Genomic DNA, 72,089 nt, shown 5'->3' with positions numbered 1-72,089 from the left:
CGTAGGATTTCATCTGCTATTCCAGTTTCTTCACACAGACTAGAGACACACATGAAGTTCACAGTCTGTCAACTGTAGCAGTATGAATAAGTGTGTGAGTGTGAGTGTGTGTGTGTGTGTGTGTGTGTGTGTGTGTGTGTGTGTGTATGCGATGGTATCCTGTCCAGGAGGGTTCTCACTGGTTTCTCTGAGCTTTCTTGATAGGTTCCCCAAACCAGTAATCCTGAATTTGAGTAAATGGTTTGGAAAATGATTGAATGAACCAATAGAAATTCTTGTTTAATATTAGAAGTGTTTTTGAGTATTTAGAGGTGTAATGATGTTTCTGTAACCTAAAATACTCCATAGATACTTAATTCTTATTTATATAAAATTTATATTTATCCTACGGTAAATTAGTTTGGTTATAAAACGTTTTGCTTAAAGTGGACCTTTAAGCAAAACATTTTATCAGTAGTAAAATGTTTTAGTAGATCAGGACCTACTGTAGCTATCAATATATCTGCTGCTAGAAATTACTGTAATTGCAGAATAAGCTATATTTATATTTTAATTTTTTTTAGTTGTCTTATTTTTCAGGGGCTGGGTGGTGGCACTCATTTGCTCCAGGAATCAGGCATCACTCCCAGAAATACTCAGCAGGCTGGAAGGGTCAATAAACCTGGGAGACACCAGAGCCAACCCCAGACGTGTTTAAGGGACTCCTGGGCTACATCATGTTGTGTTTTGGTGCTTTGTACTGCAGGAGATAGTAGTCGACCTAAAGAATTGAACTCAGGGTCTTGTGCATGCCAGGCATGTGCTGCAGACCTTCGAACTATCTCCTTGGCCAGAGAACAAGATTCTTTTTATTTTTGTAAAAAAATAAAACAAGGTGAAGACGGTATAGTTCAAGAAAGAAGTGCAAATAGGGAGGCAGTGAGGAGTGATGGGCTAGATTAAGGCACGGCATAAATAAGATGCAGAGTCTAAGGGCAGTGCAAAATAGGGAAGTGAAGGTGAAGTTGAAGTGCTGAGTGTCATATCTGAAGGGCATTAGAGAAGGGAGAGGAAGAGGATTAAGGAAACACTCCCTGCAGCTTCAGAAAAGGCAGCTAGTATGTCTTCCAGAATGAAGAGTAAGCCCCTTGTCAGCCTGTGCCTGCTGTTCTTTGTCTAGACCATGGGTCAGAGGTCACATCTCATTCCTAGAAGCACATTTTAGTTAAATAAAGACTCTTATGGGAAAATCTCCGGTATCTTCCCAAACAAGTTAATTTCACTATTTTTAGCTGAGCAAAGAACAATGATAGTATCTACAGAACCAGGGTAAATGAAAACCACATGAGGTTTAAAAAGAACAAAACAAAATAAACACACACACAAACTGGGAATTAGGATTTGGTGATGTGTGTGTCCGTGTGCGTGTGTGTGCGTGCGCGCGCATGTGTGTGTGTGTGTGTGTGTGTAACTGATGGTAATGGTTTTAAAATTAGTATTTCAGATGACTGTTTACATTTGTTTTATATATGCACATTCTCTCTATCTCCATGTGTACACATTCATTCTGACTTTTATTTTCTTTCACTTCTGTGTTAGTCACCTCCTTCTCTTTGTTTTCCTGGACTTTATAAATGTAACTATAATCTTCATTTGTATCAAGCGAGTTTAATAATTAGTAATACCTATTTGAAGATCTACAGGTGAGGTAGAGTTGTATAATTTCAATCCATTATTTGACAGGATTGGTTTATTTGATTTCATAATTTGCCACTACAGAAATCCAGTAAAGGAAAAACAGACTTCAAATTTCAATAGCCTAAAGTACTAATGGGAAATTAACTTTAAAACTTTCTTCTCTCCCCTTGCATCTTTGGAAATTTTAAAATGAGAAAAAGGAAATGCATATAATCATCTGTGTACTTAACAAATGATAAATCCAGGAGGGCTGCCTGATATTCTACAGAAAATACAAACATGATCAGAACAACCCTTGAAAGCACAGAACTGCACACATCACTTCTTATGGTAACTGTCTAAAATTAAAGTCTGCACTTTTCAGTAAAATGCCTACATCTGCTAATGCAAAATAGTCACTACTGTATATAATATCAAACAGTGTTCTTTAGAAGGTATTGCATTTTTGTTGTTGTTTTTAAATAAAAACATGAACTAAGACGCTCAAGAATGGAAACCAACACCAGTTCTTTCACAGTCCATGTTGAATGTTTTAGTGACTGTTAAAAAGCAGTAGGACTAGAGTTTAAGGTGAGTGTGTAGATCTGTTTGCTCATAAAACATTAATCGCATAAATGTGAAGGACCAGTAGACGATAACAAAGGTCTAATTTCCTTATGCTTAGTATTTGAGCCACTAACCCAAATGCAATTGATTTTCCCTAAGAGGACAAGTCTATTGATTAATGTATTTCGTGATGATATTTTAAATGAAAAGAAGCTCCTCAAGATTATTTTATTAATGCATTATAATAAATTACTTCAGCACTGAGATAAAAAGCATGCCGCTTTGTGAAAATGTTACTTAAATTGTGTGTCTAGGTTAAAATCGATCTTAATCTGAAAATTCTCCGGTGTAATTTTTCTTGGCTAGGGCAGTGATGGGGTTGTCCTATGTGCTAGGTGGTCCGGCTATTCTTTCTTCCCTAGATTACAATACAGAAATCTCCACAAGCCCTCTGTCCACCTATGACCACCCACTGTTCTTCCGTAGAATTCAGGATGCTGGAATTTTATTTGCGTCCCCTCTTAAGAATAATTATATGTTCTGTCCATTAAAATATAAACCCGGACTGGGGAACTATATATATATATATATATATATATATATATATATATATAGTTGAATGGTCTGGAGTGCATTCTTTGTGAGCAGTTGTCCTGGGGACAGTGATGCCTGGCATTTTATACCTGGAGCGTGAGCACTGAGCTGGGAATACTGGGTATGGCCCCAAAGCCAAGCACGTAACAGAAATACGTCACTTTATTTCAAAAATATTTTATATGTCGGTTAAAAACAAATTTGACACATACAAAAAGTTTTCACGTACATGAAAAAGTCTTCATGCACTGCTCAGGGTGTGACAGGATTGAGTGGCGTGTGTGTGTGTGTGTGTGTGTGTGTGTGGTATCCTCCAGTTCCCAGTGAAATGCTTCCCAAAGGAGCTCTAGGGTACAAGATCAACAGCGTCCTGCGTCTGATGATGTTATCCATATGTGAATGAATTCTCGGAGGGCTCCAAGGAATCAATCCCCCTGGGGAGAGGAAATGCTGCTGATCCTGGACAGGTAGGGAGGTGCAGCTCTCTCAGCACTTCTTAAAACCGTGGCTGCCAAGAAATGAACTGCATCATCCTGCACTCCCCTCCTGTTCTGACTCAGAAAGGGACTCACTGGAAGACTCTTCCCCAAGTCCGGGACTCCCATTACCAGCCCCCTGGATTCCAGGGTGTCCACACTGCAGCCAGATACACATTCCCTCTGCCTCCCTGCCCCGCTTGCTTCCCCGGCCCAGAGGCCCAGAGCAGAGAACTAGTTCCAGCTGTGCACAGGGTCAGCCTGTGGCTGTAGAGGACAGGGCAGCTGAAGTCTAAAGAAAGACCCAGCCAAGAACAAGCAGGGTAACCAGAGAAATCAGTGGGCGCCAGTGCAAACAAAAACAGCTCAAAAATATTTCATATTTCAGTTAAAAACAAACGGGACACACACAAGAAGGAACAGCCTCTGCTTTCTCCATCACCCTTCCCACTTTTCTCAGATCTGCAAAACTCTGGGCTGAGCCCCCCTTGGCACTGAGCCGGGTCCACTGCGACCCGACCCTGGGGAGTAGCCGCGCCCTCTCGAGCGCTCCCGGGAAGGTGGGTTCGGCCGCGTGGCCGGGCAGCGGGGGGTCCTCGGGGAGAGTGCTCGGTCAGCCCTGGCGCTACTCACCCTTCCTCGACGTCCGAGTGGCCTTCTGGGTCACTGTCCGAGGCCCACTCCTCGCCGATGCCCGGCAGGGCGAAGAAAGCCGTCCTGGGGGCAGCCCCGGGGGCCACCCGGCCCCTCTCCCCCGCTCCCGGCTGCCGGGGGCGGCGCGGACTCGCGGCCAAGCTGCAGCTGACCCCGACCGAGGAGGGCAGCGCCGAGGCAGCGAGGGGCGGCAGGGGCGGGGCCGGGGGCAGCGGCAGGGGGGTCCCGCTCTCAGGGGCCGCGCGGCTGGAGACCCCGGGACCCGAGGCGGCGGGCGGAGGGGGCAGCGGAGGGGGCGCCGCCCGCGGGGCCGCCGGGGAGCCGGGGCCCAAGGCCGGGAAGAGGGTCAGCGCCGGGGCGCTGGCCAGAGCCGCGCCCCCCTGCCCGGCCGGCCCCGCCGAGGCGACGGGCGAGGGGACGGCCGGGGGCGCCTTGGACGTCTTGAAGATCCTGGCCAGGAGCGAGCCCAGGTCCAGCACCGCGACCTTCATGGCCCGCGCCGGCGCCCAGCTGACCACCACGCGGAGCGGAGCTGCGGGGTCCATCCACCGGCGCCCGCGGGGATCGCGACCCCGGGGCCCCGGGCCGGGCCGGGCCGGGGGGCGCTGGGGCTCCGGGGCGCTCAGCCCCCCGCACCGCTGCGCACTGACCTTCCCCGAAGCCCGGGTCCAGCAGGCTCTGGGCGGCGGCCAGGGGGGCCCGGGGCGGGGGTGGGTGGGTGCAGACTCTGGGGAGTGGTCGGGAGGGGGGTCGGGGGCGTGCGGTCTTCTCGGTCCGCGACCCCGGGGCCCCCGGCCGGGCCGGAGGGCGCTGGGGCTCCGGGGCGCTCAGCCCCCCGCACCGCTGCGCACTGACCTTCCCCGAAGCCCGGGTCCAGCAGGCTCTGGGCGGCGGCCAGGGGGGCCCGGGGTGGGGGCTGGGGGTGCTGCAGACTCTGGGGAGTGGTCGGGAGGGGGGTCGGGGGCGTGCGCTCTTCTCGGTCCGCGACCCCGAGGGCCCGCCGAGTGGACGCGCTCTGAGGCTGGAGGGAGACCCGCCGCCTGGGCCCGCCCCGATCCCCGCACCCCGGGGCCCCCGGGACCCAGCGGCGGTTGCTAAGCTAAACAAAAACCCGGCTTAGCTGGCCGCTAATTGGCCCCAGAACGAGGCCCCGAGCTGGGTCCACAGCAGCTCCCCGCTCCCCTCCCGCAGCGCCGCCTTAAAGAAACAGCCTCTGCTTGCTCCATCACCCTTCCAGCTTCCTCAGGTTTGCAAAACTCTGGGCTGAGCCCCCTTAGCACTCAGCCGGGTCCACTGCGATCCGCAATTTAGCTAGATTGTGCCAGACTCAGAGAGAGAGAGGAGAGAGAGAGGTTTCCAATGGTGAGGGGAGTTGAGGGGGGAAAGGGAGTCAGGGAATGAGCAGTGTCCACTCCTCCAAGGTCTCAGTTCCAAGTGATCACCAGAGATGACCTCGGCCAACCAAAGTGAGATGTCTGGCCGATCAGATCACTGGGATAGAAGATTGGGCTCCGAGAACGAAATGAGTCACAGCTCGAATGCGGAATGAGCCAAGCCATAGTTTAAAACAGCCGAAGATACCAGGAGACTGATGGGAAACACGTTTAAGATACACTAAGATAAGCATTTTGCAAAGGTGACCGTGATGGTATGATTTAGAAGCTGGATTGTGCTTGGTTTAATCTGAAGGGAGCTGTAGGAAGGAGCATATTGGCAGCGGCGTGAGGAAAATTAAAAGATAATTTAAGAGTAAGGTTTAATTTCGTGTTCAGAGGAGAATTTCTGTTTTAATCTCAAAAATAATGTACTTTTTGCATTGATGGTAGAGACAGGAGAGGGAAAATCTGATAGTGAATAAGTTAACTTATTTTCATGATTATGTTACCATAGCCAAGGTCTGCTTGCTCTGCTGTTTGGAGGTCAATGCTTCGGAGACAAGGGTTGTGGGGGAATAAGGTTCAGATTCCAGCATCTGAGACCTGCAGAATTGACGGCCCTCCTCCTCAACCATCTTGCTTTCAACTGGGGGCTTGGGTTTTATAAAGAGCTACTACGGATATGGTAGTAGGAGAATGCTAAAAAGGGTATTGGGTTTAGGGGTCAGAAGAAGTCCAGTGAAGTAGCATCCTGCAATGCCAGTGGTTTAATGGCATCAGCGAGTTCACACCAAGATTTTTGGTATGAAACTTAAAAACTTTATACAAGATTGGTCTTTGCTGATCTGTGTGAGGCCTTTAGGGATAGAACATCAGTTTTCCATTCTTCCCCACTCATGCATGACTAAATGCATGACTCATGCATTTCCCACTCATGCATTCCACTAAGGAGTTTATAGGAACAGAGGAGGAACGCAGAAGCCAGGGTTCGTAAAAGTTCTAGACATTTTTGGAGAGCAAGATGGAGTCTGTTCACTTCCATTATATAAACTAGTCTCTTTTAAGTTATTAAATTGCACCTGAGCCTCTGTTCTTTTCCATGGTCATGACCTGCTTTGCATCTTCTTGTATTCAGTCTTCTTGTGATTGATATTTATCATGTTCCTTTTCTGCATCCATGAGCAAACAAGGAATGGACAGTTTTCTAGTTCAAGACTGTGTGATGCACTGAGGGTGCTTTCTTCCCAGGGTGAGGAATAGCTAGCTTCCAACCACACCCTCTGTTTCAAGAAAGCAAGCACTCCTGTTGGCTGTCTAGCAGTCAGCACTAGCTGCAGAAAAGAACATGTTTGTGCTTGAAGGTAGAGACCAGGCTGACAGGTGTCTGATCACAAAGAACCATGGGTGTTGGGAGAGGAAAAAGCATATAGATGCTAGCCCATATGAAGAAGAAAATTGAGGGGCAGAAGGACCAATTGTCAGACATATGTGACAACGATCACGATCACCATCATCCTGTTGTTTGTAGATTGCCTTGAGCAGGCACCAGTAACGTCTCCTTCGTCCTAGCCCTGAGATTTTAAAAAGTGCCATATTCAAGGCTGTTTCAGGTTCAGGAGAATGAGACCCATCATTGTTAGTGGTATTTGGCATATTGGGTACGTCACGGGGAGTTTGCCAGACTCTGCTGTGTGGGCAGGCTACATTCGGTAGCCTGCCAGGTTGTCCAAAGTAAGAGTGAGATAATAAGATCTATAAAACCCAGCTCCAGGAAGAAAACAATGCAGAGTCTCCTGCCCCCGCACCTGACTGTCCTTGCCAGGGCTCCTTGGAGGGGGGCGGGTTGAGTTTCCCTCCCCGCCCGGAGCAGAGCTCCAGCAGCTGAAGACCTCCAGAACCAGCCACAACCATACTGAGATCACTCTCCACACACATGAAGGTACTGGCAGAGGAACAAAGGCACGCGGGTCCCGGGGCTGAGATCTCCAAGCCTGCTCAGATTGGGGCTGAGCATCCTCCACCCAGATCCTCCATCTTCCAGTAGGCAGGGGTCACACCCACCAACTGACCCCCAGCGCTGTGTAATCCCATCAACGGCCAAGACCCAGAAACTATATGTGAGAACAGCCAGGAAAATTGCAGGCAAGGTTTATGGGTGAATCAGAAAAGGTGAACCAACAACTTTTCTCAGATTCTCTTTCTTCCTTTTGTAGCAACTCATCAGATATCTTCGCAGCGTGTGTGTGAGACCCATCAGAATTTTGGAATCATGGCCTTCAGCCCATTGGAATCATGGCCTTCAGCATGTTGGAATCATGGCCTTCGGCATTTGTTCAGGGTTGTAAAGCTGTGTCCTCACGATTCTCTGTTTACTGCATGTGAGTAATTGAGTAATATCTCAATTCTGTTTACTGCATATGAGAATTGAGTAATAACTCAATTCTGATTCAGGAACTATTAAATCCTCAAATTATTTTTATCTGAGAAGGGGTTTGAGCCACACCAGGGTGAGGAATACCTAGTGTTTAGGGCTCTCTCAGATGATTTGGGTTCAGCTGCATAGAAGCGAGCTTCTTAAGCCTTATAGTATCTCACCTTAAATGCTCAATTTATTAAATGTATTATTGATAAATTTTAGAACCCTGTCCGGCGCAGACAGAGGGACAGAGATGAATACAGTGAAGAAAATAGAAGTTGGGGTGCACTCCCAGACAGAACTCTATGAACCTTGGATGATGCTGGGGTAGAATTGTACCCTGGGAAAGTTTAAGGAGACTTTTAAGTTGTCTTGGAGGGGAAAAGGGGAGGAAGAAACAACAGTAGTCTGGTCTGTTATCTGTAGGAGATGGAAGTAAGGAAGCGTGGAATCAACCTGGTGGCTTCCTGTCTCCAGGTAGGCCATAAATCCTGTCTTCCGCACTGGGGTCAAGGTGATCTTTGATTCTGATAATGTCACTATTTCATCCGACGACCACCATTAGTTCCCGAGCAAACCTTAAAATTATTATCAGTGCAAATAAAGATCATTTCTAGAGTATGTGCTTTTAGTGTTTAAGGTGGTGTTCATTTGATAGATTCAAGTTAAAATTGCAATTTAACTTGCTAGGAAAGGACACCAAAGGAGGGGATTTAATTCGGGAGCCTGATTCAGTTTCTTCAGTTCCTGGTGCTTCTCAAAGCTTACCTGACTTATAAAATATAAACTCATAAACCCCAAATAAAATGAGTTAATAATTATGTATTTGCAACTTGCCCTCTGCTCTTTCCTTCTAAGAGGAATTTCTGCCAAGACCAAATTAAACTAAAAGATTGTTAAGAGAGCATAGGATAAGGCAAGGTGAGTTATACAGCTCATATATAGAGGACACTTGGGCTGGAGGGATAGCACAGCGGGTAGGGCGTCTGCCTTGCACGCAGCCAACATGGCCGACCCGAGTTCGATTCCTCCGCCCCTCTCGGAGAGCCCGGCAAGCTACCAAGAGTATTCGATATGCCAGACACAGTAACAACAAAGTCTCCAATGGAGACGTTACTGGGCCCGCTCGAGCAAATCGACGATCAACGGGAGGGCCTTTTAATCATAAGAATAGATCTTCTCCTTCTTCAAAGAGAAACCCTACAACACTAAGTGGATCATTCACTTACCTGTCTTTGTCTAACTTTAGGTTCTTTTTGTATGCTTGAGTTTTCAGTATGTGAATACTTTAACTATGGCAAATGTGCATACTTTTCCAGTTGCATTTGTCCTTCCTATAATGGGTTGAATTATGTTCCTCAAAAAACAAACAAAAATACTGTCCTCCCATTGTTCATCGATTTGCTTGAGCAGGCCCAGTAACGTCTCCATTTTGAGACTTCTTGTTACTGTGTTTGGCATATTGAAGGCATCACGGGTAGCTTGCCAGGCTTCGCCCTGCGAGCAAGATACTCTCAGTAGCTAGAGGAGAGGAGGAATCAAACCCAGCTCCGCCGGGCTGGCTGCACTCAAGGCAAACGCCCTACTGCTGTGCTACCGCTCCAACCTCAAAAAAGATGTTAAAAATCTTTATCTCTGGTTCATGGGAATATGGCTTTATTTAGAAATAGGGTTTCTATAGATGCAAACAGATCACCAAAATTATATCAAAGGATAGGGACAGGCGAACTCAAATACAGGAAGAGCAGGTGGAGATGGGATCCACATAGCTGCAAGCCAATATCAAGGACTGACCACTACCATTGGAAGCTAGAAAAAAGCAAGGAAAAAATTCTTTTTCCGCATAGGTTTTTAGATGAAAAACATGTCTGAAAGACATCTGATTCTAGAGTTCTAGTATTTAGAACATTAAGAAAATGTATTTCTTTTGTTCTGTGTCATGCATTTTATAACACTTTGTCATGACAGTCTTATGAAAATAATAGTCCAGTGAGATACTAGCTTACTAAAGTACTTCATAATCATAGGGTCGTGCTGTTTATACTATAAACTTCTTCAGGGAGAGCATTTGCTCTGAAAATCTAGCTACAATTTAAGATGACAGCCACCACTGTCTCACTGTAGAGGAACAGGAATCAAAAAAAAATAGCAGAGGAAGGATCAGTGTCTGACTGATAGGCCATAATGTTCCCTCCAGCCAACCTCATGAAGTAGGCACAATGAATGAATGATTGATCCTTTTGTCTGAAGATCATTTGAAAATGTTCTATAATTGCAAACATGATAAACAATTTGTAGCGGGATGCTAGGTCTTTTGGTCCTATTGTTCACCTATCAACAGTCTTTCAGACAGACATTAGATGCTGCCAGGATCCTCTGTTGATCACCAGTAGCATGCTGTTCTCATAACATGAGCCCCGGGAATGTACTGTCTGACTTGGGCAAGGTAGGATACAATGAAAGCAAGTGTAGCAAATCGTTGTTTCTGTGCCTGTGTTAATTTTAGGAGGCCTTATGAGAAATGTCAAAGCAGTGCTTTATGTAATAAAAATTCTATTTACATTGGTTAGTTAGCATTGTGATGAATTGATTTTCTAATGTGTAATAAATCTTGATTACATCACTGAGATGGTATTAGAAAGTTATGAACATGTTGTTATGAAGAATGTTATGTTTTGGAAACCTGAAGTTTAAAACAAATAACCTGAGTAATTAATCTGCTCAAGAATTTAAGTGGCCTCCTTGAGCGTGACACTAAACTAGAGCTTATAAAGAAAAGTAGTATCAAATTTGACTATAAATAAGTAAAATTCTTGAACAATAAAAGACATGTGTTGGCTCAACAAATATTTATTCAGCACCCGACATAGAGACCTGAGTGGGGTAGTGAAATCTGGAGCCAGACCCTCTTGTTCATAACTAACACCAAGCTTCTTTCTGTCCCTTGATTTTCTCAACTGCAGGTCAGGGTTATGCTAAGGGCACCTATCTCAGCCACTCAATACATCTATTTCAAACTACAACACCCTAAAGGAAAGAGTGAGCAAAAGGGAATGTCCTGCCACAGAGGCAGGGTGGGGTGGGGGGATGGGGTTTAGGGGTGGGAGGGCTACTAGGATCACACTGGTGGAGGGATGGGTACTCAATCATTGTATAACCGAAACCCAAGCACAAAAGTTTGTTAAGTCTACAACTGTACCTCATGGTGTTTCACTAATAAAAATAAATTAATTAATTAATTAAAATAAATAAAAATAAAGCCACCTATCTCAAATGTCTTTGGTGAGAGTCACATTAACTAATATCTGCTTAGTAAACACAAAACAGCTGAAGACTATGGGTAAACTCACAGTAAAGGCTAATTTGGATTACACATGACTCTGGGTTAGAGACATTATCTAGAAGGAAATTATAATTCCACTGGCTTCCCAGTTTATTCATTTTGGTAGTATTTGAATGATTTTTATAAACATGCTGATTTTTTTTTATTAAAATCACCTCAATAGAAAACAAGGCAGGTTGCAGACTTGCGAGTTAAGGCTAGCATTGGAAGCATGCACAGATGTACCTATAAATCTAATTTTCCTTTTTATGGCCTTTTTATTTTCCTTTTCCTTGGGATTGGGATCCTGTGGTTGATAGTACCCTAGGATCTCAGACACTGAATTTTGTTTCCAAAGAGGACAGATAGGCAAACGAAGTAAATGTCACCATTTGAGACAAGTGTAGTTGGTTTATTGGACCAGCTGGTGACTTTTGACAGAGGACACTGCTAAACCAACCTTTATTTTAAAAGAGAAAGTATTCGCTTCCTGAAGTAATTTGTTTTGCTTTCCAGAAATTCTGAAAATGAATTAAATTTTAAAAATAAAATTGCTAGACTCATGCAGAAGTTTCTAAATAAACCAAGTGAGCAAATTTATTTTCATGCTTTAATTCCTTAGAGGGGTCGGCCATATTGGCTGCATGCAAGGCAAACGCCCTATTGCTGTGCTAGGGCTGGAGCGATAGCACAGCGGTAGGGCGTTTGCCTTGCACACAGACAACATGGCCGACCCGAGTTCGATTCCTCCAGCCCTCTCAGAGAGACCGGCAAGCTACCGAGAGTATCTCGCCCGCAGGGCAGAGCCTGGCAAGCTCCCCGTGACGTATTCGATATGCCAGACACAGTAACAACAAAGTCTCCAATGGAGACGTTACTGGGCCCGCTCGAGCAAATCGATGAACAACGGGAGGACAGTGGACAGTGACAATTCCTTAGAGGGGAAGAGGATTTAGAATTGTTCCTCCACTTGCTCGTTTCTGCTGCTCAGAACTGAACTCCTTCAGAGCTTTTTTTTTTTTTTTTGAGTCACATCTGGCTATACTCAGGGGTTACTCCTGGCCCATGCACTCAGGAATCATTCCTGACAGTAAGCAGGGACCATATGGGATGCTGGGAATCAAACCCGGGTCAGCCATGTGCAAGGCAAACATCCTACCCACTGTGCTATCACTCCAGCTCCCAGAACTGCTTTCAGCCAAATCTTTTTTCTTTGTTCAAGATCAGACTTTCTTTCAGGGGCTGCCCATATTCAGTACCCAGTGGATGTGGAATTGTAATAGTCATCACTTTGCTTATGTTTGTGTCAGAGCTTATGTTTTTGTCAGGTTGTTTGCACCCCAGAGCTCCCTATAGATTCTGCTGAGACCCTAGTTGTCATTATTAAGGCACCAACCCTTTGTCATTCTCTCTTCCTAGGCCCCATTTATTTCATTCCTTTATAAATCAAGGCATTTCCCCAAATTTGCTTAAAATTTTCCATCCTGGAATTTGCTTTCTGAGAACTAACATGAGAAAAGGGAGTGAAGGAATCCAAAACTCGACTGCTCAGAAATTTTCGTGAAGACTTGGAAAGGTTCCATCATTGAAAAGCCCCATGACTCATGCCCCGTGAATATAATGGTAGGTTTATTCAAATTATGGCAAAAAGCCACAGGGCCAAGCCAGTTTCTCCCTTGGTAGGAAGATGGAACCAAGCTGAAAAGTTGCCAGACCTAAGGAGGATTAACTTATTACCTGGTTTAATTAATAATTAATGATCAATTAATTGTCATGTGTTTTATTTCATGGGGGTCAGGTGGATCACATTTGATGGTGCCAGACGCTACTCGTGACTCTGTGCTCAGGGTTTGCTCAGGGTGCCAGAGATGGAACTGCTTTCAGCCCCACTGTAAAGAAAGCACCTTAATCCCTAGACTACATCTCTCATCCCAGGCAAGTTTGTATTTCAACATAGATTTGCATATTTAGTGAAAAATGTAAGTGCTTCAAATTTTCTTGTTTTATGGGAATTAACCTGCTTGTTTTGACTGTGAACTTTTAAGTATGGTCCTCTATTTAACTCATTGATAAACTTAGATTTACCATAATTGCAAGTGAGAATTTCTTGGTAATTTTTGCTTTTTTCCAGTGAAACCCATATACTTGAAACTTCAAAATGACCTCGCTTTTTTTTCTTTTTGGTTTACACCCAGCAATGCACAGGGGTTCCTCCTGTCTCATGCACTCAGGAATTACTCCTGGGGTTGCTCAGGGGACCATATGGGATGCTGGGAATCGAACCTGGGTCAGCCACCTGATGTGCTATTGCTCAAGCCCCACCAAAGAAACAACTTTAATGGGGCCTAAACTTAGAATTTGACTGGTAACCTGGCATATCCATTTATTTATCTAGATTTTGGAGCCACGCCCATCTATACTCAGGGCTCACTCCTGGCTTTGCACTCAGGGGCCACTCCTGGTGGAGCTTGGGAACAGAGGTAGTGCAGGGATTGAATTCAGGTTGGTTGCATGCAAGGCAAGAAGGTGCCCTACCAGCTGGGACTATCTTTCATGCCCCATGATGGACATTGAAAATGAGACTCTTTCAAAACTAAAGACACTATTTTACTTATTTATTTATTTATTTATTGCTTTTTGGGTCACACCCAGCGATGCACAGGGGTTACTCCTGGCTCATGCACTCAGGAATTACTCCTGGGGTTGCTCTGGGGATCATATGGGATGCTGGGAATTGAACCTGGGTCAGCCGCATGCAAGGCAAATGCCCTATCTGCAGTGCTATCGCTCCAGCCCCAGGAGCTGGGGTTTAAACCTAAACTCTTCCATCCTGCTCTCTGCAACAAAGCTCCACCCTCTGCAACATACATACTATCTTCTAGCACCAGGTTCAAGTCCCTGTTCCACCTTACATCATACTAGGCCATCTGCAATCTTCTCCTTACTCACCAAAAGCCTACCAACCTTTGGAATGTTTGATCCTCTTTTGGAATCTTCCATGCCCATCTTTAGAAAGAACTTTCTAATTACTATTTTCCATAAAATATCCCATATTCCATTGCACCCCATAGCACGTAATACAGTCTTAAATACATGTAGCTACTTAATGAATATGAATTTTTATAGCTTTATAAGCATATAATTCACAGACCATAAGATTAACCTGCACTGTAGCACTGTCCTCCCATTGTTCACCAATTTGCTCGAGAGGGCCCAGTAACGTCTCCATTGTGAGACGTGTTATTGTGTTTGGCATATCGGATATGTCACGGGTGGCTTGCCAGGCTTTGCCCCCCGTTATGTTATGTTATGAAATCATTATCACAATCCAGACTTAGAGTATTTTTAACACCCCCAAAAGAACTCTTATGCTGATCTGTAATAATTTCTTATTTCCACTTAGAGGTCAAGATCACCAGTAGTCTATTTTTCATCTCTTATAGAGCCATGGGGTGTCAGAGATTGAATTCAGGGCCTTATATTTGCAAACTCCCCAACCCTGAGTCCTTAAAAAATAACTTAAGATGGACATTTAAATAGACATTGTTAAAAAACTAGCATTTAAAAACAAATCAAAAACAACTTTCTTGTTAGCAAGTTGATCACATCTACTTCTTATAACAGTTTAAAAGGAATTCAAAAATGCGTGATTTATTTTTAGGGCACAATCTAAATAACTAGGATTGTTTTAAGCTCCATGCTACTGACTCAGCTAGATTTTGTTTTTAAAGTGACAAATGGAAGTTTGAGTGAGGAAATTCTGTGATAGCATCTTGAGAACATTATTTGATATGAAATAGGTCAAACAACCATCCTTTTCTGTACTCCCTTTTTCTTGACCCAAGGGAGAAGGATTTCTTCTGAGAACAATTATAAAGAATAACCTGTAGAAATTCAGGACATTGATTTATGGGTAGGTCAAACACAAGCTAAGGCCTAAAACCCTTTATGAGTTTTACTCTTATATTCTATTAAACAAGATCCTTCCTTACTTAACTTAAACTCTTAAATATCAAGTAACAAAAAAAATTTTTTTTCTCAAATTGTGGCCCTTTGGAGTGATAGCATAGTGGGTAGAGCATTTGCCTTGCATGCAGCCGACCCAGATTCAGTTCCTCCATCCCTTCGGAGAGCCCAGCAAGCTACCGAGAGTATCCCACCCACACGGCAGAGCCTGGCAAGCTCCCCGTGGCATATTCGATATGCCGAAAACAGTAAAAACAGATCCCACAATGAAGGTGTTACTAGTGCCCACTTGATCAAATCAATGAACAATGGGAGGACAGTGCTGCAATGTTACAGTGGCCCTTTGAACAATGATATCATAAGAAAATGGCCAGTGAATGAAAGCAAATTTTCTTTCTGCTCTGATTTCCACAAATTAGAGTGTGTCCACAATAATTGACTTAGAAATATTTAATAAAGTTGAGAATACAGATAAATAAAAAGTGCATCAAGAATAAAATGACTTGTAATATTTTATTTTATAAGACAAAGAAGCAGGAATATATCAGTTAGAAAACAAATGCTGATGAAAACTTTGTAAAATGAGCATCTCACATGTGAAGAGTAAAAGTGATAATGAGTCTGTCATAATCCATATTTTGGGGAGACTAAAGACTTTTTCAAAATCAGAAAGAAAGTGGATGTTGCTCTGTTTAGGATTCTGTTGACTTAGTGCTCAGAATACTCAACTATTGAACTCAAACTTCCAAAATCTATCTTTCCCTTAAAAACAGCAAACAAGAGCTTCAAGTATATATATTTATTCAACATAGCAATTTAAACTTCCTTCTCTTTTAATGTAAGAAATGTAAATTTCAAAACCCATTCACTCTTTTTCTAGAAATAAGTCAAACAGATATCCTAGAACTAACAATTTGCATATAGAATTCTGAGTGTGGCAATAAGCAAACTCTTTTCATTGTAAAATAAAAACAAGTCTTTCTAGAACTAATTTACATGTAAAGTATCTCTAGAACTATCTTACACATGGAATTATATATAATAAAAAACTGATTTGTACACAGACTATTATATAACGATAAAATATTATGTTCCAATTGAGTATATTACTATTATCATTGTCACTAGTTACATGAGGTTATTTCAGATTTTGTTTATCATTATAATTTCCAAGATCAGGAGTTGAAGAATCCCAGTGGGACCAAATGATTTGGCCAGGGCCATCTCCTGAGTCTGTGACCAGGGAAGTTACTTTTTTGTTTCCATAAAGTCAATCTACTAATTAACCCTCAGGAAGCTAGTTTTTCCATAATACTTTTAAGTAAAAGAATTATTTCTTCTAACACTTCCCATATCAGAAATCCAAATATCAGCATTTATTCAATAAACTGTTTTATAACATAATCAAAATGAACTACAAATGATTTTACATTTAGGCATAAACATAAAATAAACACAAACATTTACAATGGAAAGATGCAGTAATTAAGTTTTAAGAATATGGTATATTCATCCATTTTGAGGGCGTGATACCCAATCAGTCTCTTGACTTTTCAAGAGCTGGGAGCTCAGGTCTGCTCCTAATGGCGCTTGGGGGAAACTATACGATGTTGGAGAAAAAGCCCTGGGCTCCAGTGTGTAAATGATGCACTCTGTCCCACTGAGCCGTCACACTGATCCTATGTTTTATTATTTACAACTGAAGTAGCACTGTTCCCATTAAAAACAATAATCTTTTATTCTGAGAAATTTTTAAATCACGAACTCCTCACAACTTCAGGTTTTCTTTAAATGAGGAATATATTTTTAACTCTAAAATTCCCAAAAAAAACTCAGTAATCAGTTGTGAATTTATTAATGGAGGAAATTTCTATTTTGGTCAAACTAAGTAAATGAGTAGTAATAAATTTGAGATGAGACATACCCCATAAGATATAGTTATGATAGCACTGTAACACTGTCCTCCCGTTGTTCATTGATTTGCTCGAGAGGGCCCAGTAACGTCTCCATTGTGAGACTTGTTGTTACTGTGTATGGCATATCGAATACATCACGGGTAGCTTGCCAGGCTTTGCCACGCGGGCGAGATCCTCTCGGTAGCTTTCTGGGCTCTCTGAGAGGGGCGGAGGAATCGAACCCAGGTCAGCCGTGTGCAAGGCAAATGCCCTACCCACTGTACTATTGCTCCAGCCCATAGTTATGGTATCATATTCAAATAAATACAAATCAAATTTACACCATTTTCAAATAAAAACAAACTTGTCAAAGAACTCTTCTAAGTAAAACAGGGAAGTGATATCTTCGTTAATTTAGTCTTTAAATGAACTTAATGTCTTGAATTTCTGGATCCAAGAGCTACTTGCAATTTATGATGAAAGGCATTTATCTGTTCTTTCCGAACTGGCCAGTTCAAGATGCAGTATGATTTAAACATTCCTCTTCTCAAACAAAGTGCATGGTTCAGTTTATAATCTGGAATCTCCTCAAGAAAGATCAATATGATGGAATCCAGATTTTGTTCAATAGCTTGTTGAACTGCATGATGTACCTTGAATCTAAATTTTAAAATGTATATATTAAGTTACATATTAAGAAACAATTATTATAACCAAACATCCTAAAATCTAAAATCTTCCTGGGAATTAGATTTATCACTAAAAAGCAGGTTATGGCTTTTTCTTTATTTTATATAAAAATTTAGAACTGTGAGTAATAACATTAGTGCTATTTATAAGTGCTATTTTCAATTGAAAACTGAGAACACACTTAAAATATCACAGTGCTCACTTACCTTTTGCATAATGGATCCTTTAGTAGATGGTGTGTTATAACAAAAACAATTTTTCTGCTTCGTTTGATGCTATTTACAATTGCCTCAAGTTCAAGGACACCTGCCTCAAAGTCCCTTTCTTCCAGACAAAATTTGAGAGTTTGATCTTTTTCTTCCATTGAGGAGAAGTGTTTCCAGACCCAATCCCGATCTTTTCGAGCATGAACTATATATGCTGCGTAATCAAACTGTTCGGGCTGTTTTTCTATTTCTTTGAAACCCAGAATTCGATGCACCAAAACAGTCGAATAAAAAGATATTCTCCAGCCTTCAAAATGGATTAATAGTACAATGAAAATAAAAATCAATAAGATACTAGTATTGATCATGAAAAGGAGTTCAAAGGGGGCACTGTCTTTACAAGGTGATGTGTCAAAAAGCTCCACTGAGAAACCATGATATGGAGGTGGGGTGTTACAGAGGTAATGAGTTGATAGTTCAGAGATATTGGTATGGGTATCATTCATCCAACTAACAAACCAGGAAATACTTTCACAAGTACAATCAAAAGGGTTGAAGCTCATGTCTAAGTTGCTCAGATTCTTGAAAGGTGGCCCGAAAACATCCTTCTCAACTGATGTTATGAGATTCTTCTGAAGACTCAGTGATTTTAAAGACACCTGGCTATCAAAAACAGATGGTGGAAGTGTGTTTAAATTATTCATCCCTAAGAGGATGGTCCTTAATTCAAATAAGTCCTTGAACATCTCTGCAGGAATTTCATCAAAGCCGTTAGACTCTAAGTTAAGGACATGGAGGTGAGAAAGACCCTTTAGAAAATAAACAGGACCACCAGGGTTTGCATGTTTCCAGAGCCGTGCTAAGTTGTTATGTTGTAAATTCAAAATTTCCAATTTCTCAAGACCATCCAAAAGTTCTTCCTTTACGTTAGCTATATTGTTGTTGCTTAAATCCAGAATGACCAAGTTATGAAGAGGGTGGAAGGGGGAAGGGGAGTTATCCACATTTTTAAGGGCTACCCTTCGGAGCATCAATCGTTGAAGGCTTGGGACCAAAGCAAAAGAGTTTTCCATCAGTTGTAAGCCTTTGTTATAGGAAAGGTATATTTCAACAATATTTTCCAGACCTCTCCACTCCTGGCCTGTGAGTTTTTGTTCAATTTCATTGAGTCCAAGGTCAAGAATCTTCAGCTGCCTCAACCAAGAAAAAGCACCACTCTCTATTCTGGAGATCTTGTTTCTGGTTAGGTTGAGTAGGAGCAAAGGAGAATGAGTGAGTGATAAAAATGTTTCATTTGTTAAAATTCGCAAACTTGCAAAGGAGTTGGCTAGATTTAAGTATTTCAGCTTTATCAATCCTGTGAACATACTGCTTTTTGTGTTTGGGAAGTTGTTATCTGCCATGTCAAGATATTCCAAACGTTTTAGCCACTGAAAGGAAAAATCATCAATCTCGGGGAGTGAAGCAAGGAGAAAACTTTGTTTAGTAAAAGCATGTCGCAAATTCATGTGTCTCACATTAAGAAGTCCATAAAAGGAGCGAGAATATAAATGTTGTATATTGTTATATTCCAGGAAGACACACTCTAGATGTGGAAGCCAAGTGAAAGAATCGTTACCAATCACATTTAAGGAGTTGTGAGAAAGATCAAGTATGGTAAGATTTGTTGGGTTTAGTCCAAGAAATGTCAGATTGCTTATGCTGTCCAGCTGGACATTGCTCAATGAGAGATTCTGGATGCTTGTGTTTGATAATTCCAAACAAAGTTTTTCTGTGAGCCTTGGACCCAGTTGGACATTGTTCAGAGAGAGGCCAAATAAATTTCCAATGGCATTAAAACACCCTGGAGAGAACTAAAGACATAGGGAGAAAAGTTAATAATGAAAGATGCAATAGCCCTCAGGAAGCTTTAACACAAGGTTTGACCCAATCCCCCTTCCCTATTCATAACTTGTTCTAGGACTTCAATCCATTGTGAATGCGTAGCTTTCTTACTCTGCGCCTGTAATGTCGACTTCCTCCTTTAGCCGGTACCTCCTATGACCTTGGATTCATTTCTAGCTAGCATTCTTGTCTCAGAGTAGATGACATTTTTTTTTTCAGGGGGCCTCCGTGAACTCTCAATATAGGTGGATTCTCTAAATACTTGGACTTCATATTTAAATAAGCTATTTTTAAAGTTATCATTGGGGCAGATCCAATTTTTGTATTGGTGACCATCATCCTCAATGATCAACTTGGAATCGATGGGTTTTATTTTCATTCACTGAATGAACAATTTTCCTTCTGTAATCTTGACGCATAGCCATCCTCTTCATCCTTCCCACTACTTGGTTCATTGTAGTGTGTCTAGCTTTTTTCTGTCCTTTTCCTGTTTCCTCATTAGAGGCATTAACTGTTTTAGGACACACAAGGGAAAGAAGAGACCAGAAGGCAGGGCAGAGGATCCCACAGAGGACAGGAATTAGACCTGGCAGTTCAATCCACCAGGGAAGCAAAGAAGCTCAAATTTCTATGGTCTCATTTATACAATATTAGAGTTAATGGAAGAAAGGACAGATGTGGAAGAAAACGTACTTAACTTTAAATAAAGTGAGTTGAAATTGAAAATGAAAAGTGAGTTATTAAAAGTTATGGTAAATAATATGGTATGATTGGTGCACTTGTAAAACTCCTGGAATATGATATAAAAACTGCTCAAAACTCAATTTGTCACCTGCTGGTCACCTGTGAGATCTTTAACAAGTACCATGATTTTTCTTCAACTCAACTTACTCTTGTTTACAGTGATAATAATAATAATCAGTTAGTTATAAAACTATAGGCAGAAATATTTAAAAAAACACATCATAGTGCCTGATACAGCTGTACTCTGTGAATTTAAGCTTCTTATTTCTTTCTTATTTCTTGGATAAATGCCAGAGATAAAACATACTCAAATGCTAACCATTGTCTGTGAATTGTTGACTTTCAGGTGATTTTTCATTTCTTCTCATTATAAAACATTTTATACTTCTGCAAAAAATATTCTCAAAGAAATAACTGTTCAAAAATTGAAATAAACCACCTGAACAAAATATTGAATTATCACAGGATAATTATGTGCAGAAACCATTTTTTATATCTGAAAATTAATGTCCTTTTTATAAATTTGACTTAATTTTGGATTGACAACATTCTTATTTCTAGTTCTTAAATAAATAAACATAGCTATATATGAAAATAGTTAAATTCAAAGTAATGGATCCAAAGAGAAGGTTATTTATGTCACACTTAGACTATTATAGAAAGGCCTTTATAATAATCTAATGCTTAGTATCATTTATTGCTATTAGAAATAAGTCAGGCACTAAAATTATCTGCCACACAGCTTATATATATAATAAATATATAATATATATGTGGTTTGGGGGCCATTCTCAGTGGTGCTCAGGTCACGCTCCTGGCTCTTGCACTTAGAGACCACTCCTGGTGGGCTCAGGAGACATTGTGGGGTGCAGGGAATCCAACCTTGATTGGACTTGAGCAAGGCAAGCTCTCTACCTGCTATGCTGTCATTCTAGGTTATTATGCCAATTTAAATTTTATTATTATTCTTATTGTTGTTTTCTTCTTGAGTCACACCTAGAGATGCTCAGGGGTTAGTCCTAGTCTGCACTCAGAAATTTCTCCTGGAAGAGCTCTGGCAACCAGGTAGGATGCTGAGGATAGAACCCGGGTTGACCACTTGCAAGGCACACACCCTACCTGCTGTGCTATCATTCTGACTCTCTCATGCCAATTTTTAAGACTAGGGAGAAGAAAGAACTGGAATAATTTGCCTGATTTCATAATTTTTAAGAAATAAATCCCAGAAATGGAGTCAAATAACCGAATTCACTGCCTGTGCTTTTAACCAATGTGCTATTTTAACTTCATCAGATACTCTGTGTGTGTGTGTGTTTGTGTGTGTGTGTGTGTGTGTGAGTACACATGCGCGCACATGCATACATGTGTGTATGTATGGTAATATTTCTGCTTTATAAGTGAGGACTGGAAACCCAGAGATGTTAAGTTCTCCAAGGCCGAAGAATGCTGTGTAATGGGATAGGAATCTTGAACCCACTTCATATTGACAGCAGAGTCCCAGCAACCACTTGCTATCAAACTATCCTGAAAAGATAGCATCACTGGTACTAGGTAGTCTCACTGCAAGAAGTTTCAGTACATAATTAGTTGTTCATATATAAATTTTGTTGTAAACATTTTTAAAATGAAAGAGGGACATTCAAAGATATGAAATACAACTTTTTACGTGATATTAAAAATAAAAATAGTTCAAAATATGAAATAGTTAAATACATTTTTAATGCTATAGATTAATGTCAGTGTTGTGCTAATAACTGATTTTCTTTAGTGGACTGTAATGCTTGTCTTTCAAATCTTTTATTTAATCACAGTAGCATTTGTTGCATTTTTCAATGATCAAACTTTAGACTATTATTCTATAAAAGGTAAAAGGTAAAGGTAAAGGCCCTCCCATTGACCGTCGATTTGCTCGAGCGGGCCCAGTAACGTCTCCATTGGAGACTTTGTTGTTACTGTGTTTGGCATATCGAATACTCTCGGTAGCTTGCCGGGCTCTCCGAGAGGGGCGGAGGAATCGAACTTGGGTCGGCCATGTTGGCCGCTTGTAAGGCGAACGCCCTACCGCTGTACTATTATATAAAATAATGAATATTAGTTTGCAAGCAGTTTCTTGTTTCTTCAGTAGATTAATGAAAGCAATTAATTCTGCTCTTTTATAGAAAAATTGCCTTATGGCCAGTCAATTGGTTTTGCAATGAAAATGTTTGTGACAAAGATGCTTTTGAAGTCTTTTGAAGCTACTGAGCAAGGATAGTCATTGGTCACAAACAGCAAGGATAAAGGATTTCTGGAACATGGCAGAAGGCATCATTTCTTTCTCTTTTAATCTATAGATTCTTATCTATTACCAGTATGGGACTACCACAGCTCAATGTAAACTCCTAATAAGTTTACCTTACTTCTTACCTCTTTAATTTGATTAGATGACAGTTCTAATTTTTCCAAAGAAGAATTGCCAAGGAAATAAAGCTCTTCATGACTTAATGAGTGAATTTTGTTATTTGACAATCGAAGCTCTTGTAGATTTTCTAGTTGTATCTGAGTTCCTAACTTAGTAGATGACAAGCCATTTCGAGATAGATCTAATTTCACTAAATTCTGTGAGGAAAAAAATGTAAGTGAGAGACTTGTCAAAAAGATAAAAAGAATTGCAAATGCATATAAACTTACGAATATTTCAATAGCAAAATGTCACCTTTTTATTTATTCCGTGAAAAAAGAGTCAGTAATAAATTATTTTTGCTGTAATCAAAAACATCACACTTCTGTTAAGGACCAATTTTGGGAAGCAGGGGATAGTTTAAAGGATGGAAGTATTCTTTCATGCAAAAGGTTTGGGTTCCCTTGTCAGAGGTGGATTTTACAGCATTCAGCCGAAGAGAAGGACAACATGGAGGGCGGGATCCACAGATCCCGAAGGGAAAAAAAAAAAAAGGTTCCAAAAAGAGCTGAGATCATCGGGAAGCCCCAGATGGGGTAGGTACCGCATCCCGCCTTCCCCAGATGGAACCCCGGTGACCAGAAGCCGCTACAACCACAGCTCGAGTATGCGGGAACTAGGACTTTTCCTCAAAACCGTGCGGCCGCTCATGCGGCCGCGCGAAATCTCTCTATATACAAAGTGATCCATGGGAAGTAAACCACCCAACGTTTCTCTCTGAAAATCATAGTTAAGTTTGGAGCACAGCCACAGCCCCAGAAACACAAGGACTTAATGCATAACCCTTGTCAGAGGCCCTGGCAACACCTTCCTGAGTACCACTTCATCACTAACCTGAGCATCTAACCATCAGGTCAAGTTTCACCAGAGTCCTTCCACCACAAATGCAATCACATTTTAGAGACGAGGAATATTGCTCAGTGGTAGAGTCATGCTCCTCATGTAGGAGAGAATCTCTGGAATTCCTCTCCTGAACAACAGCAATAAATGATGACAATAAGAAAAGAGCTGCAGAGCATGCTTTGCCCAGGTTTGATCCCAGCACCACCTGTTTTCTCACACTGAGCAGGACTCGCCCCCCTCCCCCCCCAGCAACACAGGGTGTGACCTCCAAACCAAATAAAAAAAAAATCAAACCAAGTCCCTGAATTTCTGTTACCAAAATAAAAGCGAATAAATCTCTACTTGTAAAAACGGCAATGTCCATATTAGCTTTTATTTACTTTCTAGTTTCGTTCACGAGAGTTCAAGATGCAGCTCTGTCTAAAGTTCATTGATTTAAAAGAAGGCCTTTGATTCTGTTGATTCTGATTCTAATCGTAAGTACTTATTAATGATGTAAGGAATATAGATGCGGCTTATTGCACTTAAAGTGCCATAGATCAACTTTGGAATCCAAACATACAAAAAACAAATTCTTGAAGGATGGGTAGAACTTTGCCACCAGTAAAATCCTAAAAAGAATTTTTGTTAAGAAGATTTGTAGTTATACATGAACTTTTGTCTCGATATGGGATGCTTTAGAATCCAGTGCCACTTTGGAACATGTAAACTTCCAACTCAAGGTAATGGTAAGGAAAAGCTGGTGTGTTTTAGGGAACAACTGCATATGGTATCTCCTAAGGCAGAAAAAAATTTTTATAGTATCTGAAAGAAAACTAACATGTGTAAGTTACCACTCTAATCATATTTTGGGGCTTTTGTGTCTGAAGACATTTTACATCAGAATCTAAGAAGATACAAGAAGTAAGTATCAAGCAAATCATTTTCTAAATGTTTCTAAGTACACTTGAATATATACCTTATTTTTGATATTTAAGATCAAGGAATGATTAATTTTTATAAAGTTTGAAAATAGGTTTGGTTTAAGAATAGCATGCAGTTGTCAGAGATTTAAAATTTAAACAAACTACACAAAAGAAAATGGTAACAGACATTGAAAAGGCATTGAACAATGGGCTTCTTAACATTCATTGATTTATTAAGTAAATCAGAATTTGGACTGGAAATTATTCTTAAGGACTAAATTAGCAGTATTTAGAGCCTATTGGTCTTGTTCTTCATAAAGATATTAATATTCTACTGGGATAAACTCCACATCCTGTTCTATTTCTAATGGGAGGTAGTTAAAAATCGAGAGCTCTTTAAAATTAATGTTAAGATGACTTAAAGACAATATGTTCTCTTTTTAAAATACTGTTGATCACAATGGCAATATTTGTGTGTGAGTAGAACAGATTTATTATTCTTTGCCTTGACAGGTAAAGTTTCAATGCATCAGTGTCTTGAAAATTTAGTGAATAACATTCCACATTTTGTATATTGAAATGTACACTTAAAACTTACCTTTAGGTTTTTAAAGGGATTGGTTTGAATTTTCTGAATTGTGTTGGACATGAGATAGAGTTCAACCAAACTCATGCAGGAGAAAAAGGTTTTATCAGAAAGTTGAGATAGCTGGTTATGTTGGAGGTTCAACATCCTCAACAAAGGAAGCACTTCGCACAACTTTGGATCTAGTTTTGAGATGGAGTTATACCCTCCATCCAAGACAGTGAGTTGACTATATCTTGTAAAATTGTCAGGTGGCAGTCTTCGGAGTTGATTATGTGTAAGATTCAACACAGTTATGTTTGTTGGGAGATCATCGGGTATTTGAGTCAACTTCAAATGACTACAGTCAGCTACTTCGTGTCTCACAACACATTTGTTGACAGAGGATGCATATGGGACCGAGAAGAACAACAATCCCAGAAAGAAGCAGATAGAGGACAAAGTCAGTCTCATGATTTGATCCTAGAAAATAGAAAAGAAAGGCAAGAAATGGACATTAAAAATGGAAGCTCTTACGTGCATTCTTATAGTCCTTATAAAGTAAGTAACCTCTCTAGCAATATGATTCATTCATTTAAACTTTTATGGTATAGAAGTAAGCATTATAAAAGTATTATGTCAAATGTAAAGAATTAAAACAGCACAGAAAGACCACAAGTATAATATCCTCTCCCGCTTCACCCTTTACCTCTATCTAGTTCCAGTAGTCCAAGGTAAACAGTCTTGATAATTTCTGTCTTGAATTCTCCTGGTTGCCTCCTCAGAGTTAAGCAGAAGCTTGTATTTTTATTCATTGATTTGAATAAATTTCTTGCTATCGTTAAATAAGGATATAAAATAATTATAATTACATGAAAATATAAGTTATATTATAAAATAATTATACTATTTCCATTTCCTCATCACAACTTTAAATAAATTTTAATGTAATCTATGGTTACATTTATAACTTTAAAGACTACTCAGAAAATTCAATTTATTCACCAACTTTAGGCAAAAATCCCTGACTTTTGATATAGAACATAAGCACCCTGTAATTTTTGTTTTTTTTGTGTGTGTGTTTTGTGTTACATCTAGTGGTGCTAAAAGCTTACTCCTGACTCTGTGCTCAGTGATCACTACTGGTAGTGCTAGAGTCCTGGGGTACGCTGGTAGGGAATATACTGAACTCAGATCGGATGCAAGTTAAGGCCAGCACCTTAATTCATCTCTCAGGCCCAATACTGCTGTATTTTTTGTTTGTTTTCTTCTTTCTTTCTTTCTTTCTTTCTTTCTTTCTTTCTTTCTTTCTCTCTTTCTTTCTTTGTGAAACACCATGAGCTACAGTTGTAGATTTATAAATTTTTGTGCTTGGGTTTCAATTGTACAATGATCAAGCACCCATCCCTCCACCAGTGCCCATTTTCCACCACCACGGGTCCCAGTATCCCTTCCACCCCACATCCCCCCATCCCACCTTGCCTCTGTGGCAGAATATTCCCTTTTGTTCTCTCTCTCCTTTTGGGTGTTGTGGTTTGCAAAAGAGGCATTGAGAGGCAATCATGTTTGGTCTATAGTCTACTTTCAGCATGTATCTCTCATCCTGGGAGGATCCTCCCAACACCCTTTATTTGGTGCTCCCTTCTCCATCTGAGCTGCCTTTTCCCCCAGCATGTGCATCTGGCCTCCAAGCCATGGAATGAACCCCCTGGTACTTATCTCAGATATTCTTGGGTGTTAGTCTCCTATTTTGTTACTTTATGCTTCCCAGATAGCACAGCGGGTAGGGCGTTCGCCTTACAAGCGGCCAACATGGCCAACCCGAGTTCAATTCCTCCGCCCCTCTCGGAGAGCCCGGCAAGCTACCGAGAGTATTCGATATGCCAGACACAGTAACACCAAAGTCTCCAATGGAGACGTTACTGGGCCCGCTCGAGCAAATCGACGATCAACGGGAGGGCCTTTACCTTTACCTTTATGCTTCCCAGATGAATGCAATCTTTCTATGTCTGTCCCTCTCTTTCTGACTCATTTCACTTAGCATGATACTTTCCATGTAGTACCACTTGTATGTAAATTTCATGACTTCATCTTTCCTAACAGCTACATAGTACTCCATTGTGTCTATGTACCAAAGTTTCTTTAACCAGTCATCTGTTCTCAGGCACTCAGACTTTTTTCAGATTCTGGCTATTGTAAAGAGTGCTGCAATGAACAAACAGGTGCAGATGTCACTTCTACTATATATTTTTTTGCCTCTCTGGGATATATTCCCAGGAGTGGTATTGCTGGGTCAAATGGGAGCTCAAATTCTAATTTTTTGAGAATTGTCCATACTGTCTTCCAAAAGGAGTGAACCAGTCAGCATTCCCACCAGCAACACTGCTCGTTTTTTTTTGTTTGTTTGTTTTTGTTTTTGTTTTTTTGCTTTTTGGGTCACACCAAGCAATGCACAGGAGTTACTTCTGGTTCATGCACTCAGGAATTACTCCTGGCAGTGCTCAGGGGACCATATGGGATGCTGGGAGTCAAACCTAGGTCGGCCACATGCAAGGCAAATGCCCTACCCTCTGTGCTATTGCTCCAGCCCCCAACACTGCTGTATTTTTAATACACTTCTTATACCTTTATTTCTCCTGAAATTCTAACTTGCAAAATTACTTCATATTGTCAATATATAAAGCATTATTATTTTATCTTAGAATTATGATGTACTTGGTTTTGACTAATTCAGAAAATCTAAGTCAACCAATATCATTTATTGTGATGTGATACATAAAATATTCACAGCAGATTGGCAGGATTTAGAGATACATTGAGATTAATGGAACAAAGCCTGGAATTGCGGTCTCTGTTTTAATTCTGACTTTTCTACTTCGTTGTCTCTAGAATGTTCATTCATGTCTAAACTTTCTCACCTTTCAAGTAGAAGTAATTATAATATCTCTTTCATACCCTCCAGGATTTTATGAGAATGAAGAAAGGTAATATATATATGTGCATATATATATTATATATTATTCTAGATGCTATGCCACCAATAGTCTAAAACTATGTAAACAAACAATAGCCAAATAAATAATGATAAAAAATTTAAAGGCAGAAGTTTGAATAAATACTCTTGGATTGGAATTGAAAATACCAATAGAAGTCATACTTCTACATAGGAATGTGTATAGAAATAAATATAGATATGATACGCATTCACTTGTACTCAGGCATATAATTTTTAACTCTGTCACATGATCTGGCTTAGAAATAAAGCACATACGCAGTGTGATATTTTAGTATCTAAGTAGCATTTTCCCATGAAAGGAACCAATGCTTATTGGATGAAGGTTTAAAGCAGGGAATAAAATAAAGGAGATAGAGCTGCCGCCAGGATCCTGGTCCGGCACACCTGCCTCCGCTTCTACAATGAGAGCCAGCCCAACTAGTCCCTGCCCCCGCCCCCAACAGGTTTGAGGACCAGCATCCAGACTGGCTGGGGGCGTGGCCTCCTCAAAGTGGGCGTGGCCTTATGTGTGGCCAGTTATACTTCCCACTCTTAGCACTCTCCTCACTCCTCAGCCTTCATCACCTAATTCTGTGGGAAATGTCCTGGCTGCCTCAAACATAATAGAATAATAATCCACCAGAATACTCCCATTTCAACAAAAAAACTGTACTCCAGAAGCTGTTAAAGCCCAATATAAGAGAGCACCTCCTCCAACGTTTCTCCTATTGCCTATCACCCATTAAAATACAGAATAATGTCTGAGAGGAAGGACATATTCTAGAAGGGGAGAAGGGTGACCACCATCAACCGACCTTATTGAGAATCCTTTCCCACAGAAAGAGGGAATAGTGCTCGTGAACTTCAAGGTTTTTCTTCTATACGACCAGAACAGCATGAAGAAACAGTGCAAGTCTCCACTACGAGGAGAGGACAAAGAGTCCCGAATCCTCAACAGAGGCTACCAACAAATATGAGCTCTCCAATGAAGAATTCTGTGTTGAAATGCTGAGGATGTTCAAAGAATTCAAAGAATCAATGGAGGAGACATCCAGAAAATTAAAGGAAGAAATGAAAGAAACAGTGGAACGAATAGCGGAGAAAATACAGGAAGAAATGAGAGCAGAAATAAGAAAGCTACAAAAAGAAATGTCACAAATGAAGGATTCTGTAGATGAAATTAAAAACTCACTGGATGCCCTCAGCAGTAGAACGACTACAGCCGAAGACAGGATCAATGAGCTTGAAGATGAGCAACAGAAATCGCATAGGGAACAACAAACGATGGGAAAAGACCTCAAAATAGCTCTAAGGCAAATCAGAGATCTAGGGGATGATGCCAACAGGAACAACATTAGAATCATCAGAGTACCAGAAGGACAAGGAGGCAACCCCAATGAAAAAGCCACCGTGAAAGAAATCATTGCTGAAAAGTTCCCAGGGTTAAAGAATGCAGACATCCAGATCCAAGGAACCAGATGGGTGCCAGCTAAAAGAGATCCTAATAACACTCCAAGGCATATGGTACACTCCAAGGCATATCGTAGTCAGAATGATGGATACCGTGGATAGAGACACAGTACAGCAAGCAGCAAGGTCAAAGAAGGAAATCACATACGAAGGAGCAGCTTTAGATTTACAGCAGACCTATCAGACGAAACCCTCCAAGCCCAAAGACAATGGTGGAATATAGTGAAAAAACTCAATGAAATGAATGCCTCACCAAGAATACTTTATCCAGCTAATACTTTATTCATTTAAACTCGATGCAGTGATACACCATTTTATAGATAAACAACAGCTCAGGAACGTCATAGAATCAAAACCAAACCTAAAAGAAGGATTAAAGGGGCTCCTGTAAGATAAGAAGGAAAACACTTATAAGCACAACCAATCCCTACAGAAAGATGGCACAAAATCCCATGATAATAATCTCCCTCAATGTCAATGGTCTAATAGAGCGGCAAAATGGATCCAGAAACTGAAACCAACATTCTGCTGTCTACAAGAAACTCATCTTGGGGGCTGGAATGATAGCACAACAGGTAGGGGATTTGCCTTGCACGCGGCCAACCTAGGTTTGATTCCCAGCATCCCAAATGGTCCCCTGAGCACCGCCAGGGGTAATTCCTGAGTGCAGAGTCAGGAGTAACCCCTGTGCATCGCCAGGTGTAACCCAAAAAGCAAATAATAATAATAATAATAATAATAATAATAATAGAAGAAGAAGAAGAAGAAGAAGAAGAAGAAGAAGAAGAAGAAGAAGAAGAAGAATCTCATTTAAAAAGTCAGAGCAAAACAGACTCAAAGTTAAAGAACGGAAAACAATCCCGCAAGGAAACAGCTCCCTCAAAAAGGCTGGGGTGGCCATACTAGTATCAGAAAACACAGTCTTCAGGTTGAAAAAATATCAGAAGGGAAAGTGAAGGCCATTTTCTATTTATCAAGGGATACGTACAACAGGAAGAAATGACACTCTTAAATGTATACACACCGAATGAGGGACCAGCTAAATACTTAAAACAACTGCTAACAGATTTTAAGGAGGACATTGCTAGCAACACAATAGTGCTCAAAGACTTCAGCATTGCCTCATCACTTCTGGATAGATAAACAAGAACAAAACTCAGCAAGGAATAAATAGAAGAGACAGGGCTAATAGACCTATACAGGGCTTTACATCCCCAAAAGAAAGAATACACATTCTTTTCCAATGCACACAGAACATTTTCCAAAATAGACCACGTGCTAGTCCACAAAACATAACTCAATAAAATCAGAAAGATAGAAGTAGTATCAACAATCTTTCAGACCACGATGCGCTGAAGATAGAAGCACTGCACTGCACCGCACTGTCCTCCTGTTATTCATCAATTTGCTCAAACAGGCCCAGGAACGTCTCCATTGTGAGACTTCTGTTACTGTGTTTGGCATATCTGTGTTTAGCATATCGAATACATCACGGGTATCTTGCCAGGCTTGCCGTGCAGGTGAGATACTCTCGGTAGCTTGCCGGGCTTTCCGAGAGGGGTGGAGGAATCCAACCCGGCTCAGCTGGGCCGGCTGTGTGCAAGGCAAACGCCCTACCACTGTACTAATGCTCCAGCCCTCACACAAAAAAACCGAGAAACAAATCAAACACCTGGAAATTAAACAACTCAATGTTGAACAACAAGTGGGTCAGGAAGGAAGTCAAGGACGTAATCAAAAGATACCTGGAAACAAATGAGAATGAAGACAAGAGCTACCAGAACCTGTGAGAGGCAGCTATAGCCGTGTTAAGAGGAAAAATTGTAGCTTTGCAAGCATTCTAAGGAAGGAAGAAAGGGCCTACATAGATAACCTGACATCACAGCTCAAGATCTTAGAAAAAAACCAACAAAAGGAACCAAAACGTGGCCGAAGGAAAGAAATAATAAAACTTAGAGCAGAAATTAACAACATGGGAACCCAAAAAACAATCTGAAAGGTCAATGAAACCAAGAGCTGGTTCTTTGAGAAAATAAACAACATTGATAAACCACTAGCAAGACTCACAAAGAAAGAGAGAGAACCTGAATAAACCAAATCAGAAATGAAAAGGGGGACATCACAATAGAAACCAATGAAATTCAAAAGATCACCAGAGACTACTTTGAGAGTCTGTATGCCATGAAAGAAAAGAACCTAGAAGAAATGGATAAATTCCTGGATTCCTATAATCTCCCAAGATTGAACCAAGAAGACTTGGGATACCTGAATAGACCCATTCATATCAAGGAAATTAAAACTGTATCAAAAGTCTTCCCAAAAACAAAAGCCAAGTCCCAGATGGATTCACTAGTGAATTCTTCCAAACATTTAAAGAAGACCTGCTGCCAGTTATCCTCAAGCTTTTCCAGGAAGTTAAAAAAACAAAAACTCTCCCAAACAGCTTCTATGAGGCACATATCTCCTTAATACCAAAAGCAAAAACTCCACCAACAAAGAAAACTATAGACCAATATCCCTGATGAACACGAATTCGAAGATCCTCAACAAAATATTAGCAAATAGAATCCAACAAAAAAGACCATACACCACAACAAAGTAGGATTCATCCCGGGGATGCAAGGATGGTTTAACATTTGAAAATCAATAAAGTAAAGATAAAGACCATATGACTATATCAATAGACACAGAGAAAACTTTTGACAAGATCCAGCACCAGTTTATGATGAAAACTCTCACCAAAATGGGTTTTGAAGGAACTTTCCTCAAGATAGTCAAAGCCACCTACGACAAACCCATGACAACCATTATCCTCAATGGGGAAAAAATAAGGGCCTTTCCTCTAAGATCAGGGACAAGACAAGGATGCCCACTATCACCACTTCTATTTTATATAGTGCTGGAAGTACTTGAAATAGTGATTAAGCAAGAAAAAGACATTAAAGGCATCCAGATAGGAAAGGAAGAAATCAAGCTCTCACTTTTCGCAGATGATATGATACTATATCTCGAGAATCCTAAATCCTCTACCAAGAAACTTCTAGAAACAATAGACTTGTACAGTAAAGTCGCAGGCTATAAAATCAATGCCCCCAAATCCATGGCCTTCCTATACACAAATAATCAGGGAGAGGAAAATCACACGAATAAAATAATCCCGTTCACAATTGTGCCCCAGAAAACCAAGTACCTCAGAATCAGCCTAACTAAAGAGGTAAAGGACCTCTACAATGAAAACTATAAAATGCTACTCCATGAAATAAAAGAAGACATGAGGAAATGGAAACATATCCCCTGCTCATGGATAGGAAAAATTAACATCATCAAAATGGCAATAATCCCCAAAGCATTATACAGATTCAATCCAATCCCTATAAGGATACCATGAAATTCTTCAAAGAAATAGATCAAGAACTCCCGAAATTCATATGGAACAACAAACTCCCATAAATAGCTAAAGCAATTCTTGGGGAGGTATTACTGTCCCGAAACTCAAACTCTACTACAAAGCAGCTATAATTAAAACTGCATGGTACTAGACCACAGGCAGGGCTGCAGACCAATGGGACCAGGTGGAATATTCGTACACATAACTCCAAATGTATGAAGATCTAATCTTTGATAAGGGAGCAAGAAATGTGAAGTGGAACAAGGAAAGCCTCTTCAACAAATGGTGCTGGCATAACTGGACAACCACATGCAAAAAAAAAAAAAGGGCTTAGACCTCGACCTAACACCATGCACAAAAGTCAGATCAAAATGGATTAAAGATCTCAACATCAGGCCAAAATCCATAAGATACATTGAAGACAAGGTCGGCAAAACCTTCCATGATATTGAGGGTAATGGTATCTTCAAAGACGACACTCCACTGACCAACCAAATGGAAACAGAGATAAACAAAAGGGACTATCTTAAATTAAGAAGCGTCTGCACCTCAAAAGATACAATAACCCAAATACAAAAACAATCTACAGAATGGGAAAGGATATTTACCCAATACTCATCTGATAAAGGGTTGATAATCAAGGACATACAAAGCACTGCTTGAACTCCACAAGAAGAAAACATCTAACCCCATCAAAAAAATGGGAAAATAGGGTGATGAAATGAACAGAAACTTTCCCAGAGAAGAAACCCAAATGGATAAAAGGCACTTGAGAAAATGGTCTATATCACTAACCATCAGGGAGATGCAGATCAAAACAACAATGAGATATCATCTCAGACTACAGAGACTGGCCCACATACAAAAAAACAAAAGCAACCGGTGTTCATGTGGATGTGGCAAGAATGGGACTCTCCTTAATTACTAGTGGGAATGCTGACTATTCAGCCCTTTTGGAAAACAGTATGGACAATTCTCAAAAAATTAGAAATTGAGTTCCCATTTGACCCAGAAATACCACTCCTGGGAATATGTCCCGGAGAGGCAAAAAAGTACAGTCAAAATAACATCTGCACTTCCATGTTCATTGCTGCACTGTTCACAATAGCCAAAATCTGGAAAACACCTGAGTGCTGAGATCAGATGACCGGTTAAAGAAACTTTGGTATACCTACACAATGGAGTACTATGTAGCTGTTAGAAAAGATGAAGTCATGAAATTTACATGCAAGTGGTACTACATGGAAAGTATCAAAGGGTGTTGGGAGGATCTTCCCAGGATGAGAGATGCATGCTGAAAGTAGACTATAGACTGAACATGATTGCCATTCAATGCATCTTTTGCAAACCACAGCACCCAAAAAGAGAGAGAGAACAAAAGGAATTCCCTACCACACAGGTGTGGCGGGATGGGGGGGTTGGGGGTGGGAGGGATACTGGGATCATTGTTGGTGGAGAATGGGCACTGGTGGAGGGATGGGTACACATTCATTGTATAACTGAAACCCAAGCAAAAAAATTTGTAAGTCTACAACTACAACTGTACCTAATGGTGTTTCACTAATAACATTTTTTTTAAAAAGAATAATTTTGGGGCCAAACCAGTGAGAATCATGGTTTATTTCTGGCGTTACTGCACTCAGAAATTTCTCCTGGTGATGCTCAAGGGACCAGCTAGAATGCTAGGGATTGAACCTGGGTTGACTGCATGCAAAGCAACAGTCGTCCTGCTGTACTATCACTCCAGCTCCTCTACCTGTTTTCTTATAGGGTAAAATATACATAAAATATTTTCATGATCACGACCATCCTGTTATTCATCGATTGCCTCGAGCAGGCCCCAGTAACGTCTCCTTCGTCCTAGCCCTGAGATTTTTTTAAAAAGTGCCATATTCAAGGCTCTTTCAGAGTTAGGAGAATGAGACCCATCATTGTTACTGGTATTTGGCATATTGGGTACGCCACAGGGAGTTTGCCAGACTCTGCCGTGTGGGCAGGTTACATTTGGTAGCCTGCCAGTTTGTTCAAACTAGGAATGAGATAATAAGATGTCGCGCAGTCGCAAATGCGGGAGCTGGGTTTTATAGTCTCTGAGTCTTGGTCGTTGATGGGATTACACTGTGCCAGGGGGCCAGTTGGTGGGTGTGACCCCCGCCTACTGGAATTTGGAGGATCTGGGTGGAGGATGCTCAGCCCCGACCCGAGTAGGCTTGGAGATCTCAGTCCCGGGACGTGCATGCCTTTGTTTCTCTGCCAGTACTTTCATATGTGTGGAGAGTGGTCTCAGCATATATAAAATATTGTATCAATCTAAAAAAATAAGGGAGATAAATCTTAAAGTATTGTGTATAAAGCAGTATTTAGTGTATATGTTTGTGTAGGGAGGTATGTGGAGAGGTAGTAGGGATTGAACCAACGGTCAGTACACAAAGTATGTACTTTATCACCAAGCCAAGTCCCTGGTCTCAGCCATTTTTTTGAATAAACTTTTATCAATTCTGTGTCTTTCTTAAAAAAAAGTGTTTAAGTATTGGCTTGTATCTGGGCACTTTCTTTTTTTTTCTGTAATCAGTCAGTTCTTATGCTAATGCACATCCTATTGATTAAGTAGTTTTACAGTAGGTCTTTTTTAAAAGAAATATGAAGGGGTACTGCTTTTTATTCAGGCACTTATTAAGCTGACCAAATATGGCATGAACTCCACATAACATTTTTTTTTATTTTTTAAAAAAGATCTTTATTTGATAGTATTTATTTTATTTTTTTTCCTTTATTTTATTTTATTTTTTTTAAAGTTGTAGATTTACAATTTTTTGTGCTTTAGTTTCAATCATACAATGATCAGATACCCATCCCTCCACCAGTGCCCATCTTCCACCACCATGGATAATATCCCTCCCACCCCCATCCCCCCATACCCCCTGTCTCTGTGGCAGGGCAATCCCCTGTGTTCTCTCTCTCCTTTTGGGTGTTGTGGTCTGCAGAAGAGGCATTGAGTGGCAAACATGTTCAGTCCATAGTCTACTTTCGACATGCATCTCCCCTCCTGGGAGGATCCTCCAAACATCCTTTATTTGGTGCTCCCTTCTCTATCTGAACTGCCCTTTCCTCTAGGATACCCGGCTGGCCTCTAAGTTATGGAGTAATCCTGCTGGTGCTGATCTCAGCTATTCTTGGGTATTAATCTCATACTTTGTTACTTTATATCCCCCAGATGAATGCAATCTTTCTATGTCTATCCCTCTCTTTCTGACTCATTTCGCTTAGCATGATACTTTCCATATTGTACCACTTGTATGTAAAGTTCATGACTTCATCTTTTCTAAGAGCTACATAGTACTCCATTGTGTAGATGTACCAAAGTTTCTTTAACCAGTCATCTGTTCTTGGGCATTCAGGTTTCTTCCAGTTTCTGGCTATTGTAAAGAGTGCTGCAATGAACAAACAAGTGCAGATGTCACTTCGACTATACATTTTTGCCTCTCTGGGATATATTCCCAGGAGTGGTATTGCTGGGTCAAATGGGAGCTCAATTTCTAATTTTTTGAGAATCGTCCATACTGTTTTCCAGAAGGGCTGAACCAGTCGACATTCCCACCAACAGTGAAGGAGTGTCCCTTTCTCGCCACATCCACGCCAGCATCGGTTGCTTTTGTTCTTTTGAATGTGGGCCAGTCTCTGAGGTGTGAGATGGTATCTCATTGTGGTTTTGATCTGCATCTCCCTGATGATTAATGATGTAGAGCATTTTCTCATGTGCTTTTTTGCCATTCGGATTTCTTCTTTGAGAAAGTTTCTGTTCATTTCATTGCCCCATTTTTGGATGGGGTTGGATGTTTTCTTCTTGTGGAGTTTAACCAGTATTTTGTATATCCTGGATATCAACCCCTTGTCAGATGTGTATTCGGTGAATATCCTTTCCCATTCTGTAGACTGTCTTTGTATTTTGGTCACTGTTTCTTTGGAGGTGCAGAAGCTTCTTAGTTTAAGATAGTCCCATTTATCTATCTCTGTTTTCACTTGCTCGGCCAGTGGCGTGGCATCTTTGAAGATACCATTAGCTTCAATGTCATGGAGGGTTTTGCCAACTTTATCTTCAATGTACCTTATGGTTTCTGGTCTGATGTTGAGGTCTTTAATCCATTTTGATCTTACTTTTGTACATGGTGTTAGGCAGAGTTCTGAGCCTATTTTTTTGCATGTAGCCGTCCAGTGATGCCAACACAATTTATTAAAGAGGCTTTCCTTACTCCACTTCACATTACTTGCACCTTTATCAAAGATTAGATGAGCATATGATTGAGGAGAGATGTCAGCGTATTCAACCCTGTTCCATTGGTCTGCAGTTCTGCCTTTGTTCCAGTACCATGCTGTTTTAATTATTACTGCTTTGTAGTACAGTTTGAAGTTCGGGAGGTTGATTCCTCCCATTTTCTTTTTCCCAAGAATTGCTTTAGCTATTCGTGGGGGCTTATTGTTCCATATAAATTTCAAGAGTGTTTGCTCCATTTCTTTGAAGAATGTCATGGGTATCCTTATAGGGATTGCATTGAATTTATACAATGCTTTTGGTAGTATTGCCATTTTGACAATGTTAAGTCTCCCGACCCATGAGCAGGGGATATCTTTCCATTTCCTCATGTCCTCTTTTATTTCCTGAAGTAGCGTTTTGTAGTTTTCTTTGTACAGGTCGTTTACTTCCTTAGTTAAGCTGATTCCTAGGTATTTGATTTTCTGGGGCACAATTGTGAACGGGATTGTTTTTTTCATGTTGCTTTCTTCTCTCTCACTGTTTGTGTATAGGAAAGCCATGGACTTTTGGGTATTGATTTTATAACCTGCAACTTTACTATATGAGTCTATTGTTTCTAGGAGTTTTTTGGTGGAGGTTATTGGGTTCTCTAAGTAGAGTATTATATCATCTGCGAATAGTGAGAGCTTGATTTCTTCCTTTCCTACCTGAATGCCCTTAATATCTTTTTCTTGCCTAATCGCTATTGCAAGTACTTCCAGTACTATATTGAACAGAAGTGGAGAGAGTGGGCATCCCTGTCTCGTCCCTGATCTTAGAGGGAAGGCTCTCAGTTTTTCCCCATTGAGGATGATGCTTGCTGTAGGCTTGTGGTAGATGGCTCTAATTATGTTGAGGAAGGTCCCCTCTATACCCATTTTGGCTAGGGTTTTCATCATAAAGGGGTGCTGGATCTTGTCAAATGCTTTCTCTGCATCTATTGATATAATCATATGCTTTTTATCTTTTCTTTTGTTGATATGATGGATTATGTTGATTGATTTCCGAATGTTAAACCATCCTTGCATCCCTGGGATGAATCCTACTTGGTCATGGTGTATGATCTTTTTGATGAGTAGTTGGATTCTATTTGCTAGTAGTTTGTTGAGGATCTTTGCATCTGTGTTCATCAGGGATATTGGCCTGTAATTCTCTTTCTTTGTGGTATCTCTGTCTGCTTTTGGTATCAGTGTGATATTTCCTTCATAGAAACTGTTCGGAAGTGTTTTTGATATTTCAATTTCGTGGAAAAGCTTAAAGAGCATTGGGAGTAAGTCCTCTTTAAAGATTTGGAAGAATTCACTAGTGAATCCATCCGGGCCAGGACTTTTGTGCTTGGGGAGACTTTTTATTACCAGTTCAATTTCCTTGATGGTGATAGGTCTGTTCAGGTATTCCAGGTCTTCTTGGTTCAGCCTTGGGAGTCTGTAGGAGTCTAGGAATTTATCCATTTCCTCGAGGTTTTGATGTTCCGTGGCATAAAGCTTCTCAAAGTACTCCCTGAGGATCCTCTGAATTTCTGTGGTTTCTGTTGTAATGACCCCCTTTTCATTTCTGATTCGGTTTATTAGGGTTTTCTCTCTCCCTTTCTTTGTGAGTTTTGCTAGCGGCTTATCGATCTTGTTAATTTTCTCAAAGAACCAGCTTTTGGTTTCATTGATCTTTCGGATTGTTTTTTGGGTTTCCATCTCATTAATCTCTGCTCTGAGTTTTATTATTTCCTTTCTCCTGTTCGGGTTGTGCTCCTTTTTTTGGTCCTTCTCCAAGCTCTTAAGCTGTGAGGTTAGGTTACTTATGTGTGATCGCTGCTCCTTCCTGAGGAATGCTTGTAGAGCTATAAACTTTCCTCTTAACACAGCCTTTGTTGTGTCCCATAAGTTTTGGTAACTCGTGTTCTCATTTTCATTCGTTTCTAGGAATCTTTTGATTTCCTCTTTGATTTCCTGTCTAATCCACTCGTTGTTCAATAGTGCACTGTTTAATTTCCAGGTGTTTGATTTAGTTTTCTGTTTTTGTGTGTGATTTACTTCTAATTTCAGCGCATTATGGTCTGAGAAGATTGTTGATACAATCTCTATCTTCTTAATTTTATGGAGGCATGTTTTGTGGCTCAGCATGTGGTCTATCTTGGAGAATGTTCCATGTACGCTTGAGAAGAATGTGTATTCAGCTTTTTGTGGATGAAGTGTCCTATATATATCTACTAAGTCCCTTTCTTCCATTGTTTCCTTCAAATGAAGTATGTCCTTGCTAAGCTTGAATCTGGTTGATCTATCAAGAGGTGACAAAGCAGTGTTGAAGTCTCCCACTAGTATTGTGTTGCTATTGATGTCTTTTTCCAAATCTATGAGTAATTGTTTTAAGTACTTTGCTGGTCTCTCATTAGGTGCATATACATTTATTATTGTAAGTTCTTCCTGTTGTGCAGATCCTCTGATCACTAAGAAATGGCCTTCACTGTCTCTTATGACCTTCCTCACTCTGAAATCGATGTGGTCTGATATAAGGATGGCTACCCCAGCTTTTTTCTGGGAGCTGTTTGCCTGTAGGATTGTTTTCCAGCCTTTGACTCTGAGTCTGTGTTTGCTTTGACTATTGAGATGCGTTTCTTGCAGGCAGCAGAATGTTGGGTTCAATTTTCTAATCCATCCTGCCACTCTATGTCTTTTAATTGGTGCGTTTAGCCCATTGACATTGAGAGAGATTATTGTTATGGGATTTTGTCCCATTGTTCTGTTAAAATTTGGTGTATTTGAGGGGCCTTTCTTGCCTTAAAGTAGCCCATTTAGTTGTTCTTGTAACCATGGTTTTGAGTCTATGAAGTTCCTGAGCTGTTGTTTGTCTGTGAAACTGTGTGTTGTTCCTTCTATTATGAATGAGAGTCTCGCTGGGTAAAGTATTTTTGGAGAGGCATTTATTTCATTGAGTTTTTTCACTATGTCCCACCACTGTTTTCGGGCCATGAGGGTTTCATCAGAAAAATCAGCTGTGAATTTTAAGGATGCTCCTTTGTAAGAGATTTCTTTCTTCGATCTTGCTGCTTTCAGAATTTTGTCTCTGTCTAAGGTTTTGGTCATTTTGATCAGAATGTGTCTTGGGGTATTTTTATTCGGATTTCTTCTAGCTGGTACCCTTCGGGCCTCCTGAATGTGGCCACAAGTTTTCTTCAGCTCTGGAAACGTTGTAGCAATGATGTCTTTGACAGTTTCTTCTTCATCAAGGTTTTCTTCCTGTACCTCTGGGACTCCAATAATTCTTATGTTACCCCTCTTGGCTTCATCCCGATCTTCTCTTGCCATCTGTTCGCGAATTGTGAGTCTCTTTTCCATTTTCTGCTCTTTTCTGGAGAGTCTCTGAACTTCATCTTCGAGTTCACTGATTCTGTTCTCAGCAGCTGTTACTCTGCTGCTGAGGCCTTCCACTGAGCTTTTCAATTCGCCTACGAGATTTTTCAGGTCTGACATTTCTGATTGCATTTTCCTCATTTCTGCCTTCAGATCCTCTTGTCTTCTATTGGCATTGCTTTCCATTGTTTCTTTTAATTCCCTAAGCATCCTAAGTAGCTCCCTCCTGAATTCCTTGTCAGAGAGGTTGTCTAACACTACAGTACTGTTGGTGTCATCTGGGCTAGACTCTTCAATATGAAAGTTTGGTGGGCTTTTGCATTGCTTTACCATGGTGAGAGGTGTGGTTTAGTCCTTCACGTTCAGTGTTACTATTCTGCTTGATATGCAGTGTGAGTTAAGATAGGCTTATGAGTTATTGGCTACTGTGTTTTTAGTGGCTGAGCTAAAATAGAGAAGTTTCCATCTAAGAAGGTAGCTTATGGTTCCTATGGCATATGTAGTGGGAAAATATTTCGCGGCCGCGTTAGCGGCCGCGGCTCCGGAAAGAGTCCCTGGCACTGGGCGAGGAGTTGGGAAAGTCTCCTGTTTGGAATTGGAGCCGTTCAGCTTTGTTGCCCAGAGCTGGGCCTCCGTGCCCGTCCCGCGCAGCTCAGGGGTTGAAAACCGGCTGTCTAGGGGCTGGATCGAGGTTGCACATGCCCAGAAAGGGTCCCAGGCCCTTGGAGGCGGGCTGTACCTGTTTGAAATTGGAGCCGTTCAGCTTTGTTGCCCAGAGCTGGGCCTCCGTGCCCGTCCCGCGCAGCTCAGGGGTTGAAAACCCCCACATAACATTTTTAAAATTTTTTTATTGAATAGTCATAAGTTAGACCATTATAAAGCTGTTTATGATTGGGATACAATCATAAAATGATCCAACACTCATCCTTCCACTAGTGTACATTTCCCACCACTAATGCAATCCGTTTCTCTCACCCCCAACATCTCCCCTTCACCCCCAGCCTCCCACTATGGTAGGCACCCTCTCTCTCTCTCCTCTTTTCCTTTTGTGCATTATGCTTTGCAATACAGGTACTGAGAGGTCTCATGTTTGTTCAGGGCATTCAGTACTTTTATCGGCAACATAAGGCTGAAGTAGCTTTGGAAATTGGGAAGGTAGTCCATCCCAATTCCGAGAAAGCTTGGAGATTTCAGCTGTAAAACCCGCGTATCCAAATTTTCAACCAGTTAATGTCTTGGTGAGGTCTGTCCTGAGACAGTGGATTCTGGTGGAAGACATGGTGGCAATTTTGGATTGTGTGAACAAGAAGCTGCTGGGGGCTCTGCTTGGGAAGGTACCAGGCTAACCTGCCCCCCTTTGATTTACTCTGGTCTGTTCAGACTTGTTGGTTCCAAGATTAACTGTGGCTTTTGATCTTTTTTGAGATTTATGTATGGATCTCTAAGCAAGACCAATAAATGAGCTTGTAGAGTTGAGCCAGAATGTGGTTTGTGAGTGTGAGTCCCACATACCTAACTTTTGGCCACTGAATTTCTCAGGAAACTTGGTCCTGAGTTGTTGGGGTATGACCAGAGGCACAGTGGCAAATTTGGGGTATCAGGAAGCCTGAAGGCACCATAAGACTGCTGATGCTCTCACTCCACAATTATAGGTTGACCTACTGGTGGCACCATACCCTCCTTTGTAGTAGGTATTACAGTCAAATGTGAGAAACCTCACATTGGCTTCTCTTTCAGAACCATACTTTTTCCATGTTATGTTTACTGGGAACTATCTGAAATAAGGTTTGTTTACTCTTTTACTTCTCACTGGAATCAATTGCTATCAGGATAGAGCTCACGGTTATTTTTATCCTGTGCAGTGTTTCCTGTGCCTAGAAGAATGAGTAAGACATAGCTGGTGTTGAGTTATATGTGTTGGATGAATAACTTTTTGTGGGAAGTTAATCAACTCAAGAAAACCACTGTTACCTTTATATATCATCACAACTTAATTTTATTAAAATGCGGACCCAGTATGATATTCTCTCCTATGTTGGCTTATGCCAGTTTGCTTACCAATATTTAAATTAATCTAAGACGTCCTCAATGTATGGTGATAAGCTAATAATAAGTATACTAAAATAATTTTTTCATAAGATCTAAAAGTCATGGCAAAAAATTATAGGTATGTTTTAGAGAACAAAATAATTTAGCATAATAATTTGAGGAAAATAAAGCTAGCATGTTTACAATTATACTAATAAGGAATTAGAGGTAAAAGCATTTATCTTTAAATCTAGAGTTTAGGGACCAGAGCGATTGTACAATGGGGAGGGCATTTGCCTTGCACATGGATGACTCAGGCGGGTTTCATACCCAGCACCCCATATGGTCCCCAAAGCATTACCAGGAGTAATTCCTGAGCGCAGAGCCTGGAGCCATCCCTGAGAATTGTAAAAAAATAAAAATAAAAATAAACCTAGAGGGGGACTGGAGAGATAGCACAGCGGGTAGGGCATTTGCCTTGCACGCAGCCGACCCGGATTCGATTGCCAACATCCCATATGGTCCCCTGAGCACCGCCAGGAGTAACTCCTGAGTGCAGAGCCAGGAGGAACCCCTGTGCATCGCTGGGTGTGACCCAAAAAGCAAATAAATAAATAAATAAATAAATAAATAAATCTAGAGCTCAGAATTATTGAGAAGGACTAAGCTATTTTAAAACATATCTCTAAAGAACTGGAAAATAATCCCACATCCGCAGTCACGCAGCATTTGATAAAAAACAAAAGTCTCGACAAGTGCAAGGCAGGATCAATGAAAAAGGAAAGTACACATGAAGAGTCTCAAAGTTTCAGAAGTATGACCACTTACTAAAAAGATTTCAAAAACCTCCTAAGGATAATGTGTGCCCAATTGCTTCCAAAGGGGAAAGATCCTGATGTAAAATGAATGTTTGAGGGGATGGGGGAGCAAGGATCGTTCCACTCGGTACCCAGGGGACCTAGAGGCCACTTCCGGCAATAGGTTCAAGACTGTTTCCCAATGAAGAGGTTTGGGGCAAACTGAAGTGCAGGATCAAACCCCACTGGAACAAAGCCTGTGCTCCAATCCTTTGAGTCATTATTTGTTCAACCCACTATTTGTTCAACTTATGTTCTTTCTTTATTTTGGAGTTTATGAAAGTCTCATTGCATTATAATGATAAGACAATGTAGATGAGGTTCATCTCTGCAAGTCCAAGTGTATCCTTTGTCATACAACTGAACCTTTTGCCATTCGCTGACCAAACATTACGCCTGGTTCTATAACCAAAGTTTCTGTTGGTTTAATTTCACTCATTTGTTTAACAAACACCCAAGAAAACTTATAATTAGTAGCAATAATAAAGATATTTCAAATTTCACCTAAAATTTCACATCAAGCTGAACAATTAAAAGTGAGGGGGAGGAGTGTTTTGAGATATGCCAAGTTTCACTAAGTTTCTAGCTATGCCACCTGTATGAAAGCAATGTTCTAGAATGAGCGTCCATAAAAGAAATAAAACTACAGCTGCAGGATGAAATTAGAGTACACAAATACTCATATTAAGAGAGACATAACAAAAACAAAGAAAGCTAAAAAGAAATTTTAGTAACTTCACTCACAAGCTGGAAATTTTGGAAAAACTTTCCAAGGTGGATATGAAGACATTTCTTTGTCCAAGAAAGAGACCATATCACATCATATGAGTCTGGAGACAAGCTACTAAGAGTTAACTACTGTACAGTTTTGTATGGTTTTGCTTGAACATTTCACAATTTTCCCTAATTTATCAGCTTCATTCATATGCAATCAAGACATTAAGAGGCAACTTTCTGAAACTTTTGTCTGAATAACTCACAGTTGCCCATGCTATTTTTTAAAAAATCTCTATATACAATTATATATATATTATACATATATGTAAATTGATATGGACATAAACATATTGATGGGTCTTTCCTTTTCACTTGTCATCTTTCCCCATTCATCTGTATTAGGGCCATAGAGAATCATTTGTAAACTAGCAGGAACTCCTTAAAGATTTTATAAGCACAATATTTTAATTATTTTTTATTGACTCAACACGAGACACACATTTATAAAGTTGTTCTTGATTGGGGTTTAGTCATGCAATATTCTGACAACCATCCCTTCACCAGGGTATATTTTCTACCACTAGGGTCCCCCATTTTACTCCTGCCCTCCCGACCCCTATCCTACTTCTATGGCAGGTGCTCTTCTTCTTTCTTTCTCTTCCTCTCTTTTTCTCCCTTTCTTTGTGGGCATTGTGATTTGCAATACAGATACTGAAAGATTGTCATTTTTGTCCCTTTACCTACTTTCAGCACTTAGTTCTTGAGTACTAATTTCCAGCTATCATTGTCATAGTAGTTCCTTCTCTATCCTAACTGCCCTCCTGCCTCGTCACCGGTGGCAAACTTCCAACCACGGTGGACTAGTCGTCCTGGCCCCTGTTTCTACTGTCCTTAGGAATAGGCACATTATTATTTTTTAAGGGCAAACTCCTTTTTTCTTTCCAGCCAACACAGCTGTGAATGAGAGGTGAGCTCTGTAAAAAGCACAGGACTTTGTGTCTTTAAGAGGTGTTGTTTGTAAGTGGCTGTTCAAAACTGATTCCTTAGTGGCCATGATGTGACAAGTCTACAAAGAAAAATATGTAGCTGCTGCACAAAAAGTTTCTGTCAACTAGAAATTGCTGCTATTACTTGTTCTTTGAATGACAGTGAGCTTCTCCCCAGGATGTATCATCTCCTTTTTCTTCCTCTATATCCTGAATGATTTCTACTGAATTACAAGTCCCATAACAGGGAAAGAGCAAAGAAACCAAAGCAAAAAACCAAAGTGCATGCTAGACTGACCCAAAACTAAAGATTCCGTATCAATTAAAACATCAGGTTATTTTTGTTTAAATCATACCTTTAACATTAACATTTATGATATACAACTTCACTTACTCTGACCATGACCGGCTGTTCCTTCTTTTCTTGAATCCAGATCCAGATGCTGCCTTTAGGGAAGTGGAGTAAATTAGCTATCCCAAAAGTGAAACTAAAGTTAAAAAAAAAAAAGAGTTTTTTGTCATTGGTGAATTCTGAACAGGGCAAAGGCACAATAGCACAATCTCAGGGAGTGGTGCTTTAAAAAGTCTTTAAAAAGTCTCTCTGTCTCTGTCTCTGTCTCTCTCTCTCTCTCTCTCTCTCTCTCTCTCTGCTTCTTCTTGAGTAATTCCTTGTATTTAAGTGAAAGTCTCACAGATTTAGCAACAGAGAAAGTTGTGGTGTGGATACAGCTAGTGTTCTAGTGATTAGTGAATACCTAAGAGTAAAGCCTTTTCTTTTTACCAATCACAGATTTCTTCTCACCAATAACCAATCTCTCAGAATCAATAGTATGTGGTCGCAGGAGCAGGAAAAAAAGTCAGCCCCTAATGGAAGTTAAGTGTTCCGCTTCTCTTATCTCACTTTATTGTTTTAGCAACCCATGAAATAATTCAGCCTTTTGAGCAAGAAGGTGACCAAGTTCTATCGTAGAGGAAGAGCTGGCCACGACAAAACCAAGAGCCAAAGTAAGCCCGTGCCCCTCCACTCCCCATAGGCAGTGCTTATCTGGGAAAAAAATGGAAATATCCAGATTCAAATACACAAACTACAAACCACAATGCCTTGAAGAAAACTGAGATAGATAGATAGATAGATAGATAGATAGATAGATAGATAGATAGAGACAGACAGACAGACAGACAGACAGACAGAGACAGACAGAGAGAGATAGACTGCGTAGAGGCAGGTCGCAGGTGGGGGAGGCAGGTAGGAAAACTGGGGACATTGTTGGTAGAAAATGTGGGAAATGTGCACTAGTGCAGTGACAGGTGTAGAAACATTGTACGGCTGAGAGTGGATCATGAACAACCTTGTAACTATGTATCTTACAGTGATTCAATAAAAAAATAATAAATTCAAATTTACTAGATCTTAATTAGCTTTAACTGACTCCAATTGGTTAAAGAAATGTGCTTGTTAAGAAAACAATTAACAGGGGCCAGAGAGATAGTACAGGGACAGGACACTTGTCTTGTATCCTGAAGACACAGCTAAGATCCATGGTACCACCTATGGTTCCCTTAGCTCTTTCAGGAATGTTCCTTGAGTGAAGAACCAGGATTTAGCCCTGCACTCGAAATGAGTGTCCCCTCCCCCTGACTCCCCTGCCCAAAAAAAAAAAAATAAAAATAAAAACAACCCAAAAAATGAAATAAAGAATAAACAGACCTGGAGGTTTTGGATTGTGACAGGTGACGAGGCATGACTTGTATGTGTGAGAGGCCACATCCTCTGCACCTCATGTTCATTCATTCTATAAGCAAATTTCATGAGTTCATTTTCCTAAGAGTTGCATAGTATTGCATTCTTTACATATACCATAGTTTCTTTATCTGTTCTTGGGCACTCAGGTTGTTTCCAGATTCTGGCTATTGTGGGTCCCCAGGGTATATTCCCAGAGTGATATTGCTGGGTCATTACAATGATAGACATAATCACCAGCACACAAGGCAGCCCCCTTCCCCCCAAATAGAGATTATGCCATTAGAATTATAATTAATAAATAATAAAACATAATAGTCAAAAAGAATTGCAAGCATATCTCTAGTTTCAGAAATAAAGAAAATGAAACCTAGTACGGTGAGTGATTGTCCAAGGACATACTAGAATCTGCCAAGTTGCTTCTCTATACCACCAAGTACAACAGCCTGGACCTGTTGAAACATGTCTCTACTTGTACTTGACTGCAGAATTGATAGCAAGAAAGGAGTTTGCAGCATGGCATGAAGGGCCTTCTCCCAGTGGCTAATCCCCCAGCCTAAGTTGGCTACTTTTCTGGTTTTCACCTCCAAAAAATACTGAAAACAAATGGTTCTTCAGAATGAATTATTTTCCTTTATATCAATCCACTGAGAGGTATAGTAAAATATTATCTGTATCACAAAGGATTATTTGCATTCTTTGTTTGATCTTGTCCATGGTGTACTCAATATGCCAAAAACAGTAACGACAAGTCTCACAATGGAGACGTTACTGGTGCCCACTCGAGCAAATCGATGAACAACTGGAGGACAGTGACAGTGACAGTTTGATCTTGTCATGCTGGTTCCAATGAACAACACTCTACTTCAATAGTCAGACTCTTGTATTATGATCTTTTCCTACATAGAGTCCAGGCACATTCATGTAATTAATTTTGTCCAATGAGATATCAGTAAGGTAAAGGTAAAGGTAAAGGCCCTCCCGTTGATCGTCGATTTGCTCAAGCGGGCCCAGTAACGTCTCCACTGGAGACTTTGTTGTTACTGTGTCTGGCAAGCTACCGAGAGTATTCGATATGCCAGAGATATCAGTAAGTAGAAAAAAAATAAGGTTTGATAAGCATTGTACACTGGCATCTTATCCCTTTGGGAAGACAAGCTCTTGGAGTATTTCCCTTCAGAACTCAATTACTGTGAAGGGAGAAGTCCAACCTAGCTTTACACAGACTCCCTGAGTAAAACTGAAGCTCTTGTTTGCAGCTTCAAATGAGCACTCAGAAGACACTTCATGACAACTTGCTGTCCATACAAATAAACTAACATTGGGAGTGGATCTGTCCATCCCACTTCACTACTCCAGGACCTACCACTCACCTCATTTGAAGAGAACTCACTTCATTTGAAGCAGAGCTGTGTTCTCTCCAGCAGCCCTGTAAAACTTTCAGAGAAGTAAGCAGATAAGTGAGTCATTATTTTATTTTATTTTATCTTATTTTATGTTTTAATTGAATCACTGTGAAATACACAGTGACAAAGTGGTTAATGATTGGGTTTCATAAACATTTCATACAATGTTCCAACACCCGTTCCTTCAACAGTGTACATTTACTAAGACTAAAGCCCCGAGTTATTTCTACCACTCCGACCTGCCTCTATGGTAGGCACCTCTCTCTCTCTCTCTCTCTCTCTCTCTTGCTCACTCTTTCACTGTCTCTTCCTTTTGGGAATTATGATTTTGCAATACAGTCACGGAATGGTTATCATGTATATCCCTTTACCTACTTTCAACATTCAGTTCTTGTCCAGAATGATCATTTCCAACTATTATTGTTATACTGGTCCCTTCTCTATCTTATCTGCCCATCGCCCTCACCCCCTGCCTCCACCCCCCCCAAACACACACACTTGTGGCAGGCTTCTAACTTCATGGCCCATGTTTTACCTGGACTTGGATATTAGTCTCGTAATGTTCTTTTTAGATCGTAAATGAATACAGTCATTCTGTTTGTTCCTTTCCTTTCAACTCATTTCACTTATCCTTATTCCCTTCATGTTCATCTATTCTATAAGCAAATTTCATGAGTTCATTTTCCTAACAGTCGCATAGTATTGCATTGTTTACATATACCATAGTTTCTTTATCTGTTCTTGGGCACTCAGGTTGTTTCCAGATTCTGGCTATTGTGCTGCAGTGAGCACAGGAGTGCAGATGGTGTTTCTGCTGTGGGCCCCCAGGGTATATTCCCAGAGTGATATTGCTGGGTCACATGGGAGCTCAATTTCTAGTAGACTGTTATTATTTTAAAACCTTCACATAGGAGTAGTATGTTGAGTATTATTAGATAAGTAAATACATTTCCTCATATATACATTAATAAGAAAGGAAGTAACACTAATTTCAACCACTCTCATTCATTTTCCACATTTCTCAAGTTAGGAAGTTGAATTTAGTGACCTCTATCCTTTCCAATTATTATTTTATTGTAGCTAAGAGGTTCTTATATCTTATGATACCTTGAGTATATTAAGTTTCCATAATGAATGACTTAAATTTTTTTTAAAAATTTATTATAATTTATGTAGTTAGAATAGTATTAAAATTTTCAGTATCCATGTACAAAATTAATTCATATCACTACTATTAAGATGCCCAGAACTCTCCACCCCTTCTCTCTATTACTTCTAAGTAAGTTTTCTTTCTCCTCTCCTCCACTATTTGGTGATTGGTTCTGTATTCCAAAGCTAGGTTTTTTCATTGTTCAATACTGTCTATTCTTTTGATTAGTCTATATGATAAATTTTAGTGAGTGATTTTTATTGATTATATTTAATTTAATAAATTTTGCTCGAGCGGGCCCAGTAACGTCTCCATTGGAGACTTTGTTGTTACTGTGTTTGGCATATCGAATGAGTCTCTCGGTAGCTTGCCAGGGGTTTAGCACTGTTTCACATCCAGGTACTAATAGTCAATTTACACTAGTTTCTAAATACCATACAGGCCACTTTCTTTACCTTGCATACCTTATGTACCTTGGTCTGGAGTGATAGCACAGCGGTAGGGCGTTTGCCTTGCACGCAGCCAACGTAGCTGACCCTAGTTCGATTCCTCCGCCCCTTTCGGAGAGCCCGGCAAGCTACCAAGAGTATCTCGCCCGCAGGGCAAAGCTTGGCAAGCTCCCCGTGACGTATTCGATATGCCAAACACAGTAACAACAAAGTCTCATGATGAAGATGTTACTGGGCCTGCTCGAGCAAGTCAATGAATAACGGGAAGACCATGACCTTATGTACCTTATGAGTTAGGTAACTTATTTAGCTATTATAGTAGTAGATTCTAGTAAATCTACTATTTCTCCCATCTGACTTTTTTATTTGGGGGTGGGGGGGCAACTCCAAGTGGTGATCAGAGGTCCCAAACACCCTTCATGGTGATTCTCAGTTACCCCTGCTGGTGGTTATTGCAAGAGTCCTTTTTTTTTCTTTTTATTAGTGAAACACAAAGAGGTACAGTTGTAGATTTACAATTTTTTGTGCTTGGGTTTCGATTATACAATGATCAAATACCCATCCATCCATCAGTGCCCATTTTCCACCACCATGGATAATAACCCTCCCACTCCCACCCACCCCCCATCTCACCCGGCCTCTGTGGTAGGGCATTCCCTTCTGTTCTCTCTCTCCCCCTGGGTGCTGTGGTCTGCAAAAGAGGCATTGAGTGGCAAACATGTTCAGTCCATAGTCCACTTTCGACATGCATCTCCCCTCCTGGGAGGATCCTCCAAACACCCTTTATTTGGTGCTGCCTTCTCTATCTGAGCTGCCCTTTCCTCTAGAATGCTCGACTGGCCACTAAGCTATGGAGTAATCCTCCTGGTGCTGATCTCAGCTATTCTTGGGTATTAATCTCATATTTTGTTACTTTATATCCCCCAGATGAATGCAATCTTTCTATGAAGAGTCCTTTTAAGGGTGGTGGCAGACCCTTGAACAGCTGTGGAAGATCTTCCTTGCGGTGTTCACAGATGTCCCTGGGCTATGGCCAGAGAATTTTGGGGATCATGTGGTGTCAGGAATCTAACCAGGATTGCACCTCCTGCCCCCAAATACACTGCTTTTCAAATTAGTTTATTTTGGTGTAGGGGTGACACTTAACAGAGTTCAGGCTCTGTGCTTAGAGATCACTCCTAGTAGCCTCAGTGTGGGTGCTGGGGATCAAGCCCAGGTGGGCTGTGCGTAAGGCAGGCACACTACTGCGGCTGTACTGTCTCCCCAGACCGTAGCCTGCTTTTCAAAAATGGTAACTGAATTTAAATATGCAAAATATCTCTGAAAGAATAACTTGAGAAAACAGCAGGGTTGATACTGGAAGTGATATGCAGATAATAATTAGTAATTTACTACTTCCATATTATTGAACTCTCAGCCTAATCTTAGTATTAATGCTTAATAAACTACTCATTGGTCTAGTTACTTCATAAAGGAGTTGATTATTATTTGTTTTGTTTTGGGGGGGATGATACCCAGCAGCGTATAGGACTTATTCCTCACTCTGCACTCAGGGATAATTCTTGGCAGTGCCCGAGGGACCACATGGGATACCAGAGATCGATCTGGGTCAGCCACGTAAAAGACGAGCACCCCACCCATCGTATTGCTAAGGCTCCATGACTTTTTATGTTTTAATTGTACTATCAATATTTATAACAGTAGATAACTGAAGGCTCTATAAAGCATTATAATCATTCCAATAAATTAATTTTAATATAAATATTGCATTAATGCAGCTTCTGACTACACTTATAGAGAATTGAAATTATTAAGTATACTATTTTAAAAGGAAGATTTATATTAAACCATATGATAATGATTTTGTGACTAAGAACTCTCAAACTTGTGCTGGCATTGAGCATTCAAATATCAGACAACTATTGGGTATTTAAAAGATTTGATCACATATGGTCCCTTGAGCGCTTGTAGGAATGACCCCTGAGCACAGAGTCAGGAGTAAGTCTGGGTGTGGTGTAAAAACCAAATTGAAAAAAGAAGGTAAAGTTCCTCTTGCCAGTGTCATTTCCATTTGTTTGAATTTCAGTTGGTTTAAATTAAGCTCGACCAGACAACGGACTCAGCAAGAACTTTGGCAAGAGGAAACAAAACTATGCCATTTCTACCGTTCACATTCATGTCCTCTGAGTAAAACTGAATTACATAAAATTCTCAGAAAAAAACAAAAAAACAATATTTGTAGCACTGAGTTTCTGGTTTAACCTGAATTAAACTTTTTATGTCTGTCTGAGTTTTCAAAAGAGTTGAAAAGCAACTTTATCTGACTTGTAATTCTATGAATAGAGATGATATGAACTTGGTTTCACTTAATTGGCAAAGCCATAGATAAATACTCTGCCATGAAGTTGATTAATTCAAGGGTTAAACATCTTTTAATTAGAAAACTCTAGATCCACTTTAACTATTCTCCTACATTTTAAATATCCGAATCAAATTTTAATGAATTAATATACATTCAGTACCCAAAGAAAAGAGTCATAATGTCAAACAAAATGGCTAATCACACTTAACAGAAAGACTTTCAGAGTTTCAAATCAACTAATAACTTACCATAGTCAAAACAAATTGACCATTGGTGAGAAAAATAAGTCATGCGGAATGATCACCATTTTATAATGCAAATATCCAACAAAGGAAATTAAAAAAGGAACCAGAGTTGGCATAAAATAGGAAACTGCTTTTGGACACGTTTCTTGCCACTCAATTAAGAGGAAGCTTTAGAGTATCAGGACATGGTTTATAATAAGAATATGAGAACTTGTTTTTAAAAAGTGAGAAGTGAAAGTATAATAAAGGTGAAGAGGACAGCTGCTATGATAAAGGTTTGTAATACAATGTATAAACTTAATATTCAGAAAGCTCCAATGTAGAATTCACAACTCATCTCATATAACATTATTATTGTTTCTTTTTTCCAGAAATAAGTCTATGTGAGTTGAATATGTTAATACCGTTCTTTTCCCCTAAATTACCTGTTTATATGTTGTGTGTCCAATCAAATATTTGGTAAGTTGTAAAACAAGTTGAAAAACTAAACCACGTATTCTCAAAGGTGCTTCTACTTTATTTTCAACATTGACTTAAAAGACTTTTTTGTGATTTTGTGGAAGTTAAGCTTAATCTAAATGTAATATATTTTTTGCATATTTAGATTTTGGGGGGGGGGGGGCGGGCACATCTGTCATGCCAAGTGCTTACTCCTGCCTCTATGCATAGAGATCACACTTGGGGTTGCTCATGGGACCATATATGGTGCTGGGAATGTGGTACTGGGGATCAAAACCAGGTTGGCTGCATGCAAGTCAAGTGCCTTACTTGGACAATCTCTCCAGTCCCCATACAGGTAATTTTTTATACTAACAAATAACAACAAAACACAACTCCATAAACAGTACTTTTAAATTTGAATAGAAAAACACATTGCTTTTCACAGCTTATCATTTTGTTTGCTGAGCAAAATCAAAGGGGGAAGGAGAAATCCTCACAATCTCACTCCTCTGAGAAACAACAACAACAAAAAAGAAATTGACAGTATTAAATGATGACTGACAAGCCCTCAGCCTTGGATTACAAAACTAATATTACCAAACAAGGGGGCAAAGAAAGGGAGACATGAGGAAGTGGACTTGAAGTAGTATAAGGAGATTGATCGAGGGCCTTGGGTACTTTGGTGGTGGTGAGATGTGAGAATTGCATATCAGAACCATAAAGTTATCACTGTTGTAAACATGTGGCCTGAATTATAACTAAATAAATAAAAAAGCAATAAATGTAATTCCCCCACCACAAAATTTGTTGATTCCCAAGTGTTATTTAAAAAAAAAATTCCAAAAAAAACCGTTAGGTTTCACATCTAATTAACTTTATCACTAGTAAGTAAAGAGGTCACTTACTTCTGCCTTAATAGAAGTTTTTGGTATTTTGCTTAGAAAAGCCTAAAATACCATCTATGGTTTATTTATTCACTTTGTTAAAAGGTTTTATTCCTGAACTGTGATATAAAGACAAATGATGCATAATCTTTTAATAAGCTCCTATTTTCTCCTCCATTTTCAAAAAGAGTTATATCATGTTATTTTAGAAGAAATATTTCCTTTAAAGTTGTTTATTATTATTGTAGTTTAGGGAACATGTTATCATTAGTATTAATGTTTATGACCTTGCTGCTCACAATTATGAAACCTCATCACCACCAAAAGAATCAAATTCATCCACTAAGGGCAGTTTTTTTTTTTAATGAAGAGTGGTTAGATAATTTCTCAAAAATGACATAAAGATTATCAATAGTGATAAGAATATTTATCATTACTGATATCATCAATGAAATGCAAAATAAAATAACAATTACACAGTGAGGATGGTCTACATTAAAGATCGAGGAACATTAGGTGCTGGCAGGGGGAATTGCTGTTGAGTAGAATTGTTGGTGGAATTGTTGTCTGAGTCAACCTCTCTGGAAAAGAGTTTAGAGGATTCTCAAATAATTAAAAAGTAAGCTTTAGTACAAAAATTATGTCCATTCCAGGGCATCTCCACCAATATAACAAAGACTTTCATCCAAAAGGACTAATGCATGCTGATTTCATCACAGCCTGATTTTCAAGAGCCAAGATATGAAAACAACAAAAGTGATCAACAGCAGATGAGTAAATAAAGAAAGTGTCACTGTCACTGTCACTCCCGTTGTTCATCGATTTGCTTGAGCAGGCCCAGTAACGTGTCCATTGTGACAATTGTTATTGTGTTTGACATATCGAATACATCACGGGTAACTTGCCAGGCTTTGCCTTGCAGGCAAGATACTCTCGGTAGTTACATTCAAGTTGCAGCAAACTGCAAGATTACATATAATAAATAAAGAAGCTATTATATGGAAACTGAGTGGAATATTACTCAGTGAGGAAAAAGGTGAAATCTTGCAGTTTGCTGCAACTTGAATGTAACTGGAGAAGAAAATCATGCTAAGTGCCAGAAAGTAACAGTCAAAAACACCAGATGATCTCAGTCAATTGTGAAGCAAGGGATTGGGCAACTCCCAGTGGAACCAAACCCTGAAATATGATGAGTAGAACTGTGATCTGAAGGTGCTAACCAGTGGGGATAAGGGTAGAATGGAACATAGGCATAATAGTAGAGGAATCCTGGCACTCGAAGGTGGCAAGGTATATTGGCACTGCAAGTAAAAGGTAAAGGTAAAGGCCCTCCCGTTGATCGTCGATTTGCTCGAGCGGGCCCAGTAATGTCTCCATTGGAGACTTTGTTGTTACTGTGTCTGGCATATCGAATACTCTCGGTAGCTTGCCGGGCTCTCCGAGAGGGGCGGAGGAATCGAACTCGGGTCGGCCATGTTGGCTGCTTGTAAGGTGAATGCCCTACCGCTGTGCTATCGCTCCAGCCCTGCAAGTATGAAACAATAATATTGGTGCTGTTTGAAACAAATTGAGCAATGGGGTTGGAGCAATATTATGGCAGGTAGGGCATTTGCCTGGCGCTAGCCAATCCAGGGTTCAATCCCTTATAGTGTGTTCTTATGGAATACAATATGATCCCCAAACCTGCCAAGAGTGATCCCTGACCACAAAGAGCCAGATAGGAGTGAGCTGTAAGCACACTTGACTATGACACATACATGACGAAGAATCTCCTGCAGCCACGTCAGGCTTTCTTTACTGGGGCCCCTCGGAGGGGGGGTGGGTTGAGTTTCTCTCCCCACCCCAAGCAGAACCCCGGCAGCCGAAAACCTCCAGAATCCAGCCACAGCCATGCTCAAGACCATTCTCCACACACTTGGTCAAGCACCACGCATGAAGGAACTGGCAGAGGAACCCAGGCATGCGGCACCCGGGGCTGAGATCTCCAAGCCTGCTCGAATCGGGACTGAGTCTGCTCCACCCAGATGGCCCATTTTCCAGTAGCTTGGCGGTCACACCCACAAACTGTCCCTGGTGCCATGTAATCCCATCAATGGCCAAAATCCAGAGACTATAAAACAAAGCTCCCGGAAGCACATGACTCCTTGTAGTCTAGCCCACTGCTGTACCTAAAGCAGCACACAAGTGTTTGGTTTTAACATACTTGCTTGTATTCTCTTATGTACATTCTCCGTCCCTCTCAGAGAGCCCGGCACGCTACTAAGAGTATCCCGCCCATAGGGCAGAGCCTGGCAAGCTCCTTATGGCATATTTGATACGCTAAAAACAGTAACAATAACGGGTCTCATGCCCCTGACCCTGAAACAGCCTCCAGTAAGGCACCACTGGGAAGGACGAGTAAGAAGAGGCTGCTAAAATCCCAGGGCTGGGACGAATGGAGACGTTACTGGCTCCCGCTTGCCCAAATCAATGAACAATGGAAAGACAGTGATACAGTGATACATGTATATGTGTGTGTGTGTGTGTGTGTGTGTGCGCGCGCGCGCGCGGGCGCGCATATATATGGCATAATTTAAATAAAGATCAATTATAGACAAAAAAATTTAAAAGTGTATTTTTAAAAGATCAAGAAAAGAACTTCCGAGATCAGACGAGACGAGTTCAGCGGTAGGGCATTGCACGCAGCCTTGCACGCAGCCAGCATGGTCGGCCCGAGTTCGATTCCTCCGCCCCTCTCGGAGAGCCCTGCAAGCTACCGAGAGTATCTCGCCCGCACGGCAGAGCCTGGCAAGCTCCCCGTGACGTATTCGATATGCCAGACACAGTAACAACAAAGTCTCCAATGGAGACGTTACTGGGCCCGCTCGAGCAAATCGATGATCAATGGGAGGGCCTTAAGGAAAGAACTTAAGAGTTCTAGCATGCGAATCCTGAGTTCGATCCCTGGTACCGCATGCTTCCCTATGTCCTGAGCATTGCACCAGCAGGCCCCACAAATGCTGGTCTACACGTTTCAGGTAGTGACCCTAAGCTTCCTGAGCACTTCCGAAACGTACCCCACCCTCGTATGTTTCAAAATCAAGACTGTGCTTTTAACACTGTGATAATTATTGTCCTAGTTTCATCCAAAATGTTACATCAATTTCTAAGTGATAGTCCCAATAAATAGTGCCTAAGATGTCTGCTTTTTCTGATAGGGGTAAATAGTGTCATGCTATTGGAATGTCAAGTTTTTTTGTTTTTGCTTCTTACTGTTTGTTGTTGTTCTTCGTTTGTTTGTTTTTAGGCCACACCCAGAGGTGCTCAGGGCTTGCTACTAGCTCTGTGCTCAAGAATCACACCTGGTGGGCTCAAAGGAACACGTGGGGTGCCAAGAATCAAATCCTGGTCCTATGCACGCAAAGCAAAAGCCTTACCTACTGTGCTATTGCTCTGTGCCCAACGGTAAGTTTTAAATGTTACTGGGAAAGTTGAGGAAAATTTTAAAATATTGTTTTTGTACATTATTATTTCATTGGCACCTACGTACCAGATGATGCTATTTGTCCACTTTAAAAAAAGAGACTACAAAACCCAACTCCCGGAAGCGCAACATCTTATTATCTCATTCCTACTTTGGACAAACTGGCCGGCTACCGAATGTAACCTGCCCACATGGCAGAGTCTGGCAAACTCCCTGTGGCGTACCCAATATGCCAAATACCAGTAACAATGATGGGTCTCATTCTCCTAACCTTGAAAGAGCCTTGAATATGGCACTTTTTAAAAAATCTCAGGGTTAGGATGAAGGAGACGTTACTGGGGCCTGCTCAAGGCAATCGACGAATAACAGGATGGTTGTGATCGTGAAAAAAACTGTGTCTCTATATTTACTTACATAAAGTTTGGATATATTAAAAAAATTGACTTTTGTTAGATAACCTAACAGTTATACCTGATTTCTTACTGATTTTTGAGTGTATTTTTTTATTTTTTTTTTAATTTTATTAGTGAAAAACCACAAGGTACAGTTGTAGACTTACACATTTTGGTGTTTGGGTTTCATTTGTACAATGATCGAGTACCCATCCCTCGACCAGTGCCCATTCTCCACCATCAATGATCCCAGTATCCCTCCTACTCCCTATTACCCCCCCCCCCCCCATTGCACCCTTCCTGAGTTTCCTTTTCCCCTAGCATGTGTATCTGGCCTCCAAGTCATGGAGTAAAGCTCCTGGGACTTACCTCAGCTATTCTTGAGTGATAGTTTCCTATTTTGTTACTTTATGTTCTCCAGATGAGTGCAATCTTTCTATGTCTGTCCATCTCTTTCTGACTCATTCCACTTAGCATAATATTTTCCATGTAGTACCACTTTTATGTAAATTTCATGACTTCATCTTTTCTAACAGCTGCATAGTACTCCATTGTGTAGATGTACCAAAGTTTCTTTAACTAGTCATCTGTTCTCGGGCACTCAGGTCTTTTTCCAGATTCTGGCTATTGTAAAGAGTTCTGCAATGAACAAACAAGTGCAGACATCATTTTGACTATACTTTTTTGCCTCTCTGGGATATATTCCCAGGAGTGGTATTGCTGAGCCAAATGGGAGCTCAATTTCTAACTTTTTGAGAATTGTTCATCTTGTTTTCCAAAAGGGTTGAACCAGTCGACATTCCCACCATCAGTGAAGGAGAGTCCCTTTCTTGTCACATCCACGCCAACACTGATTGCTTTTCTTCTTTTGGATGTGGGCCAGTCTCTGTGGTGTGAGATGATATCTCATTGTTGTTTTGATCTGCATCTCCCTGATGATTAATGATGTAGAGCATTTTCTCGTGTGCCTTTTTGCCATTCAGGATTTCTTCTTTGAGAAAGTTTCTGTTCATTTGGTCTCCCCATTTTTTGATGGGGTTAGATGTTTTCTTCTTGTGGAGTTCAACCAGTACTTTGTATATCTTTGATATCAACCCCTTGTTGCATGGGTATTGGGCAAATATCCTTCCCCATTCTGTAACCTGTCTTTGTATTTTGGTCACTGTTTCTTTTGAGGTGTAGAAGCTTCTTAGTTTAAGATAGTCCCATTTGTCTATCTCTGTTTTCACTTGCTTGGCCAGTGGTGTGATATCATTGAAGATACCATTAGCTTCAATGTCGTAGAGGGTTTTGCCAATCCTGTCTTCAATGTACCTTATGGATTCTGGTCTGATGTTGAGGTCTTTAATCCATTTTGATCTTAGTTTTGTGTGTTAGGCAGAGATCTGAGCCCATTTTTTTGCATGTAACCGTCCAGTTTTGCCAGCACAATTTGTTAAAGAGGCTTTTCTTGCTTCAATTCACATTTCTTGCTCCCTTATCAAAGATTACATCTAATTACATCATATGTTTGGGGGGTGAGTGTATTTTTTAACACTGAAAAAATTCACATGGTTACATTTAATCCATCTGTTAATAGTAACTGAGTACTGTTTCTTATTTAGAAAGGTTTGTTCATCCCAAACCCTTGCTCGAGCGGGCCCAGTAACGTCTCCATTGGAGACTTTGTTGTTACTGTGTTTGGCATATCGAATACTCTCGGTAGCTTGCCAGGCTCTCCAAACCCTTCAATGTAGCAAATTCACTTTGGGTAATTTGTCTCATAAATATATTTTTCATTTCATCATCAATAAACTACAAACCACCCTGATGATGATACCTGCACCATGGCATTTGGAAATGCTGTAGAAAGTTAAATTTCTCCTTATTTGCCTCATGCTTTAATTGAAAAGTTTGAAACGTTCATTTAAGTCATGTAGCATTTCCTGCAATGTCAGATGGTTACTTCTGGATAGTTTTCAACTATTCTAAAGAAAATTACAGGAACAGATGAAAGATCATAAATCTAAGAGGCAGTTCAACATTTAAAGTTGATCACAAATTTAAAGCATTCATTGGGCATCATTACTCCTGGGTGTCACTAGCCCATGGGACCCAATGGTCCCATTGGTGCATGGGACACTGATCGCTGTCCTGCCCCAGGCCACCAGTAGATGGACACAAAAGAATGGGCCACAGGCTGGTTGGTAATCAGTGACCATTTATTCAAGTCTCACAGTGTTAATTTAGAGAAATCATGAAGGGTTTGGGATAGCAATTACACATAGGTATGGTTGAACATTGTCACAAACAATCACAATCACAATCACAAAAATCCTGTTATTCGTCGATTGCCTCGAGCAGGCCCCAGTAACGTCTCCTTCATCCTAGCCCTGAGATTATATTCAAGGCTCTTTAGGAGAATGAGACCCATCATTGTTACTGGTATTTGGCATATTGGGTACGCCACGGGGAGTTTGCCAGACTCTGCCGTGTGTCATAAACAATGAACAGATGTAAAGCCCTTCCTTCAGGGGAAGTCCTTCTAAGGGATTTACTCAAGGGCAGAAATCTCATCTAAGGGCTCAGCATTCTAGATTCCTACTAAGAGATCCACCCAAGGGCGGGATTCCATCTAAGGGTATATTGTTTTCCCATTTCCTTAGCTAGTAATCCACTTAAACAGTCATCTTAAATTTATTTCTTAATTTTTCTAGTAGTTTTGTATGGATACAGTAAGAGACGGACTGGAGGATAGCACAGTGGGTAGGGCGTTTGCCTTGCATGTGGCCAACCCAGGTTTGATTCTTCCTTCCCTCTCGGAGAGCCTGACAAGCTACAGAGAGTATCCCACCCTCAAGGTAGAGCCTGGCAAGATCCCAGTGGCATATTTGATATGCCAAAAACAGTAACAAGTCTCACAATGGAGACATTACTGGCGCCCACTCGAGCAAATCGATGAACAATGGGAAGCCAGTGCTACAGGGGTATAGTAAGAGATATACTAAGCTTAAAGGGTGGTTCTTCCTGGGGACATCTCACTATATTCATTCATTCATTCATTCATTCATCCTGTTATTCGTCGATTGCCTCGAGCAGGCCCCAGTAACGTCTCTTTCATCCTAGCCCTGAGATTATATTCAAGGCTCTTTAGGAGAATGAGACCCATCATTGTTACTGGTATTTGGCATATTGGGTACGCCACGGGGAGTTTGCCAGACTCTGCCCTGTGGGCAGGCTACATTCGAGAGCCTGCAAGTTTGTCCAAAGTAGGACACTACATATATGTCTCACTATATATCCCAGACTATAGTCCTCAGGCTAGGGAAGTCTTGACTAACCCCAGAATGGTCCTAATTCTCACTTCTTTTTTGGGTCATGTCAGTTTGTCCCATGTCCGTGCTCTTAGCCTATTATACTTCTTATGGATGCCCAGGAGTCAGTATTATTTGGAGTCAATAAACTCCTATGATACAAAAGCATAACATTAACTGTCTTCCTCTATGTATATTAAAGGACATTGCTCTAAGGTAAACTATGCAAAGAACATAAAGGAAAGAGCAAAGCAGTATTTCTCTTGCATGTACAAAATTCAGAACCTTCAGAAGAATTTGACTTTACAAGTCACAGGATCTGATTTGGGGATATATGTGATTAAGAATAGGGGAAGCAGAACACAAAGGAGAGGTTGAAGATAAACACAGAGGATCGGGAGTGTCTGATGGAATTGGGTGTGCCTTGGGATCACTGTGATGGGAGTGATTCAGTAACCCTAAACTCCCTGCAGGGAGGAGGAAGGACGAACCAAAATTACTTCCTAAAATGCTTAGAACTATATACCAACAATTGAGAACTTTAGTAGAAAGCCTTCAGGGTCAGGTGAATGAGACAAGTTGTAGTTACTGGTTTTGGCATATCCAATACACAGCAGATAGCTTGCCAGGCTCTTCCGTACGGGCGGAATACTCTCGGTAGCTTGCCAGTCTTTCCGAGAGGGATAGAGGCTTTTGGGGTGACCTCTAATCCCCCTTGTAGGTGTTACCATATTTGAACCCTATCAAATATGGTACGACAATTCCAGAAGATGGGTATTTAGTGTCTTATGATGTGCGGCCGCGCGGGTCCGGAAAGCATCCTGGAGTGTGGCGACGGCTGGGTAGTGGAAGTAGTGTCAAGATCATGAACGATCGGTTTGAGGCCCTTCATGTTCCCGGAGCGAACAGATGCCATTGGGCTACACTAGCACGCGACAGGGACAAATGGAGACGTTACTGGCGCCCGCTCGAGCAAATCGACGACTAACGGGAAGTTAAGTGATTAAGTGAAGTAGAAAGCAGACCACGGTAGAGAGAAGGGGACATTGGATGGGAAGGGGACACTGGGACAACAGTGGAGGGAAGCAGTCACTCTGGTGGAGGGTGAGGAGCTGGAAATATGCTTTGAATCAAACAGTACTGTAAACCGGGTCCGGAGCTATGGCACAGTGGGTTTGTCTTGCATACGCTGACTCAGCATCCCATATGGTTCCCCAGAGCCCCACCAGGAGTAATTCCTGAGTGCATGAGCCAGGAGTAACCCCTGTGCATTGCCGGGTGTGACCCAAAAAGCAAAACAAACAAACAAAAAACCAGTACTGTAAACCACAGTGCCTAAAATAGTTTAAAAAAATAATTGAAAACACTGCCACAGAGGCAGCATGGCTTGCTTAATTAAGCACAGAGTTGCTTAAGCAGAAAGATGGAAGTTCCTATCCAAGTCCTGACGTTATTGATGACACCTGCCTTGTGTGTCCTCAATTCCCAATGATGTTCACCTCTGAGGCCTTTCATAGGAGTAAATGAGTTGGTGTACCTGGCAGAGAGTAAACATCATCTTTTGGTGATAATTTCACGTGCCTATTTCACGCATTTTATCATTATGCTTACTATGATCACATACCTACCTCAGAGTGTATTTTACTTATTCATGATTTTTTAGAAGAAATCTGTGATGTGTATGATAAGCTTTAATTCCTTCCTTCCATTGCACGTACACTTCTATAGTTTTGATGTAATTGTGAAATGAACTGAGGTTAAACTGGATTACTTTCTTGGCTGTGGGATCTAACTCTGTGTCCTATATTTAAATTTGTCAATCAACAATTGGGTCATAATTTCTGCCTCATTTATGGATTAGGGAAGTAATGGGACCTCTGAAATTTATTTTATACCAGGAGTGCAATGCAACAAAATCTTTAATCAGCCGGACCATTATCTGCTCCCTGGATATGAAGGTGCGATTGCAATTTCCTTTGGGACTTAAATTGTCAAGGTGTGATCTCAGTGAAAAACACTAGAGGGCACAAGGAGATCAGTTGTTATTAAGTTCTGCGCCTCTAAATACAGGCAGCATTGGATTCTGTTTTTAAATGAAATATTCAGGTAAAGGTAAAGGTAAAGGCCCTCCCGTTGATCGTCGATTTGCTCGAGCGGGCCCAGTAACGTCTCCATTGGAGACTTTGTTGTTACTGTGTCTGGCATATCGAATACTCTCGGTAGCTTGCCGGGCTCTCCGAAAATATTCAGAGATTAGAATAATTGCACATTTGAGTTTTCTCTTTGCTCCACCTCCTCTCCTTTTCTTTATGTCTGCATCATCCTTCTCATTGGCCAAACTCCATATAGGGTATGTATTTGCCCATTATCCAAGCAATTCTATCCATCATTACCCAGACTTGACTTTAGCGCTGTAGCACTGTCCTCCCGTTGTTCATCTGTTTGCTCGGAGGGCACCAGTAACGTCTACATTGTGAGACTTGTTACTGTTTTTGGCATATCGAATACGTCATGGGGAGCTCGCACTATCTGCGGGCAGGATAGTCTCGGTAGCTTCCGGGGCTCTCCGAGAGGGAGGGAGGAATTGAACCCAGGTTGGCCAAGTGCAAGACAAACGCCCTACCGGCTGTGTTATACCTCCAGCCCTTATTGCAGCACGTCTTCCATTTTCTAAACACTGTTTTACTTGGCTACTTTCCTGCTTAAGGAAAGTTTTCTTCAGTTTTCTCCTGTGTGGCAATACATGTACTAACTTAGATCATAGTAAGTCACTATCTGAACTTAAAAAAAAATTATGAATTCAGAATTATAAGTTCACTTTTCATAATTTATAAAAACTCTTCGTTGGGTCCAATAGATCCCTTTATTCTTCTACCATTCTGTTTCTAGTGCTTCATCTCTCTGAAGAGTCTTTCATATGGTTTATTCTATATAAGCATTTTTTTAATTAGTGAAACACCATGAGGTACAGTTGTAGACTTACGATTTTTTTGTGTTCTCCCATCTTTATTTATTTATTTACTTTTAAAAATTTTTATTAGTGAAACACCATGAGGTACAGTTGTAGACTTACAAATTTTTGCGCTTGGGTTTCAGTTATACAATGATCCAGTACCCATCCCTCCACCAGTGCCCATTCTCCATCATTTACTTTTTTTTTTTTTCAAATTTTTGTTAGTGAAACACCATGAGCTACAGTTGTAGATTTATAAATTTTTGTGCTTGAGTTTCAGTTGTACAATGATCAAACACCCATCCTTCCACCAGTGCCCATTTTCCACCACCACGGGTCCCAGTATCCCTCCCACCCCACATCCCCACATCCCACCCTACCTCTGTGGCAGGGTATTCCCTTTTGCTCTCTCTCTTCTTTTGGGTGTTGTGGTCTGTAAAAGAGGCATTGAGAGGCAATCATGTTCGGTCTATGGTCTACTTTCAGCATGCATCTCTCATCCTGGGAGGATCCTCCCAACACCCTTTATTTGGTGCTCCCTTCTCCATCTGAGCTGCCTTTTCCCCCAGCATGTGTATCTGGCCTCCAAGCCATGGAATGAACCCCCTGGTACTTATCTCAGCTATTCTTGGGTGTTAGTCTCCTATTTTGTTACTCTATGTTTCCCAGATGAATGCAATCTTTCTATGTCTATCCCTCTCTTTCTGACTTATTTCCTTAACATGATACTTTCCATGTAGTGCCACTTGTATGTAAATTTCATGACTTCATCTTTTCTAACAGCTACACAGTACTCCATTGTGTAGATGTACCAATGTTTCTTTAAGCAGTCATCTGTTCTTGGGCACTCAGGTCTCTTCCAGTTTCTGGCTATTGTAAAGAGTGCTGCAATGAACAAACAAGTGCAGATGTCACTTCGACTATTCCTTTTTGCCTCTCCGGTATATATTCCCAGGAGTGGTATTACTGGGTCAAATAGAAGCTCAATTTCTAATTTTTTGAGAATCGTCCATACTGTTTTCCAGAAGGTATATAAGCATTTATTCACTCAATAAATAAAATGAAAAGTGAATGAACAGCTGGCTCTTTTTACCTCAACCTTTTATCCTTAGCATTTTTTATCCTGTTATCTTTCCCCACATATTCTGTTTATTTGTCTCTTTCTTTTAATTCCCTGAGCCTATAATTGAATTTAAGTCCCTAATTCCAATTTCTTCCTTTCAAATTGTTTCTTTCATGTCATCTTTTCTGTTCCTCTTTCATTGCTGAATTACAATTATACCAATGATATAGGTGAGTGATATAGCCATGTATCCAAAACACAGACCTAATAAAATAAAATCATGAGATCTAAGCTGCAACCACTGAAACTTTGTCATGCGCCTGTCAAGTTGTCAAGGGGAGGGTGCGGGTTGGGGAGGGAAGGGAATCTGGGAACATGGGTGGGAGGAAGTTGACATTGGTGGTAGGATTGGTGTTGAAACATTATATGCCTAACACTCAACTATCAATAACTTTGTTAATCACAGTTATGTAATAAAAAATTTATAAGTAATAATAACTTATAAATGATCGCTGGAGTGATAGCATAGCGGGTGAGCGTTTGCCTTGCACGCAGCCAACATGGCCAACCCGAGTTCGATTCCTCCACCCCTCTTGGAGAGCCTGGCAAGCTACCGAGAGTATTCGATATGCCAGACACAGTAACAACAAAGTCTCCAATGGAGACGTTACTGGGCCCGCTCGAGCAAATCGATGAACAATGGGAGGACACTGACAGTGAATAATAATTTAAAAAATCAACCAAAAAAAGAGAAACCAAATCAAAAGAAAACTGAATTAGTATCGTGACTAGGTAAGCAGAAGACAGAATGTAGGGTCTTGGGGGAGAGCTCAAGAGGCTGAAGTCTATGCTTTGCATGCAGAAGTCCTGGGATTTCTCAAACACACCCAGCAGTGACTCCTGAGCATCGAGCGGAGAGTAGCCCCTGAGCCCCACTGGGTGTGGTCCCAAAATCAAAGTGATAAAAGAAAAGAAGGAAACAAAAAAAATGTAGCTTTAGGTCTTGGGGATAGCCAATATTTCTGGTGACCAAAGAGAGGGTATGCAATCCCTCCCCACACCATCACCACATATGGTTCCCTTTACTCCCTCCAAGAGTAATCCCTGAGCACCACCAAGCCTGGTCCCCAAACAAAACAAAACAAAACAAGTCTTAGATGCAAAGCCCCAAGTTTTTACAGACTTCTGACTGTTCAACTCCACTGAGGCAATTTCCAGCCTTGACCAAATGATAACTGACTTTCTGCAATTCAGAGAATGCCTTCACCAGCCTGTTCCATAGTTTACATGAACATATTAGGAACACACTTCTTTTAACATGTGCCAGCTTGTACAAATAGATATTGTATATATACAGAGACGTATTTATTTTTTATATTTAAAAAAGGAATGACTAAGATCTTGATGGGTAATTTATATTTTAAATGAGTTATCAAAAATTAACATATGTGAATTTCAATGTTAAGACACATATTTTACATGACATAAAGCTTTACAACAATATGATTTTCACTGCAATAACAAATGAATGGAAGTTCAAGTATTAAGAAAATATCTGAAAATAATTTCAAAGTATTATCATATGCATTTAATTCTGTAGGAGGAAGCAAGAAAAAGATGTTCTATAATCACTGCCACTGTCACTGTCATCCCGTTGTTCATCGATTTGCTCAAGCAGGCCCAGTAATGTCTCCATTTTTTTTTTGAGACTTCTTGTTACTGTGTTTGGCATATTGAGTACATCGTGGGTAGCTTGCCAGGCTTTGCTGTGGGGGCAAGATACTCTCGGTAGCTTACCGGGCTCTCCAAGAGGGGCAGAAGAATCGCAAGGCAAACAACTAATAGATTGGGAATCCATAGGTATAATAAAAATTCATTCATTCATTCATTCATCCTGTTATTCGTCGATTGCCTCGAGCAGGCCCCAGTAACGTCTCCTTCATCCTGGCCCTGAGATTATATTCAAGGCTCTTTGGGAGAATGAGACCCATCATTGTTACTGGTATTTGGCATATTGGGTACGCCACGGGGAGTTTGCCAGACTCTGCCCTGTGGGCAGGCTACATTCGATAGCCTGCAAGTTTGTCCAAAGTAGGAATGAGATAATAAGATGTCATAAAAAGATGCCTTGATAAGATGTCGCGCGGCCGCGCGGTTCCCGGGAGCTGGATTTTATAGTCTCTGAGTCTTGGCCGTTGATGGGATTACATGGCGCCAGGGGGCCAGGTGGTGGGTGTGACCCCCGCCTACTGGAATTTGGAGGATCTGGGTGGAGGATGCTCGGCCCCAATCCGAGTAGGCTTGGAGATCTCGGCCCCGGAACCCTCGTGGCTTTGTCCCTCGGCCAGTACCTTCAGGTGTGCGGAGAGTGGTCTCAGCATGGTGGTGGCTGGTCCTGGAGGTCTTCGGCTGCCGGAGCCCTGGTCGGGGCGGGGAGGAAAGCTCAACCCGCTACCCTCCAAGGGGCCCCGGCGAGGAACAGCCAGGCGCAGGGGCAGGAGACTGCATAATAGGGCTGGAGCTATAGCACAGCGGTAGGGCGTTCGCCTTACAAGCGGCCAACATGGCCGAACCAGGTTCAATTCCTCCACCCCTCTTGGAGAGCCCGGCAAGCTACCGAGAGTATTCGATATGCCAGACACAGTAACAACAAAGTCTCCAATGGAGATGTTACTGGGCCCGCTCGAGCAAATCGACAATCAACGGGAGGGCCTTTACCTTTATAATAAAATAAATTAATATAATAAAAATATCTATATATTAAACATTACTTTTGTATGGATGTAATAATCTTAATGTTTGGAGATATTATTTTAATGGATGAAACATTTTTTTAAAAGAATTACTGGGTTTCTTGTTAGGCTGTTGTTTGCTTTTGAAATAGGAATAATTTGTTTCCTTCACTCCATCTTTATGTTCTTTGAAGAGTGCAAGTAGTGGGTTTGAGTTTCTCCAAGTGTATTAATCACCCATTTGAATTTCCTATTTATGTTTTCTCAAGTATCTTTTAGTTTTTATGGTAGCCTGCAAGGCACAGCAAAGGAATCAGTTATGAATAGAAAACGGATTGCTCTGTTGATTAGTGGAAGCCTAGGGGTTCTCAAAAGGCACAATCAAGTCGAACAGTTGCTTTTACACCTCAAAGACATTTCAGATCATGAGTCACAACAATTCATGAGGCTGGTTAGAGTGGGCTTCCCTGAAGTTAAGACTGATAAACATTTCTGCCTCTAGGAGGGAAGGAGAGAAGGCAAGGATTGTAGTTTAGAAGGAAATATGTGTGGACATTATCATTATTGTTTTCTAATGTTTACTCAGTCTAGTGAGATAATTCTGTGGTAAGAAGTAGGGCACACACATTGCTTGTGTGAGGCCCCGAGTTGGATTCCTAGAACACCTACCGATGTGGTTCTTAGTTTGGAAAATAAAAGCTGACTGCCTTAGGACCTTGTAATAATCACAGGAATAAAATACTCCTCTTAAGAAAGACCTAAATGTCAAATGTCACTTCATGACTGCTTTGTTATTGTCATTAAAATAGACAGGTAGCAACTGGTTGAATTATTGACTTGTGCAGGCTGCGTCCAAAATTATTCGATTGCTTTGTGAGATGTAATGAAAATGTAGCTTCTCAGTTTCTCTATAATGGGTCAAATTTCATGCTTGAATGACAACTTGTTAGGGTTAGGAGGGGGTGGGATTGTGAATTAAGAGAGAGGTTCAACCCTTTAGTAGATGTTTTATGTTGCTGGTGGAGGTTCACTGGGTGGTTTATCCGGTTTCTTAGGTATACTTGGACTCAGACTGGAGAAAGGGATTGCGCTTTGCAAGACAGGAAAGTCAGTCCTAGACCTGACGCAGGCTTTGTGCATTTGTTGTCTTACAGGAGAAGATGAGCCATGAATCCTAACAAGATTATTGGGAAATAGAGGGAAGTAAGGATAGGTAACTTAAGATGTTAGTTTTAGAGAGAACATGGAGGGTTGGAGCAATGGTACAGCAGGTAGGGTGTTTGCCTTGCATGCGGCTGACCCAGTTTGATTCCAGCATCCCATATGGTCCCCTGAGAAGCACCAGGAGTAATTCCTGAGTGCAAAGCCAGGAGTAACCCCTATGCATCGCCAGGTGTGACCTAAAAAGCAAAAAAAGAAAAAACAGAGAGAGAGAGAGAGAGAGAGAGAGAGAACATGATCTTCTCCAGAATGGAGAGAGCCAAGTTACACATCCCAGTGTTAAAGTAGGAGCATATATCTCAGGAGAGGAGATGTGGGTGGCATGTGCTTTGGCACCCCATGTGCCAGGACACCCTGTACAGGCAGCATTGCATGCCAGCAACACTTGGGTAATTTGGGCAACACCTTGTCAGGAAGCAACACAGGCACACGCTTCCTTGGTTCAAGTTAGTTTCTATACACACACCCCACCCCAGTCAGTTGTTAGGGTGGTTGCCAAGGGGATGTTTGGAGCAGCGGATATTATTTTCGGTATTTTGATATTTTGGGGGGCTGGAGCGATAGCACAGTGGTAGGGCGTTTGCCTTGCACGCAACCCACATGGCCAACCTGAGTTCGATTCCTCCGCCCCTCTCGGAAAGCCCTGCAAGCTACTGAGAGTATTTCACCCGCACGGCAGAGCCTGGCAAGCTACCCGTGATGTATTCGATATGCCAAACACAGTAACAACAAAGTCTCCAATGGAGACTTACTGGGCCCGCTCGAGCAAATTGATGAACAACGGGAGGACAGTGACAGTGACAGTGATATTTTTTGATATTCTTTTCATATCCTTTGTTCCAGGGTGGAGCCAACTCACCAAAGTGTCCAGCTACCTCTCCCCACAGGAAGCTTCCTGACCCTTGGCCTGGAAGTCTGCATTTTACTTTATTTTATATTTTTTCTCCTGAAATAGGTCCTTTGTGTCCATGCCTTTGGGCTGGTTCAGGTTTCAGACACAGTTTTCCCCAAAACACGTTTCCAGGGCTTTCTTATCTTCCTGATCACCTTTCTTTCTTCCCTCCCCCAGACTTCCCACACAGAGGGAGTAGAAAAAGTGTTCGCTCTCCTCCCTCAAAACTCCTCATACCCAACACACACTCCAGCGCTAGAGCTGCAGGGACCTTTCTCCCACCATACCTTCCTAGGCACAAAGCAACTCCTTTACCACTAAGACAGGAATAATGTGATCTTAGACATTCAAGACACAGTAACAACAAAGTCTCCAATGGAGACGTTACTGCGCCCGCTCGAGCAAATCGACGATCAACGGGAGGGCCTTTACCTTTACCTTAGACATTCAAGATTGGATTTTTTTTTTAATTCTTAAGACACTCATTAACATTTCTTTCCCCTTCCTTACAGTTCCCTCACACCCACTCTTGTCCTCCTTACTTCTCAATCTTTTGCTCTCTTCTCTTTAATATCTAGATGTTGGTCTTGATTGCCTTGCTGGAGTCAGCAACAAAAACCATTTTGAATTCTTAAGGCATGTAGCTGCAAGCAGGAATCTATTTTTCCCTTGCAGCATCAAATCCTATCACCATTGTGACTGGGATGCCTGGGTATTAAGATTTACCCAAAATGGAAATATGTCTGAAAGTGAATGCCTCTGAAATGTGTTTCAAAGAACATTGAATTTATGAGAACTCTCCCTCACAGGAAGTGAGATGAATGTAAGAAATAGTTTTTCAGTCTTCTGCCATGTCACAAATTATCATCTTATGTCAAAAAAAAGATAAACTGTCACTGTCACAGTCCTCCCGTTGCTCATCAATTTGCTCGAGTGGGCCAGTAATGTCTTCATTTTGAGACTTTGTTGTTACTGTGTTTGGCATATCGAATACATCACGGGTAGCTTGCCGGGCTCTCCGAGAGGGGTGGAGGAATTGAACTTGGGAAAAAAAGATAAAAATAAATCTAAAATTATTTTAATTATATTACTGGAGTGATAGCACAACAGGTAGGGTATTTGCCTTGCATGCGGCTGACCCTTATTTGATTCTTCCGTCCCTCTCGGAGAGCCGGCAACGTACCGAGTGTATCCCACCCATACGGCAGAGCCTGGCAAACTCCCTGTGGTATATTTGATATGCCAAAAACAGTAACAAGTCTCACAATGGAGACGTTACTGGTGCCCACTCGAGCAAATCGATGAACAATGGGATGCTACAGTACTACTGTGTATTTTATGGAATAGGGGGTGCTGATTGTAAAATGTAACATAATTTTATGTACGGGAAAAATTTCTGTCTTTTGAATTTTGTGACAATTTTGAAAAATCACTAATTTTTAGATGTATTTTGATTTGAAAGATGTAGACTATGTTGAAAGGTACATCTGAGAATTGATGAAATATGGTACTAAAAATCAGATAATTGTTCAAATAAAGCATTAGGGACTGAGTCTCTTAAAACAACACATCATCTTTATAATACATTTTTTTAATATAATTTTATTTATTGAATCACCGTGAGAGCAGTTACAAAGCTTTCGGGTCTAAGTCTCGGTCATACAATGAAACACCCATACCTTCACCAGTGCCCATTCTCCACCACCAAAAACCCCACTATACCCCCATCCCACACCCTCCCCCTACCTGTGGGGCAGATGATTTCCATATTACTCTCTCTCTACTTTCATCACATTCAATATTTTGACACCAGACCCACCATTATTATTTGAGATTTTACCCCAACACTCAGATCTGCTGAAAAGGCAACAGTAGACAATTTGTGTTCTATTTCTGGTTATGAATAACATGATGTCGCGTGGCTGCAGTAGGGCCATGCAATTTTGAAATTCCGAATTTTTTTTTTTTTAAACACCATGAGGTACAGTTGTAGATTTACAAGTTTTTGTGCTTGGGTTTAGATTATACAATGATCAAATACCCATCTCTCCACCAGTGCCCATTTTCCACCACCATGGATAATATCCCTCCCACCCCCATCCCTCCCATACCACCCTGCCTCTGTGG

The 72,089-nt window shown here is 40.9% G+C and overlaps 1 protein-coding gene across 3 annotated transcripts; it reads right to left on the bottom strand.

Annotated features, from left to right (window-relative positions):
• Window positions 1–16,484: 16,484 nt before the first annotated feature.
• Window positions 16,485–50,679, bottom strand: TLR3 (toll like receptor 3). 3 transcript variants are annotated; one of them, XM_056114386.1, is made up of 9 exons: window positions 50,655–50,679; window positions 48,390–48,453; window positions 46,984–47,068; window positions 45,670–45,763; window positions 25,909–26,034; window positions 25,233–25,682; window positions 22,853–23,044; window positions 17,819–19,671; window positions 16,485–17,582 (listed from the first exon to the last, which is right to left on the bottom strand). In XM_056114386.1, the coding sequence occupies exons 6-9, from the start codon at window positions 25,671–25,673 to the stop codon at window positions 17,354–17,356; spliced, it is 2,715 nt and encodes a 904-aa protein (XP_055970361.1). In that variant the 5' UTR covers window positions 25,674–25,682; window positions 25,909–26,034; window positions 45,670–45,763; window positions 46,984–47,068; window positions 48,390–48,453; window positions 50,655–50,679; the 3' UTR covers window positions 16,485–17,353. The 3 variants fall into 3 exon arrangements, with proteins under 3 accessions (XP_055970361.1, XP_055970362.1, XP_055970360.1); XM_056114387.1 differs by lacking the exon at window positions 46,984–47,068; XM_056114385.1 differs by lacking the exons at window positions 25,909–26,034; window positions 46,984–47,068; window positions 48,390–48,453; window positions 50,655–50,679 and having other exon boundaries at window positions 45,670–45,681.
• Between the last annotated feature and the right edge of the window lie 21,410 nt (window positions 50,680–72,089).

The sequence above is a fragment of the Sorex fumeus genome, unplaced genomic scaffold (genome assembly GCF_029834395.1).
Source record: "Sorex fumeus unplaced genomic scaffold, SorFum_2.1 ptg000024l, whole genome shotgun sequence".
Lineage (NCBI taxonomy): Eukaryota > Metazoa > Chordata > Mammalia > Eulipotyphla > Soricidae > Sorex > Sorex fumeus.
Note: the sequence above shows the minus strand (reverse complement) of the source record. Positions and strands in the feature narration are given on the sequence as shown.

Bases quoted from the DNA above. Each gene is read 5' to 3' on its own strand.
- TLR3 (XM_056114385.1), bottom strand. The intron at 23,045-25,232 runs GTAAGTTTTAAG...TTTTCCTCACAG, and splicing joins ATCCCTTTAAAAACCTAAAG to AATTTAGTGAAATTAGATCT. The intron at 17,583-17,818 runs GTAAGTGAGCAC...TTTAAAATTTAG, and splicing joins AAGGATCCATTATGCAAAAG to ATTCAAGGTACATCATGCAG.